The 72,089-nt window shown below is 33.3% G+C and overlaps 1 pseudogene; it reads right to left on the reverse strand.

Moving 5' to 3' along the window:
- Window positions 1–16,325: 16,325 nt before the first annotated feature.
- LOC149571465 (F-box protein GID2 pseudogene) lies at window positions 16,326–16,988 on the reverse strand (annotated as a pseudogene).
- Between the last annotated feature and the right edge of the window lie 55,101 nt (window positions 16,989–72,089).

The following is a 72,089-nucleotide window of genomic DNA, read 5'->3' on the forward strand; positions in this document are numbered from 1 at the left end:
GGCGAGGAAGAATATTACCAAGATGATTGCACAGTACAAGATTAATATAGGTGAGAAATGAAGGCACAAGGAATTTAACATTGGAGATGAAGTCGTGGACCATTTCAAGAAGGATCAATTTCTAGTATGTACATATAATAAGTTCAAAAATGAAGAAGTTTGGACTCTGTAAGATACTTAAAAAGTATGATTCAAAAAATGTCTATGAAGTAGAGTTATCCAGTGAACTAAATATTTTTCTAGTGTTAAACATTTCAAATATGACAAAGTTTCATGAAAGAAGTGTTGAAGATGAGGTAAAGAAATCACACTAGAGTAATCTAGCAAATACTTTAGGCACAAAGGAGAATAAGGATATACTGGACAATCATGTTAGCAAAAAAATAATGAATAAGACATGAATAATAAATGGTCAAATGGAAAGGATGGCGTATAGAAAATTCATTATGGCTAACAAGGGAGGAGATTTACTATCTTGGTTATCCTCTAAACATCTGAGACATGATAGGGGCACTTATTAAATTACTTTGGGCATCTGATGAAGAAGCATCTTGGGTGTAAGAGTAGTCTTGCATCAACCAAAAATATTTATGTTTTGTCTTGTCAATAAGGGTTGTTATAGCATAGAGTTACTATTTGTGGAAACTTATTATTTTTAGTAAGTGGTTCATACGAGGTCAAAATGTTCTAATTTCATAGGTGGAGGTTCATCTAAGTCATATAAGTCTTCTAGTTGAGCTTTATTTCCATACTAATTATATTGGTAACGATATTGAGGTTTTTGGGTATAAAATATTTGAGCTCAATTTTGAAGGCCTTAGAGGCTTTGCAATGAGGTTGTACCTTGGCTAACTAGATATTTTGTGAGTTAGGCATCGTAGATCAGGAGCTATCATTTTTAAAAAGTGGTTATAATAGTCAATTAGAGTTACGATTAAAAAGTAATAGCCTCTAGAAGTTGGGCTACCTAAATTTATAATTTATGATTATTTTGAGCTGCCATTAATTTAATAAATGTGAAAAAATAAAATAGTTCTAGGTTTGGACATCCTCATGGGTTAGGGCTAAAATTATAGAACCTTATCAAGTGGTAGAAAATTGCCTATATAAGGAAGGCCTGTAGTGTTGTCTAAGGTAGTTATGGATGGTTGTTTATAGCTCTATTTTGGAGAATACTGTAAGGATGGGGCCCATGTGGCTTTGTGTATTGTTTTTTTGAAATTTGTAAGTCCATACTATTGGAGATAATAAGAATCCCATTTTTTGTTCTTGCAACTTATTGTTGTGTCTCTATTTTTGATATATGTTTGTGGTATTTAAGGTGGCACTATTCATTAGCTTGACACATTTTTCTTGTGGTATTTGTCTTCATCAATCATGCTTTGTTTGAACTCATTCTTACGATTGGTAGGAATTTTTGTACATATTTTTAGCATTTTTTTCTATTCTCTTCATCATGTTTTTCTTTCATGACATTAATGGTTGTTTTGAGATCAAGTTGATTGTAATCTTCTTTTTGCCAACACATTTTTGTAGCCCTATCTTCATGAACATCTTTTCTTAGGGTTTTTACCCATAGTTATGTGAAAATTGGCTTACAAGAGCTAAGGAAGTTTTCCAAATTTAATCATAAGAAGAATTTTTTTTTTTTCTCGAGTTTAATCTTCTAGATGTAGGTACTTCCCCACTTCTAATAAGATTTTAAAACAGAGACTACAAGTCCATTTTTCCAAGAAAAAGATAAGTAATTCCCTGACTTACAATTGGGTTTCTAAAACCACATTACAAGTGTTTCTCAAGAAAAAAATGAAGGCTTTTTCCTATTCATGGTCAGGTTTTTAAAAATTGAATGCAAGAAAAATATCTTCCCTAATGCATTTGTAATCCAATTTCAAAGCTTTATTACAAGTAAAAAGAAACATTTCATTTTATGCGCGTGCATGCGCGTGTGTGTAAAGGCTTCTCATTTGATCATAAGTGCATGCATTCCAACCATTTTAAAAGTAGATTTGCTCATTTTTCTCTAGTTTCCATTGTTCAAAACCCTTTGTTCTTATTCTCAATATGCATAGCTCAAGATTTTCAAAATTTATCCTTGGAAGAAATTTCCATGGCTTATCTTGTTTTAATGTATGATCTACCCAATCAAAAAATCAATTAATTTTTGTTATTTTGCAAATAAATTACAAGGCTAAATAATTACACTAGGCAAGAATGACAACATGGTGGAACCATACAGATACAATCAATGAACATGATAATAGGGAATGATAGTTAGAGTAGGAAATTATGTTTGAATGTGAGAGTATCTAGTGAGTGTAGGAGAGATTATATTGTAGTGGAAGATAGAGATATGGAAAATTAAGATGATGATGTCGATGGTGACTTAGTGTTCTAAGGGATTTCTTGTCATGTTGCTCTTATAGCCCCTTTCTTTATCAGCCCTACTCTCTCTACAGACCTTGATTTCCTTGCCTTTAATGCTTGGATGGTGGTAGTTATTTGTGATCTTTGTCCCTAGCAGAGGGTCCTGGTTGCATCATTTGGTGTTAGAAGGATTTTATGCCCTACATTCCCTTGGCACTCATTTGGGTATGGATTATTTTTATCATTATCATCCAAATATGTTGTTGTGACCATTTTTTCTTTGTTGGCATTATAGTGCAAGTTTCTTGTTGTGTTGTCTTTTTTCTCTTTTATTGTGCAAATTGGTCATTGGTCCTGTTGTTATTGGTGAAAGGGATTTTCTTATGACCACCTCCCATGTATTTTGTGAGGTGTTTGGTTCTAGTTTCTCTTTGGGTTTGGTCTCCCTTCAAATTCCTCTGTACTTTTTTGATGGTTTTAATTATTTCATCTCTTTAATCTCAACAATGTTATTTTATCTAGAGAAGGATACTTCTTTCCTTGGTTGTGAGAGTTGTGTTTTGACATGGTTGTTTAGGGGTTTTCTTGGTTTTGATAAGTTGGGGTTTCTTTCTAAAGTGTATTTTGATGAACCTTCCCTTATCCTTTTCCTCACTATGGTCTATGTTTTGAATGCTACGAAGGTCACTTCCTTCAACTTTGTCTATATTTTTGGGTATTTGGGGTTCTTTGTCTTTTGTATGTTTGGTTTTCCTGGTTTGACAATGAATTTGATAGAGTTAGATTTTTTGAGATAAGGAGATTGGATGACTTCTACTCTATTAAGTTCTTTCCCAAAAGGTATCCTTTCAATGTGTGGTTTCCCTTTGCTATTTTTTTGGATGTTGCTAGACACTGGGGGTGTTGGGGAGTCACTTATCTTGGAAACTACAGTTGGAACAATTTTTATGTTGTCATTGATGTTATACCTAATTGGTAAGAAAATTTTCTATTTGATTTGAGTACCATATCTAGATGATTTATGCAAAGGATTTGAGAAGATAGGCATAACAATAACACCTTGAGGAAAGGTTGAGTTATGCTAGGAAACAATAATGGGCACTTGATTAGTTAGACTCTGACAAGATAAAGTGATTGTTTAATCATGCTACAAGCAAACAAGATAGTTGAACTGAAGCCTTGAAGAAGTGATCAAAGAATGATCAAATGAATAGGCTTCACTGGGCAAAAGAGAAGAAGATTAAGGAACTTGACGTATATGTTGAGTGATGCTAGTGTTAATTGAGCCACAATATATTACAAATAGAAGTAGTGTCGACCAAACCATAGTATTGACTGAGCATCAACATATTTGCTGAACATAAAGTTAGAAGCAACTGAGAAACCCAGTGATGATCAAGTGTTAGAAGACAATGTTGGATGAAGGACAACATTAAATAATTTATGAGGAATCTTGATTTCTAGCTAATGAAGTTGATTTCTTGAAATAAGTAAAGCATGCAAAATATAAGGATGGATGACCTCGAACATTAAATCAAGGGAAATAATTTTTGCATGATTCCATGAAAGGATTCAATGAGAAGTTTGACTAAGTTTCTAGAAAAGAAGAGGATGAACAAGGTGGATAGAATCATTGTATGTGTTGAATTTGATTGAAACCCAAGATCTACAGTGGTTTTTAAGAAAAAAAAGATCAAATTTACTTGTTTAAGGAGGTCCAAGGGATAACCTAGCAAGGTTTGAGTAGTAGTTGATGCTATTGATTGAAAAACTTAAGCAGGAGACTGAGAAGAGTTGTAAAGTGGTGAAGAGTGATTGCTTGAATGGCTGCCAAGGGAATTAGTGATTGAGATGGCAATGAAGGCCAGTCAGTGGATCAACATGTGATCTATATTTGTGAGATCAAAGCATGTTGTTACTTTTTAACCATTGTATTAGTGTTAAAATACTTTAATTAAGGTTGACATAATAGTCATTTATAAATCCCTTAATCAAGGTTGATGTAACAACCATATATACATCCTTTAATCAAGTTAGCATTCTAATGGAATGTTCTAAAGTCCTTTAAAAAATCCACTCCTAATAGGGTGATTAAATCCCTTAATAAGGTCACATTTAATAGTGTGTTTTGTAACCTTTAATGTGGTTGGCTCCTAACATAGCGCACTTCAAAAGAGTGAAATATTGGTGACATGTTACTGGTAGTTTTTCCTAAATTGGGTTTCCATGTTAAATCCTAGTGTCAAACTTGTGTGGATATTATTTATGATCTTTTACTATTAATATGCTACATTCTACAAGTATGTTAGTATTTAGACAATGGACTACTAGTTGATGTTATTAATAATATGCTATAGAGGCCAACCTATTGGATGGTTAGATATGAAGTAGTTGAAGTGTTTAGTTATTGAATTGGTACATCTAGACCTTGGATAAATGATTCAACCCCCTCCCCCCCCCCCTGTCTCAGTTATTCTAAAAATTATAACAATTGGTATAAGAGCTTTGGTGCTTGTAGAGACAATTTTGAAGGTACTTGAAGCTAAAGATCAAGATGTACAAAAAGGAGGTGCCAAGGTTGAACAAAGAGAACTTCCCTACATGGAAAATTTTGATGAGGTTACATCTGGTAGGAATTAAAGATGGCACAATACACTTTGTGGACAATGCATATGTGGAGATAGTTTATTTCTTCCTCTAATAGCTCATCACCTGAAAGAGAAGTGAGAATGCAACTAGGGTATGTTGGAGATTGCATCTGACCTAAGCTACACAGAGTTTGATATAGAAGACTACAAAATGCCAAGGAAATGTGGGATACATTACATACCATCTGTGGAGGAGACAAAAATATCTTGCAGGAAAAATTAAAGATCTTGAGAGGTAAGTTTGATGAAATGAGAATGATGGAAGGTGATAATATTGTCCAATATTGTGGAAGAATCAAGGACGTTGTAAATGCCATAAGAGGAGGCAATGGAAAGATTGATGACAAGACTGTGATCAGAAGGTATTGAGAACTCTACTTCCTATTTATTCTATTAGGGTTTCTGCAATACAAGAACTAAGATTTAGTCTTGATATAAACCTAACTCTAGAAGTTGTGATTAGTAGGCTTATGGCTTTTGAGATGTCAAATTTTGATAATTTCACCCATACCTTTTTTGAATCTTCTTTGAAATCATAATTAGTCCTTGGCAAGAAAAGAAGAGGAAGATGTGTGAAAACTGACAGTGATGCTAATGATGAACTTGATGATCTTGAAGCACTATGGCTCAAAGTCTTCTAAGAGGTAGAGGAAAATACTTCCTATAATATACTTTTCATCGAACAAATTTGGTCATATTGTTGCAAGATGTCCTAATAGAGAAGACAAGGATGAAAGAAGGGAAAACAAGTGCAAAGGAAAATAGATGATAGAGACAACAAGAGAAAAAAGTACTAAAAAGACAAAGGTCAGAAATTGTGTTACATTATTGAAGAAGAAATTGATAATGAATCTGAAAGTAATGATGGAGAAGTTGTCTATGTTTTTAATGAAAGAAGATTCTAATGAAGATGAGAGAATTGCATTAATCTCATTGTGAGTAAAGGTGATAAGTGGATAATTGATAGTAGTTGTTCACATCACATGACTGGTGATAAAAGTAAATTTGAAACCATGGGATCATATAAGGGTAGTTGTGTTAAGTTTGGTAATGATGCATTGTGTCTTGTGAAAGGTAAAGGATCAATACAAATGACTAATAAGATCAAGTGTGACATTGTTTATTGGGTTGAAGGACTTAACTATAACTTTTTGAGTATTTCATAGTTGAACAAATCAGGATACATGGTTGAATTCCATCACAAGAAGGCCAAGATATTTGATATTGATGGTAAAGTAATTGGAAGTGGTGATCAAATAAAAGGTAACTTGTTCTATCTAGATTTATCTAATGAGACATGTTTATTTGCACAATATGAAGATATATGGTTATGGTATAAGAGGTTATGTCATGTGAACTTTGACAATTTGGTAAGCATTAGTAAGATAGAAAGAATAAGAGGTTTTCCAAAACTAAAGAAACCTGACAATTCCATGTGTAAACAATGTTAACTAGGAAAATGATAAAGTCTACTTTCAAGATCAAGACATACTCATCTAATGATATTTTGGAATTGGTGCATACCTACCTTTGTGGACCTATTAGTGTTATACCTATTATGGAGACAAATATTTTTTTCTATTTTTTGATGACTATTCTAGGATAATGAATGTGATGTTTTTAAAGAAAAATATGATGCTTTTCAGTTGTTTAAGTGGTATTTGGCCATAGTTAAAAAGGAAAAAGGTAAGAGCCTAAAGTGCTTGAGATTTGATAGATATATTTTGCAATAATAGATGCATCAAAAGGAAGATGTCAATACTTATGACCCCTCTCCAAAATGAAACATCGAAAAGGAGAAATAGATCAATCATGGGTTGTGCTCAAACATTGATGATGGAGAAGAATGTGTCACATAAATATTGGAGAGAATCTATAAGTACAACAATTTATAGTTTGAACAGAGTGCAAGTCAAAAAAGGTACAAATGTTACACCCTTTGTATTGTGGTATGGATGTACACCTAATGTGAAGTATTTAAAAGTTTTTTGAAGCATATGCTAGATGCTAAAGGATAATAGAAATGGAAAAATTGATACTAAAAGTGATGAAGGCATATTCCTAGATTATTCCATTGAGAGAAAAGCTTACAAGTGTTTGAAAACTAACCCTAACAAAATTGTGGAAAGTGAATATGTGAAAGTTGATTAATATGCAGAAAAAAATGAATTTGAATGCAAGACATAACTTAAATATTACAACACATTCATATATGTGAATGAAGGTGCTCCCTACAACCTACTTGAGCAAGAGAACAAAGCTCCATATCAGCAACAAAATGTGAATGTTGAGCTGTAACAACAGGTTTCTAAGTAGCAAATTGTGGGTGTTGAGCAACAACAAAATGATGCCAAGGTACATGCAAAAGAAGCTGAACACCTAGAAGACAATGTTGAGCAAGTAAAACATGAACCTGAACCTGAACTAGAGAGACAAAATAAACTTGAAATCATTTTTCAAGATGAACCTATAGAAGAAGAGATAATAAAAGAATCTATACTAAAAAAGTATGTGAGAAGACACCATGCACCTGAGCAGATTATTGGAAACAAAGAATATGGAGTTATGATAAGAAAAAGACTTAGAAGTGATACATGTTTACTTAGTGAGTTTAAGCCCAAATTAGTAAAATATGCTTTGGAGAATGAGGATTAGATTCATGTAGTGAATGAGGAAATTGAGCAGATAGAGAAAAAAAAACTTGGACAGTGTTACCTACACCAAAGAAAAAAAATGCTATTGGAACCAAGTGGGTATTCAACAACAAGCTAAATGAAAAAGGTGAAGTCACAAGTAACAAGGCAACACTGGTATGAAAATGACATGTTGACAATTGGATAATAGTGATATGTAATTACTATCATTAATGGCAACACATGATATACACATTGATAAGAAACCTTAGAAATAAACATACTTAGTGTTTGGTAATCAAAAAATTGTCTAAGTATAGAATTTGGTTTACAACAGTGTATTGTTTTGTTTATAACATGTTGTAAACATCATATTATGACAATAGAATTTACATGGAGATACTATACATGTTGGTGATGATGTGTATAGTCTCAAAAGTTTTTACAAACTATACGAAACAAAGTTAGTCATGTTTTGATGAAGCAAGACAATAGAATTGAAGGAAAGAATTGTTTTGTTTACAAAATAATTACTTGTCCAATTAGGGCAGCCATCCTAGATGTTTACTCTAATTTGAAAAAGTGAATTGTGGTCTTAGCCAACCCAAAAGTATTTTTTGTAAATTCATGGTATTTGTACAAAGGACTTCTTGTGATAAGAAGTATGCTTGCAAGATTGTAAAAGAATTATGTATTGTGAATTGTGATGAGTGAACTTTTGTGAAAATGATATATGTGAAGTTTTATATGAGCTATCTAGTGATCCAAAATTGATTTGAAGATTATAGATTAGACAAGGAACACAAATAACAATAAAAAACTTTTTTGAGTAGTAAGCCCTTCTTGTAGTTGAAATTGTTACAAGCTAGAGTTGCTGTTGCACCAAAAGATCAACCTTTTAATGCCCAATACAACCACTAGACTTATAGCACATAAGAGGTGGTTAAGCCATGTCATGAATCCTAAGGGGAATGTTGGTAGTTAATCCAAAAATCTCCCCCTTAGTGTTACCCAAGGAGATTTGAACCTATGACCAAGCTCTAATACCACCTGTTACAAGCTAGAGTTGCTATTGCACCAAAATATCAACCTTTTAATGCTTGATACAACCACTAGACTTATAGAACACAGGAGGTGGTTAAGCCATGTCATGAATTCCAAAGGGAAATGTTAGTAGTTAGTCCAACAGAAATTGCATGTTTGGGCAGTGGGCTATTCTTGCATACATTATACTACAACTCCTAACAAGTTTGGAATCTCCTAACAGGGATTCAAAGTCTCCTAATAGGGACTCCTTATATCAAATTTTCTTATTGAATCCTAATAGAGTCCATCCTCTAACAAGGAACTTATATATTAGTATATTATCTTGTGGGTATCATCCCCATTGGGGTTTTCCCTTGGCTAGGGTTTCCCTAGTTAACAAAATATGGTGTTATGAGTTATCTTTGTGCATTGCTATTTTTATTGTTCAACATTATTATTGTTCAACATTACTTTATTGCTTTATTATGCATGGTTTAAAGTAAGTAATAATATCTAGTTGGTGACTAAAGTTTGTAGATTACTAATTCACCCCCCTCTCAGTAATCCTTATTTCTAACAATTGGTATTAGGTCTTAGCTACTTTGAAGAGGCTTAATAGCTTAAGTAATATCCCTATGGATATGGAACAATTGATGAAGAACCTTGAAGAAGCTCTTGAAAAAATTGATCTCCTTACTAAAGAAAGAGATAAGCTGAAGGACTTATATGAAAACTCCAAAGTATACATTGGTCAATTGAAGGAAAAGTTTGATCATCTGAAATCAAAGCCCGAATCTACTGAATTTGGAACTAGTGATGATGACTATTCAAAGTTAAAGACACAGTACAAGATCTTGAAGCATTAGTTGAAGATTACAAATCTGAAGTTGACTTTGAGAAATGATCCTAGAAAAGTTGAATCTAATTTGAAGAATAAAAATGTAGATTTAAGAGCAAGTTCGAAAAAGAAAACATCTGAGTTTGAAACATTGAAAGAAGATCATGAAGAACTCCACAAGTACAATATTATTGTGAAAGGTGAATTAACATAGTGCAAACAATAGCTTGAGAAGCTTTATTCTATCAAAGAAAAACTTGATGATTCAATGTCTATACAAAGACCTTCTTATGACAAGACTGGTCTTGGTTATCTAATTAACATGTCTGCAAAGAAGCTTGAGATTAGATTAGATTTGAAAGAAAAAGACAAATCTAATGATAAGATTGAATCCAATCAATCTTCTAAGAAACGTAAAGAAGTTGAGCAAAACAAGGAAGTTGAAATCTTGGATGAACTAAAGCAAGTGGACATCCCCAAGGAAACTAGGTATGAATTTAGAGGTAAGCTATTTTTATGTATTGAAATAGGTCATATGAAAAGAGATTGTATAAACAAGTCATTTAATCATGTTATTGACTTTTATTGTCATAATTGTCATGGTATGGGTCATAATGCAATTGATTTTAGGAAACCTAAGTATGATAATGATGGAAGGAATAGTAGAATGTCTAGATATACTAACCCTAGAGATAGAAGAAGATCTAATGAAAGGACATCGAGAGAAAGAAGATCTATGAAGACAAAAGATAGATTGTGTGTTATAAGTGTAACAACTTAGGACACATTGCTCAAAATTTTCATGAACCTAATGATAAATAAAATCTTGGAAGCAAAGCACCTGTATGGTAGTTATGCAACAACTTCAGACACACAACAAGGTACTGAAGAATGGACAAAAACTTGAGAGATAGAAGGAACAATGGAAGAAACTTCAAAAATAGAAGGAATGATAGAAGGAACCAGGAAAGGAACTCTAGACCTAGCAGATATAATGAAGAACAAAGATACATTATGAGTGAACTTCAAGAAGAACTTAATGAAGCATTCATGAAAGGAACTGACATCTCAAACAAAAAGTTAGATGATGATGAGACAAAAAGATCGAAGGTAGTTGTTGAGTTGATTCAATTAAGTTGAATTAATCTTGTTCACATCATAATAATTTGAGAATTTCATTCAAAGACCAAATTAAAAGTAGAAAAGTTGGGAAAAGGTGTATCTAGTTAATTTTATATGGTACCTAAGCTCACTTGTGATTTGGAGCTCATCTAAATAAGTTATATAAGAATTTAGAGTTACTGGTATTACAATAAGAATTGATTCTGTAACAGAAAATGAAAAGTATGTTTTTGAAGAGATTTCGTGATGCAAAGTCTTGAGGATGATTGTCATGATGGGAGGAGGATATAGTAAACCTTGGATGACATTTGAAGATTAGATAGATGAGTTTGAGTAGTTATCTAATTACAGAACGTAGTTGACAACTTTTTCATATTTGTGAAGTATGAAATTAATGCAAGTTTCAAATTGATGGATAAAGGGAGTACATAATTGATTTTACTTCATTGTGAACACATTCAAAGTGAAGAGCATTTTGAAGCAACTTCTCAAAGCCATTTCAAAATAAACCCTATTTTTGGAAATAGGTATTTTATCATTTTTCTACAAATTTGTTTGTAAAAGATATTGTTGATAAGAACTATGGATATGTTAGTGGTACATAGTGTTGAGAATGAGGATAGACCTAAGTTTAAGATAGTTTCCATAAAACCTAATGAAGGAAACCCTAACACTGTGTTGTCTATCACTCCAAACAATGCAGTTTACGTTGAAGATGTAGAAAACTATTTGAATCACAAGTTTGAGTCAATTGGTAGTGAACATATGAATAAGTATATTGAACTAGTCTTTAACCATGACACACTAATAGATTTGGCATCGATTTACGATGGCCATGTGTCGCAATTAAGACAGCAATGTGTCACAACTATGATAGACATAGATGTTGTAGTTATTTAGTCACAATTTACGACGTCTATCCCTTGCTGTCAAATTTGCGATGCCAAGCCATCGCTACATAGCTACCTTATTACCACATCAAAATCTGTGTTTTCTGTCAAAATTGCAATGGGGTTTCCGTTGCATCTACAACAACCCTGTCGAAAATGCTGGGGTTACCATCCCCAATTGCAATGGGGTTGATGTAGATGTGACGGAAACCCCATCATAATTTCTATCACAATTGCAACGGTAAAAGAAGTAAAACAAAAAAAAATATTCATGCACCATTAAGCTTCCCCAAATATGACACCATTAGAGACCTGCAAATCATTGTTCTCAATTATTATATGTCTCATATTCATTGATTTCATCACATGTTACCCAAAGCTTGAAACAGTTTCAAGCCTTTCATATGGATTCTATAAAAGCTCTTGTCCAAAAGCAGAAGAGATCATTAGAGAAGAAATGGGTAGCTTCTTGGAGGACAATATTACCTCAGTTGGAGGATTTCTTCACATTCCTTACCATGATTACTTTTTTCAGGTTAATAACAAATGGGTCGAAGCGAGAGAAAGAAAATTGGGTCTTCCATTAATTACCTTTTGAACTAAATTATCACCAATAGATCACCGTCAGGAATGATCTAAACTGATAGTTGGAATTTTGACTGCTAAGAATATTAATCTATATCTAATTAAATTTAAATAACACTCTAACTTTGTGTAACCATTTACTCAAAACTAAATCCTTGGCTGCTAATATGGCCTGTGGCAAGTGTTTCTCTCTGGGAAAAATTAAATGACCATCATAGTTCCTAGTTTGTTACATACCTTACAAACATTTCCTAGATTAAACATTTCACAGTATTCCTTTGTTTTACTCGATTTGTGAGTAGCATCAATAGTTTTACAGATACTACAAAAGCATGCCGATAAAAGATATTATTAATATATTACATGGAAGCACATACAAAGTGATAAATGATTGTTTTTCTTAGCAACAAAACATAGAACCTATTTTTGCATTCAGTCACAAAGCTATGAGCATTTGATCACGATGCTTCAAATGTAGCTGATTATGACTTGCTTCTTAATTATTTTTCTCTCTACCATCAGCTTTCACAACAAGATGTTTATATCTTGAAATTAAAAAAAACTAAAAAAAAGACTTCAACGAAGCATTTAGTCATGAAACTATGAGAATTTTCTCATGATGCTTCAAATGAAGCCCTTTATGACTTATTTCTTAATTAATTTCATCTCTATCATCAACTTTTACAAGGAGATGTATGGATCCTATATTTATAATAAAAAAATACAAACAGACACTTCAAAATGTCAAATATTATTGTATTAGTCCAAAAAAAATAAAAGATATTCTGCCACGCCTAATATCCTAAATAATCTTTTGTCATTTTCCCTGTCTCAACGGTTCCTACACAGGCAGCTTCTAGCTTCTCTGAAAATTCAAGTAGTCTTGGATTTTCATCTAGTTTTGCCCTGCCGTAAAAGCAATAAAAGAAATTAAACACAAAGAAGATACTGGAAGTGAATCTAGATCATTTTTAGGATGAATGCTTGTCAAATCTAAAAGAAGTTAGTGGATACACTATCATGTAGATGTTGGTCAAAGCCATAAAGTTATTGCCCAACCCGACCACTTTTATTGTACAGGAGTACAGTAAAACCTGTGTCAAAATGACTAGAGATTTTTATGTTAGATTGAGTTATTGGAACTAGGTACAAAAGAAAACATTTAGAAAGTCTAGGCAGTGACATATTTGGAATTCACAACATCTAATTCTTTAGTAAAAAATATATCAGTGTCATATTCTTCATACCTAGCTTCAGTAGTTGTTGCATCTTTATAAGTTTTTGTGTCTCACAATTTGTATGTGTGTAATTATATATATATCAAAGTCACTATTTATATTTGTGCACGAAACTCAACAACAACACAAATTATAAATCCTACAAAAATAAATGGTTACTCTTGCCCATTATGTGTATGTGTAGTAAAACAAAATTAATATTTGTTAAAATCTAGTTCTGGATTCAATAAAAAAAAAATTTGAACCACAATTGAATCCAAAATCAAGTTTTGAACATCTATAATGGATTGTGGAGGCTTGGTATCATTAGCTATTGATATTTGCGCACAAAATTCAATAGCAATAGCAATTGTAAACTAAATAGGTATTCTTGCATCTTGATTAGTTTTTGCATTTCACAAATATCTTGCTATGAAGTATGAGTTGGATGTACAATGATCTGCTATTAGAAAAAATATGGGAAGCTTATATTCTATATCAAGATTATATAAAAGTGTTGCCATCAAAATCTGACTAAACATGTAACTAACTTCACACCTAGGATCTTGGGAGGAGATCCATGATCTCCATAACCCAATTTGGAAGGTATCTTCAATTTGCATTTCTCTCCAACACACATTCCGAGAAGTCCTTGGTCCCAACCTCTGCCATAATATATGATGATGTAGACCATCAGGCTTCCATTAATCCCTTCTTTATACACAAAAGTTATTAACAACAACAAATTGATCAATTTCATAAATGATAAATTAAAAATCAGAAAGCTGATTTTCCTTCACAAATGTGCCTCTCACAAATACAACTTCATAACTAGATTCTAGGGACTAACCTAGACATCCACAACTTTAAGATTTGTGACAATTACTAAAAAACTTGCAATATGAAATGTGAACATCATGAAACGTCATTAGCAGGGTTGTTCATAAATTGTGTAGAAATCCAGGGCATGCATTAGATGTGATAGGAAAGGAACAACTCAAAGACTAAACATACAAAAGTCACTTAGCTATTATCAAAGACTCCATTACCAAAAATGCAAATAAGTTTGAAATTTCTTCCAAATAGCCTATCATCAAATCATTGGTCACTTTGAGGGATCATACATTTGATGATAGAGTGGCTTAAAGTAACATTATTCAAACACTAAATCTATTATAATAGTATAGATCACTATCCAAAGATCCCTGATTTTGTTTTAAAATGTTACAAAGATGAATAGTAGTGTGAATTAAGTTGCTGGTTTCATCAATAAGCCTATGCTCATACCTGTTCATGAATCAATCATTGAAAGAAGTTATTGTGTGCCTGACAGAATCAAGATAATCAACATTACAATCTTCATATTATTGTGCCAAGAAAAAAAACCAACCAGATTCCTATTGCGTCATATTTAGCTTTCCAACTGGCCTCATATACCTCCTAGAAGATATCTTTAAACCTACCAATTTAAGTCACATATAAGAAGAATCTTTGAGAATATGAGGATCCTTAAGCTAGAGAATCATAAAGAATGATAACATGGGAAGTAAGGTGTGTTAGAGAAAAAGGTAAAAATAAGATCATCAATCCTTGTATTGATTTGAAAACATACCTTCCATCATAATTTTTTAAAATTGTGTTTTTTAGTACTCAGGTAAAGTGGCCATTTCTTCTCATAAGCTATTGCCATTGATGCATTAGAAAATGCACGAATAGACTACACAATAATTAATCATAATTGAATATTTGAGATTTGCTCAATTAGAATTAGAACAGGAAATTATATTTGTCATAAAAGAGAGGACTACATACGTCATCAGTATTGTACATAGCTAATGCTATTCCTCCATCTCCTTTAAAGTCATATACCTCCAACTCTGTAGTTTCACCTCCGTTCTCTGGAACTGCATCAGTTGACAGAAATGATTGTTGCATGCTACAAAGAATACTAATGAAACAAAAAATAGATGTTTTTCGATCTCTGATAGTGAAACTACAATGATATTCACTAAGCCAAAAGACAACAAGGACGCATAGCATCTAGTTCCTGCCGATTGAGAATTTGAATGGAGAGTTGTGTACTTAAAGTTCTAGTAGCATACAGATCCAAAGTCTAGGGAACTAGCCAGAAAGTTTTACCATTTTACATTTGATGTTAGTTGAACATTACCAACAAAAAGTATAATATATACCAGTAGATCTATGGCAACCTCCCTCAGGACAAGCAAGAATGGGTTTACAAAAATAGCCATGATACTAAAGATTTATATTAATAAGGCAGGCTTTACAATATACTTCATGTTCTCAATCTGGCCTTTATTGCCTTGTTTGCTAGAGTTTGGTTGTATAGAAGAGGAATTAGGCCACAACCCTGTAGGTGCAAGAAGAAAGCCTAGTACCCAACCTGAGATGATCGCCATGAAACTTTGTAATTGACTCACAACTTTGCATCAACACAACATTAGCTATAAAGTAAATAAAATCCAGCCCAGTTACTTGATCTTTGTTTACATCTGCTGAACATATATTTAGCAATTGGGCTTGAAGTAATTATGAACCCTAAATTAAAAGAGAAATCCATGAGTAGTCCATAATGGGTAACAATCTGTTACTTCAGATGACAAGATTCATTCTTGAAACAGAGCACCATAAGCATCATACCCATGTTAAGAAGTTTATCAATAGCTATGACCAATCACAAAACACTCTAAACAAATCAAATCTAGAAATTTTACCTTCTTATCAACCACCTAGAAGGGTTTCAAGGCTGCACATGAGCACTCCTTCTGACTAGGCAGTGTAAGATGTATGGGCATCAAACTAGCTATATATTTAAATCTAACATGAAAACTATAAGGTCTGTCTGGTTCTGATGTTTACTTACAAGTCCATGATCAAATTAGGAATGAAAAGATACAAACTTTGGTCTTCACAAAAATTTAATATACACAAAACTGAAATACCAACAATATCTATTGTGGGGCTAGATGGATTTATACCTATTTGGGCCTGCTTGCATCTTCAAATATGGGATGCTTGGAAGATTGAAACTGGGCTGAGGACACATTTTGCATAGGAGGACTACTCATTTTCTCATAGCAATGGATAGAGAAAAGAGAAAGAGAAAGATGAATCTCATCCTTACCCCAAGATTGAGTCTTTGCACTGTGTTTTTTATTCAGACTAGGCTTTGATAAGAAGGGAGACAAGGCTTGAGAAGGCAATGGACATGGTGAAGAAGAAGAAGAAGAAGATGGATTAAGCATAGGCCAAAGGGAAAGAGAATATAGTTTTCAAAATCCACCAAGAGCCAAAACAACAGATCTCAGTTGATGGCTTCCACAACCAGTGTTAGCCCAATGCTTGAGACATATGTTTTCCCACAGCTTGTCATCTTGTGTAGCTTTATGCCATATCCTATTAACACATGAGGCTATTGCTAGTGTTCTTGCATCCATGTATTTCATCACTTCGGATAACAAATCCCCATCTAAAAGAAACTGCTCCATTTGATCCCTTGATAAGTTCTCACACTGATCCTGAGATTGCATCTTTTTAGATGTTTTGTGAAACAATGGTGCCTCCAAGTCTCCATTGGGCTTATAACTATGATGATGATAATTGATTTTACACTTATTGGGTCTTCTTATTACCAATCCCATTGCCCTTCCAGACAGAACAGGACAAATGAATGTGTATCTACAAATAAATAGACCTTGTACCTTAAAAAACAAGTTGGATGGTTTCATAAATAAGCATCGGACAGGGATCCAGGTCTTTCAATTTAGGCAGAAACACAGAGATAGATATGGAGACCAAAGAGCACAGCTTCAGAAAAAGGTAAAGTTATGAAATGGAGTAGAGCACTACCAGAAGGAAACTTTCTAATAAAAAAGGAGCAGACGATGAAGAAGATGGGTTCCTAATTTAAATCAGATCTTGAAAGTGATTTATAATCATTTAGAGACTTTACCTTCATAAATATAGCATTTGCCTTTGGAACATTGACAAACATGTTGCTCGCAATGTGTTGCACACCTATACCACAAACAGATCATAAACAACCAGTGAGGATTTTTTTACCCAAAATCTATGAAGAGATAGAAAATGAGTTCAAACATTGTGTTTAAAGAAAGTACCAACATAACTAGGAGCCTCCGAGATGACTTCAGGGAGATCAAAATTAAAGCATTTGATATTGGGGAAGGAGCGAGAAATAACGGATCTTGCACTTTGAGTACATTTTACATCATTTAGGGGCTTTAATAGACTATTACATCATGTAAACACTACCATCCACCCATAACTCTTCCTAGGACACCCTAGGACTTCAAATGACCCCTTACATCATATTGACTCCCTATTTGTGCCAATTTGAGCTTCACTTACACCTTATTGAGCTTCACTTTGTTTTGAGAATAGTTTAATATTCTCTACTAAACAAGGCCAACCACGTGAAGGTGGCAGCTCATTTGGCCCCACCCCCCTCCCCCTAACATCACTCTACATTCCCCGTTAACATCTAACATTCATTCATTCTTTCAACCATTAATAAAATGTAACATCCAATCAATATCACATGACAACATTCATTAACACATTAGATTCATACACATGCAACATTCATCAATATTTTGCATTAACACATAATTCATGAACATTCATTAGCACATAATTAAATTCATTAAGACATGAAATTCAGTCATTATCAATTAAGGTATGTAGATTAAAATCATTTCTTTTTTTTCTTTCTATTTCTTTTTTCTATGTAAGCTCTAAGAGGAGCATCAGTGTCATCATCAATTCCCCCCTCATCAATTCTTTTCTCTATTCTTGATGATCTCAAATTCCTATGTTGTTGCAAAGGGGGTTCCTCTACAATAAGAAATAAAAGAGTTAAATTAAAAATAATTTATTATAATTGTTACAAGTATTTAATTATTTTAAATAACATAACTATGGCGCTCTTTACTTGGTTTGACCACATCATTTTGTCTGGACTCAACGTCAACACGCTCATGAACATCGACGCCTCGATCCTCTACAACTGCTATACAAAATGTTACGTTAATCTAAACACCAATCACAATTACATATAAAAAATTTAATAGCAAATATATACCTCCACCACTGGGATGCACATCATGCAAACCTTCAGCATTCACAAATTGTGTAGAAGGATTGTCAGGCTGCATTCCAACATCCTACGCATTGTTATCATTGCTTGCTTAAAATAGATATACTCACTTTATATTGGAACTTAACATCAAATAGACTAATTGGTAAAGTATTCAATTTGAAATAAATTTCATTTAGCTTATTTACCTATGGCTCAGATGCATCATTATTAGAACCTTCCACACTGATTTCAGCTCGTAGCCATTCAACCACGGCTCTATAGCCTTGTTGGAAGCCAATTCTCTTATCCTTTTATGTGAGGCATCTCTTGAACTCTGAGCCCTGCATTTTTACGTGGTATGGTGAATTTTACTTGCATTTTTTCATCAACCAATGGAGGGTAGTTAAAATATCAAAAGGAAATACAAAAGTTGCAAAAATTTGAGGATCAAGAATACTTACAACTTGTTCTTGAAGTTTCGAAAAACCACCAGAGTCGAGCTTGTGTGTCCCGTGCTTTTCTAGTCTTGCCTTTGTTGCCTTTGATGTGTCAAACAATCTATGAAAAGTTTGAAATATGTTAGATAATATAAATATAGAGGTTAATTAGTACATAATTACATTCTCAACAGTATCACATACCTTGGCAGTGTACTTTCTATTGGTGTAATTGTATTTTCCTTGTCATCTTTATACTTTCCATCCAAAATCAGAGCCTGCCACTCAGCCTCAAGAACATAGGGCGGACGCTCGTACCTAGGGTTATCCCATAAATTTTTTCTATACTGGTCCCTAATATACTTCAAACATAAACCAGCTTTTTCAAGGAGCTTGTTTCTCTTGAATGCACGAGGTCCAAAGAGTTGGGTCATGCTCTCTATAAGATCATCCTTCAGCTTTTTGTCTTGGAGATTCCACCTTTTAAGTAAAAAAAAACATGTTAGACTCATAACTAAAGTGAAGCTACCTTTAATATAGTTCAAGAAATGGATGAAAAAGAAAACTATTCTAGCAATGATATGAAATCAAAATAGTGGTTTGGGGTTTTAGTTAGGATATGATGTTCTACTAGGTACGCACGGTGGGCTCGAATATTCACAAACACTCATCACCAAGTTTTTTCCAAAAAACATCATTCCCTACAAAATAATCATGGGATCATTAGTTGATGAAGAGTGATCAAAAACTAAATTACTAATATATCACTATAGAATATTAACTTTAAAGTACCTAGAACTTTGGCTACTTTTAATGGAATGCCTTCATTGTCGCTGACGATCAACATGACATCCTTCACTGTTCCCATGCTAGGAACATAGGAACATCTAGGGAATGATGCTGCAGCTCCTATTGCAAAAAGTTTCATAAGTTTACAAGTTTGCAAGGTTACAAGGTTACATGAATAAGTATGCAAGGTTACATCAATAATTCAAAAATGGTTGACTTTCTTTCTCACTATTTCTCAGAATGTGATATGCAAATTCTGTAGGTAATTCATATTAAGCAAGCAAGCTAGCTATTGGTGCTCAAGATCTGCCACCCCTTAACCACATAAGTATTCTATTGTTGTTCTGTCACTAGGGTAAGGAAGAGGACATCATACATTAATGAATTTGATTTAAAAAATTACACAGCTAAATCTTGATAACAATATCACAAATTGAGAATTATTGAAATAAGAGAAAGATTGAAAGAATAGATAGATGAGGTTGAGGAAGTGGTAGAGGAAGATTTGTGGGCCTGGTTTTTCACAATAGAGCATGAGTGGATGGATAAACTTGGAAGGTGTAAGACAAATGGGATAGTGAAGATGAGGAAGATGTGATTGCAGCAGTGAAATACAGAGAGCTCGTGGACGATGGAGCAACATAAGAACATGGTGCAAATTTTGATGAATTTTTTGATAAAGAATTTGGTTTACCTTTTTTGAAGGTAGGGAAAGATGTTGGCAGATTTTCTTGCGAGATTCAATTGATTACATATAGAGAAAGTTGAGAATGTTATAGGGCATCCATGGAGGTGGTCATTTTGCAGTGGATATGATTCCACAAAGAAGGGGAGGAGAGGAGAGATTATGTGGAGAAAAAGAAGAGAAAATTCTTTGGAAGAGGAGGTTGGACTATGGTGAGCACAAGTCCACAAGAGTGAAGAAAAGAAGAGAACAAACTATGTAGGTAGATGGTGAGAATCCCAGCCAAGTGCTGGAATAGGTAGAAATACCTCTATCTATGTCAATGATAGATTTTTTTGCAGGTTGACACAATCTAAAAGAGTAGTCCTACTACGTAACTCCATTTGTGAGCCATTCTCACCAATCTTTACCTAGTTGGGGAGTTTGATGTAGGAGCATCTGATGCGAATCAACAACCGACATCAAGGAAGCCGATCATCCCTTTATGTTTGAGGAACTTTTATTGCTGGGCATCTCATGTTCATTTTGTAGCTATGTTTGTTGTATGTGGACAGCATTTTGCAAGTCCAGAGGTTGTCCTCAGCACCTGATGCCTCATTTTATTAGTTTCTTTTGCTTTTCCTTAAGTTTTTTTGGAAAACTTTCATCTTCTAAAAGCATCACTGATGTCCCTATTGCTCACTTGAGGGCTCGTTCTTCAGTGTGATGAAAACATTCTAGCAATTAAGAATATGTTTTGGGACAAGGATTAGGATCATCACGTCAATATAATATTGCTAACCATACATATTTAATGAGCCTATAAGTTGATATATAATGTACTCAAAGATGAAATCGTAAACACATAACACTTAAACACATAACAAAAGAGACAAAAAGAGGGATTTGTGTACCAGTAGATGGTGCAATAGTCGATGCCTATAAGCTGCGTGTTGTCGACTCAATAGTCGGAAAGAGATTTGTGGTTGTCCTAGACGGAGGCGGCATCATCATAGGATCTGAAGCTGAAAATAAAATTGTTAGAGCATGCATAAATATAGAATGCATGCATAAATTCAGTCTTAATTGCATGTATTGTCAATGATTATGATAATTCCTATATATATTCAATGGAAAACACAAGTGGGGAATGGAACATGCAATTTACCTGAACCACCTGCAGCACCCTCATCATGGGAATGGGGCTTGAAATCACGCAAAAAACCCTGTAACAACAACACATCCATATTTTAATTAATGTCATAAAATAGCGTAACATAAAAACCATTATTGAACTCTTGTTATAATTAAAAATTTCATTAATACTTACTTCTAAGGTTTCAGAGGTGTGCAACAATTTAGATGCCCTATTTTTTATTTCCTAAGTAGTAGGCTTAATGGTTGCCAAACGTATAATTTCTCTGCCAGTTTTCTTTAGCAACTTTTTAATTGAACTGATCGGGTTATCGGTCTCTGCTAAATCAATATAAAATGGGTCCTCCTCAGGGGCAGACTGCTAAGGGAGTGCAGGTTCCTTTCCCTCCCTCCAACCACTGGCCCTTTGTGACAACAATAGTATTAGTATTATCAAAATTACTCCAAAACAATGAAGAAAACAACATTAAAAAAAAAATATTTTGCTTCTATCTAGTTTGCACAATTACAATGAGTTTTACCTACTCATGTGTAGATGAGCCGGGAACATCGCCAGCATCCCCTCCCGGCGGTTGCTCCATATTGTGCCCCTATGTCAAAGATCAAGTATAACTCATGCAATGGCCTTCTTGCTTAGCTGTAGAAGCTCTCCAGCAATCAAATCATACAAGATACAAGGCCTAACAGCAATTTCAAAACATATAAGCTACAAGTCTAGTTAAAATATACATTAGATTAAAAAATATGCAATTTTCATACCCGAGCACACGGCTATATAACTCGTGAAACAACCTTCTTGCTTAGCTGTAGAAGCTCTCCAATAATCAAATCATACAAGCTACAAGGCCTAACAACAATTTCAAAACATATAAGCTACAAGGCAAGACATATTATATGACATGGCAAAAGGAACAAAATTTACAAGTTTTAGCAAGACATATTAAATGACATCATAGTGCTAGAGAGATCACAATTATATGAGTCAAACATAGTCATGAAAAAGCACATAAATTATCTGGTTATTGATTTGTTGACATATTGTTGTTGATAATGCTTTTTTATTATCTGGTTCGGAGATTTGATATATACTCATTGTTGCTATTTAAATGCTATTGCGATCCACCCTCTTGGCATGTTGGCCAATGGAGTCATGTTATTATATTGTGTGATCATCTTGGGACCTACACTCTTGGTGAAGACCAATCAAGTCTTTTGAGTTTATATTGTTACCTTCTCTGAAAAGTTTAAGCCATGGGTGACTTCTGAAAAGTTTATATTGTTACCTTCTCTGAAAAGTTTATGTGGATTGTATAATAATTGTTTTCACAAGATTCTATAGGTGAATATAGCTTTGGTGGATAAGAAAAAAAAATTCTAAAAAAATCTTAAAAATAAAATCTATAATCTTAATGACCTGCGAGTAATTTGAAAAGCCTTGTTTTTGATTAATCTATAACTGGACATCACTTTGGTGTCTAATTTTTGATTGTAGTCTTTCAAAATTGTGTATGGACTATGGTAGTATACACATTACATAAAGACCATTGTTATGATAGATTATAACATTTTCATTTATATTTTATGCATGTGAAGAGGAGGATATTGCAAATTGGAAAAAACATTGTTGTAAAATTGAGCATTTGTAATTCTACCTAAATAGGTGGAATTGGAATATGTGTTCCTATTTCAATTTTATATTTTTTAGAAAATATAAGTTTTTGGGTCTTTGAATTCCCCATCAAATTTTGACTCAACCAAAAAAGAATAGAAATATGTATTCTTATTTTCTATTCTAGAATAATAATTCTAGAATACACATTCCTACTCCCACATTCTTTTTCCTACAGCCAAACAGATCTTAAGAGAAAATGATACACAAATTTCCCTTGGTGACCATGGAAGAAAATTTGAAGGAGCAGTGGGGGAGTGCAATCTTGGTGGCACATCTATTGTGCCAGTAGGAATAAGGTGTTTACTACCACATTCTGTCTCCATCCAACTTTGGGTATTCAGGATTGTCATCATTCACTTTTACTACTTAAGCACAAATTAGAAGTAATATGAATAGCTATTATCTACTCATCCTCTAACACCTCTATAAAGAATATGATTATGTAATGAACTTAATTTATGATACAATACCAAACAATATGTATGTATCTTCCCTTGATTATTTATTATTGTGTCTGCCATGACTTTTTGTAAAAAAAGATTGTGCAATAGCTTTGCCTCTATCTGCTCAAGTTTGCACAATCTCCCAGGGAATTCAACATCCCCTTCTCTTGAGATGTATGTGACTTAGATTTTTGTCCTCCTATGGGTTAAAGTCAACATGCATGATTTTCTAAAATCCTCTACACTACCATTTTGCAAGCTCATTGACAGGCTCTATGATAAATTTTCTTAATCATTGATAATGATTAGGTTGTCACTAAGTGTGTTGAAGAGATTGTGGTGATGTTAATGAAGGTGATGGAGAATAAAATCCTCGACTCTCCAAGTTCAAAGAGGCTAACCTCAAGCATAGGTTTTTTCTTTCTTTACATTGTAAGGCATTTAAATATATGATTTTTGGCTTGAATTTCATAACGTTTTAAAGTTTTCATTGCTTCAATTGATTTGAGATGTGTCAATGTTGAGTAAGGGTTTCAATATGTAGTTTTTCATCTCAAATCATGTGGATATTTTTTTTCTTAATTTTTTAAAGCTGATTTGAGTTTAAGGAATTCTCACCCCTAGCCATACATAAAATCCATTTTACATCCACATTGTTCTCTCAAAGTTGTTAAATCTTTAATTTTGAATTCACAACATTTAGAAATAGATTTGAGTGAAGGAGTGTTCAAATTGCTGAAATTTATGGCATGTGGGGAATGTGTGTGGATCAATAATTGTAGGAAAATATTTTTCTTTTAAATGAGGTAGTGGAAGACCAAATCTACCTTGGAGGAATAAATTCCCCCAATCATAAAGATGAAGATAGATAAAGCCCATTACAGATGGGATGATATTTGGTGTATTTGTGGAAATTAGCATTATTTCACACCAATGGGTGGAATTTTCCTTTAACTTTGGACACCACTTGAAAAAAATACATGAATCATAAGTGCTCATTTGTTTGTTGGCATAGGAATTGAAAATTAGAATAGAAAATAGGAATGGGAATGGGAATAGAAAATGGAAATTACAATCTTGTTATCCTTTGTTTGGTTGTACAAAACTAGAATTAGAATAAGGTTAAATTTATTCACAAATCAAATTCAAAATAGAAAGAAATAAAAGCACCTCTTGATTATCTCCAAGGCCCCTAAATGGTAAGTGTAACAATGCAAGAAAGAGTATTAAAAAAAAAAAAACCATGCCTCTCTCTCCAAAAGACGTGACAGTGTGATCGAGGAAATTGTTGAGCACAATGGTGCTCTGCAAAATATGCCAAACAAAAGTAGAAGACTCATAACATAAATGATTGTCTTGGGTTAGATTAATTACAATTGAATAACAAAGTGGGTACAAGAATCATATTTTTTCAAGGACAAGAGAATTTTGATAGGTTCTAGGCTAGCAATTCATGTGAAGTAGCATCATCAAGTTCTGCAAGATGCCACTCCTGACAAGCTCTCTGATCTTCTCTATTGCAATTCTTGCATAAATTTAACAAGATCCCAACACCATGAGTGGTCATGCACCAAATTTCTAACGATCATGGTCACTACCTGTGAATCCACCATTATCTTGCATCATCCTTGGAAAAATTCTTCGATCTAGCAAAGACAATGTTACCCTAGTGATGAATGACATAGACATAGAAGGTAATTAAACCCCTTCTAAACTTATTGAACCATTTCATAGCAAGGGAGGGCTCTGATGAGCTTCTTGTTATCACTCAGTCCACATTCTTAGTTCATAATTAGTCATAATTTTTTATTGAGTAAGAAAACTCAAATGAATTCATACTTAATAATGATAGCCTTAACTATTAAACAATCATTATATTTTGCTAGTGTAGAACTACATGTGAGCCCATAGCATATTTAAAGAATTATATATTTTGGAAAAATCAAATTGAGAATAGGAATGTCTCATTACAGTAAAAGATATTTTTTGGAATGACCATATGCTAATTTTAGGGGGGAAATGAGAATATGTCTTCCTATTCTCAATTTCAATTTGGCGCACCAAACAGAGATTATAAAACATCTTATAATTTTCTCTTCCTATTCCTGTTGTATTCCTGCAACCAAACAAGCCCTAATTAAATGCCACTTTTTCTTGTTGAATTCATTTTAGTGGGTACACTATCCTATATTTATTGTGTATAGTTGATTGATTAGGGCATATTTTTAGTTCCTACCATGTTATGGAAGAGAACTATTGTGAAGGGCTCTTCTTCAAACAATGATTAATCATTTTTATTACAACCAATTATGTCTTTTCATTTTTTATTTTCCAAGACTATTATTAAAATTTTACTACTAAAATTTGATCAAAGTTTAACATTTTCATGTACTATGTGTGCTTTGGTAGGTCCCTGTTGGTCATTACAGATGTATTATAGACTTTAAGTTTTCCCACCAGATCCTCTACACATTACAAGGCAAGAAAAAGTGTAGTAATAGAGGCCCAATCCTAAATTGTTAGGAAGTTGCAGAATGATGTAAAGGCATTTTAGTTTTTAATGCCAAAGAACATTGATCATGGAAGAAAAGACTAGCAAATGGAGTTATTGGGGTGTGCAACTGTAGGATTTTTTTTTTTGAATGCAAGTTAACATGTGAGACTTGTTTGTAAAATTTTCTCCATCAAAGATGGATCATACATATGGGATGGCCTCAGCTCTATTTTTAGTGTTTGGTTAAGCCTTTAGAATTTTTTAGTTTTCTAGGAACAAATCCATTTTGGAATTTATTTAAGATTTAAAAGGAAAATCTTTTCCTTGTCTACATTTGGATGACACGAAGTTGATAATATGGTTGTGCGAAATAGACAAAGTGGTGGTAATATGATTGTGATTCTACTAGTATGCTTCCATTCAACATATTTTCTTCAAGGTCAAGGTAAACTAGACTGAAAATCCTTAGAAGGGTTTTGGAGATATTGACCACAAGCCTTAACTACAAGAACTTCAATTTACTGTAGTCGCTTTATAGGAATTGCAAGTTCTCTAGAATATCCCATATCTGATTCTTTTGATTCTAATCTTCTGAGAAATGTTTCCATTGTGAAATCCTTACTCTGTAAACTATTAGGAGCTTATCTTATAGTTGCTCTAGCATCTTCACAGTGAGCAAAAATAGATCTTTCTTGGCTGATGGGGCTACTTCTGGGTGTGCAGATCCTGGTTTTTATGCTCTCGTAAAATTACTAACACACATATGGTGCTTGCAAACCCACATGAACTATATAAATGTGACTCAGTTATTTCTAAAATAGCTTGTAATGTGAATCTACAGTTGTACTTTGTTTGGCAATAGAAGCATAGTTCTTTCTGTTATTGTAAATTTGAATGTGTATTGAAATACACTGTCACAACTTGAAAGAAATTATATTTCTAACCAAAAACTAATCCTTAGCTCTAAAACATGTTTCCAATTGTAGATATGATGTTCCTCAGTCAGTGCAAATCAGTTAGTATGCTTCAAGATTTACATCTGTAAAATCCAAACTGTTGATACAAGAAAGAGCTAAAGAGTTAATTCCTGAAGCATTGTCATTCATCCTTTTGTTGTTAGACTTATACCACATTGAAAGGAAGGTTAAGTAATTTAAAATATTACAAGTTACACACATATCAATACATCTATGTAGTCATGTTGCGTACCCATGGCATGGATGATTCCTATTGATGAAGATAATCTTGGTGAAAAGTAAATAATATCACACACAACATAAATGGTTCCTCACCAAACACTCAAAAACATGGAAGTTGGTGCTTGATGCATTGATCAAATGCTTGTTATTCCTCAAAAAACTACTGCCTTGATGGGAGTTTAAAACGAGTTGTGGCTGCTTGATCTTTAGTACCCTAATCATGATGGTGTGTATTGGCCCTTTATGGCTCATATGTATATTGATGCTATGAAATTTAACCAAATCCATCTATAAAACTAGTTATGCTCTATTTCCACAAGCATATAGCTAGATAAACAAGAGAGAATGTTACGCACCCCACATCTGGTATCAAGAGCAGTTCGAACAGTACCATCTTTCATTCTTGGAATCGATTGTGGGTAGATAAGCTGTGCTTGGAGTCTAGCCCTAAGGGGTTTTTTCGCTCTAGGAGATCTAATTCATTGGGCGTGCCTAGACCTGGTCTTTCCACAATCTGCTGTGCATGAGTTCGCCCAAAATTGGTTGGCAGGGAGTGGGTTCTGCTGGCGACATCGAGAGTGTGTAGAGAGGTGGTGAATTTTATGTGGTAGGGCAAAGTTGGGGCCGGTTGGGCCTGGTTTGAGTCTGCAACATCTTCATTTAGGGGTGGGTTGTCTCTTAAACATTGTGAGCAACACAACTTTTTTTTTGTCTTATAACCCGACGACGTCGCAATTGCGACGTCGTCGGGTTATAAGACAAAAAAAGATGCCAAATACACATTGACGTCGCAAAACACTACCAAATGTATTAGTGACATGATAGTGAAACCTAAATTTGAACATATAAAGGAATTAGAATTGTTTAAGTATCATTTCCATAGTAAGTTAGATACAAATGAATGGACTCAAATTATACTGAGTAGGATACATTATGGTAAATTGTGGATGCAAGATAATGTAGTAGACATCTATGTCGAACTTATTCATGAAGTAATTGGTCTTAACAAACAAGGCAGTGTACCTATAGGAGAGAAATTGGTAAAGAAGAAAGTGGAAAGTTACACTAAGGCAATATATAATGGAAAGGCTATGGTAATCAGTTCCATCAAGAAAGATGATATGGGATTTCTTAGCAAAATTATTGCTTATTCAGTTTGTGCAAGTTCTAAGATAGATGAACTTTCAACAGGATTTATATATACAACATATAAGATATGTGTTGAGAAAGAGCAAATAAATCTAAGTGAAATATTGAGGATGCAACTCCTAGAAAACCTTGAAAAGATTAAGAGAATAAAGAATGGTGTGTTTAGATTCTACTCATTGATAAATCACATATTATTTCATGTGCTTAAGAGATTCCTTACTTATTAGTAACATATATAATGAGTAGTGACAAATGCACTATGGAGAAGATATCAGAGGTATGCAGAAGACAGCCTAAAGACAAAATATTCGATAGTGGAAACCTAATTATGAGGACTTTCTAGAATGAGATGAAGCAAAGATTTAGAATTGCTCTTGCAATTGTGGATAGATTCAAAAAGACATTTGTATTCTAGTTGATACAGATCACACTTACATTCAAACAGTGGAACCTCGGGAGACATTTCTGGATCCTTTGAGCCATGAGTTGAATGGTGATGTTGCAATTAGCTACATTGATTTTTTTTTTAAATTTAGACAAAGATAAAGTTGAGTATAGATTTGGCATGTATGATGAGATCACACAGCATGCTCATCAAGAAACATTAGAGAAGGCATCTCACAAGAAGGTTGAGTCAATCATAAAGAAGGCATTATCTGAGGTCGAAATGATAAAGAGTGAATATGAGGCCATGAGATAGACAATGAAACAAGATGTACTAAACATACAACCCTTGTCAGTATTAGTTGTTGAGATAACTTTAGGACAAAGCATTCCATATGCAGCAGTGTTCGATGTTCAACCCAGTGAACAAAAGAGAAAATAAAAAAGATTAGTTGAAGTAGTGTCTACAAAGAAAAAGAGTCTCAAATAGATGGCCACAAGACCTAGTAAGAAGTAGAAAATATTGTTGACAATTGATTCAAGTGATGAAGAAGAGGAGCAACAAGAAACCAAGCAAGAAGGAAAGGTGACTCCACTTAAGCAAGCAACAAGAAAAGCTTGGCAACCATGGAAGCCAAATATTGAGAAGATTAACACAATAATTGCTAATGAGGGAAAATTTGTTTGGATGAACAAGTTTTATGATCTATATAACAATTTTGAGAAGGATCAGATTGATATATCTACTATAAGACATATCATTACAAACGATCTAAGTATGAAGGATATCAAAAGAGTAGTGAACCAAAAAGTCTATGAGACTCATAGAGAAGAAGACTCCAACAAGAGAAGAAGACCTTAAACTTTAGAAGTCTATGCTAAGGATCATTTGCAATATTGATAATGAAAATGAAATTAAGAGATTGTTGAATAACCTTGCTCCATACTTAAGGAATAAGTTGAGGCCATTCTTATTTATGGTTGGTGAGAAGGATAAGTTGAGAAAGGAGATAGTAGCAACTATTAGTAAGATGTTTTCAAATTCACAAACAACCTCTCCTCTAGCTCCTAGAACCTTGAAAGTAGTAGTAAGTGGTGACACCATGAAGTTTGATCAAACCAATGTTACTCTTAACATTGATGATACCAATCCATTTGGTGGTTCCAAACCAAATGTACCAGATACTGAAGATATTGAGGATAAGTTTAGGAAAATAGAGGAAGAAGAGAGGAAAAGATTAGAACAGAAGAAAGAAAGAGAGGAAAGAGAAAGGAAAGAAGAGGAAGAGATGAGAACTAAAGAAGCATCAAAGAAACATATGGAGGATGAGAATAAACCATCTAGTTCATCTACTCTACTCTCTCTTGCAAGTTTGGCTACTAATGATGATGATCAAATAGATATGATCTCATCCCTGTCCAAACTCATACTAAAGAATAAAATAGCGAAAAATTTGCAGAAAGCTTTAATGCAAGTAATATGATAGATTGCACTACACATTGGTAGTTTAGTATACTGAGTCAGATCCCAAATAGAGAGCACAAGCAGTGCTAAAGTCATTCGATGAAGAATTCACAAACTTTTTGAATGTTGCAGAGGTGAAGGCTCAAATTTTCCATGATTCTAACTTGTTTAGCACCATCTACTAGAATATCAAGAATGACTTAGTTAGTCTTGATACATGCATAAAAGAACTTCAAAAATGTCAGCAAGAAGGAAAAGCTTTGTATCTTAAGTGTACCTTATCATGAAAAATGAGTAAAGATTTGGACAATTAGTTAGAGACAAAGATAAATGAGCTAGATGCTTTATCTAGCTAGATCAAACATCCATCTAGCAAAGTTAATGATTTTGAGAAGCCAGTTGCCAATGTTCACAGTGATATTAGGAAACTGGAACTTTGGAAAGAGTAGATCTTAAAGAGAACATCTGATTTTAGAGAATCCATTTCTCTAAATCTATCTATTTTTGAGAAATAGCTAGAGGAATCTGTTAAGGCCAAGGATACATATAACAAATTTTTTTATTCAGATATCAATGCAGTTGAGATTGCATCATATGCATTATGTGCAATTCTCACATTAGTTGAGTCTACCAACGACACATGAATCAAAGGTATGTAAAATTTGAAGACTATTTTTGATGATTATATGAAGATTGTTTTAACATAAAGGAAGACAATAGTTTCAATATTTTTGACAGTTTTTTGACAAAATCTTGACATTTTGACCTTTGTCATTGATGTCAAAGGGGGAGAGATTCATGTGAAAATTGTATACATGTCATTGTTGGGAAAGATACAAAGGGGATAGATACATGTGAAGATTGTGAAAGTGTAAAGTATATTGTAAGGGGGAGCATATATGTAAAGTTGAACAAGTTGTAATAGATGTAATGTTTATTTTGATAGTTAAGTTTTTGTCACTTAGCCAATTTTTCCCATTTTGTTGTCATCAATGCCAAAGGGGGAGATTGTTGAAAATTGGCTAATAGTGATATGTAATTGTTGTCATTAATAGAAACACATGATGTACATGTTGACAGAAAACCTCAGATATAAAGATACTTAGTGTTTGGTAATCAAAAAATTGTCTAAGTATAGAATTTGGTTTACAATAGTGTATTGTTTTGTTTATAACATGTTATAGAGGTCATATTATGACAAGAAAAGTTACATGGAGATAGTATACATGTTGGAAATGATGTGTATAACCTTGGAAATTGGTACCAACTGTATAGAATGGAGTTAATCATGTTTTGATGAAGTGGGACAGTAGAATTGAAGGAAAGAAATGTTTTGTTTAGAAAACAATTACTTTTCCAATTAGGGCTAACATCCTAGATGTTTAATTCAATTTGGAAAAGTGAATTGTGATCTTAGCTGACCCATTAGTATTTTATGTAAAGGCATGGTATTTGTGCAAAGGACTTCTTGCGATAAGAAGTGTGCTTGCAAGATTGTAAAAGAATTAGAATTGTGAATTGTGATGAGCAAACTTCTATAAAAGCGATATATGCTAACTTTAATATGAGCTATTTATATTACAACTCCTAATAGGGTTAGAATCTCCTAATAAGGACTCCTTATACTGAATTTTCTCATTAATTCCTAACAGGGTCCATCCTCTAACAAAGAACTTATATATCAGTATAATATCTTGTGGGTATCATCCCCATCGGGGTTTTCCCTTGGCCAAGGTTTCCCTAGTTAACAAAATATGGTGTTATGAGTTATCTTTGTGCATTTCCATTGTTACTATTCAGCATTACTTTATTGCTTTTTTATGCATGGTTTAAAGTAAGTAATAATATCCAATTGGTGATTAAAGTTTGTAGATTGCTAATTCACCCCCCCAGTAATCCCTATTTATAAAATGACATGCACAAGAAGAAGGAATTGAGTATGGGGAAACATTTGACCCAATTGCAAGATTAGGAGTTAGAACAATACTTGCATATTATGCTTATAAAGGATTTTAAGTGTAACAAATGGATGCAAAATTTGTATTTTTTAATGGAATATTGGAAGAAGAAATTTACATTGAACAAGAAAAAGGATTTTTTGACCCTAGCAAGAAGAACATGGTATGTAAGTTGCACAAGGCTCTATATGGTTTGAAACAAGCCCCTAGAGCATGGTATGAGAGAATGCATAATTACTTGGTGAAGATTGGATTTGTAAGAACTAATGATAAGAACAATCTATACTTGAAGATTCGTAGTAACAATGAGGTATTTTTATCTGAAATCTTTGTTGATGATATCATATTTGGAGGAAATGAAGCATTATGCATATCAATGGGATGAAGAAGGAATTTTAAATGTCTATGTTTGGTGAGATCAAATTCTTTGTTGGTTTACAAGTATATTAAATGAAGCAAGGTATCTTCATTACTCAATCCAAATACATCAAGGAGATACTGAAAACTTTTGGAATGGAAGATTCAAGACTAGTTAATATACCTATGGCAACATGACATAAGATATCTAATAATGATGATTCTATTGATGTGAACTAGACATTGTATTAAATCAATAAACGAAAAACTATAATATGTTGTTCACAACATACCTGATATTGCATTGGCAGTTGGGGTAGTTGTAAGATTTTATGCAAATTATACTAAGATATCTGAAAGGAACAAGAGAATATTGTCAAGAGACTAGTTTCATGAACAAGCAAGAAGTAAAACTGCATTTCTCAACCAACAACTGAAGCTAAATATGTAGCAACAATAGTAAATTGTTCAAATATCATATGGATCAAAAAATTATTGAAAGGAATGAAGGAAGAGATCAATGATCCAATTGTTATCTATTATGATAACACTAGTGCTATAAACATATCAAAGAATCCTTTGATGCATACAAAGAGTAAACATATTTCTATCAAATATCATTAGTTGAGAGAGCTAATTCAAGACAAAGAAGTGAGATTAGAATATGTAAACACTAAGGAGCAGATAGCTGATATTTTCACTAAGGCATTACCTAAGGATGCTCATGAATATCTAATTAGGGGTGATTCCCCTAGGCAAGGCTACTTAAGTTGAGATGGAGCTCTACATTAAATGTGTTGATAAGAATATCTTGCAAGTTGATGCAAGCAATCCTACTTTAGGAGTTGCCTAAAGTAGTAAAGGAAGCATCAAAGAGTAAATAAAGAAGAACATAATGCTATATCAGTCATACATAAGTGGAAAATGATGAATTCAATACTGACATTAGAATATCTACATAATCAAGATGTATGAGATAAATGAAGTGTCTTTGGCATTGTTGTTAAAGAGGGAGAGATTTAGTTACCTATGCAATAAAAAGAAAGAGGGAGAATGTATGCAAAGTGTTTCCAGCAATACAAAGGAAGCTGATTGATTTCGTGATCTGATATGATAGAGGGAGCCTATGTGTTGCATATCAAAGCTGAATGGATGAGAATTAGAATGAAACTAAAAGAAAAAGATTGTTGGACACTGATATGTGAATAAGAATGAATATGAGGATATTAATGAATTTATGTTACTAAACATAGAGGGAGTTTCTTGATGCAGTACATGTTTTGGATTGCATGGTAACTACAGGTGTTGCCATAAATGCCAAAGAGGGATATTGTTGGAAACTACAATTGGAATAATTGTTATGTTTTCATTGATGTCAAACCTAATTGATAAGAGAGTTTTCTATCTAATTTGAGTGCCACATCTAGATGATTGATGAAGATGATTTGAAATGGACATAATAATAGCACTTAGAGGAATGGTTGAGTTATGAGTGGAAAAAACAATGAGAACTTGATTAGTTAGACTTTGACAAGATACCACAATTGTTTAACAATGCTATAATTGAAGAAGATAGTTGTCATGATGCCTTGAAGAAGTGATCAAAAAATGACCAAATGCACATGCTTGACTGAACAACAAAGTAGAAGATTAAGGAACTTGAAGTATATGTCAAGTGATACTAGTGCCAAAAGAGCTAGAGTATGTGCCAAATAGAAGTAGTGTCCACTGAGAATCATTATTGATCGAGAATTAGTAAATGTGCCAAATAGAAAGTTATTGGGGACCGAGTAACCTAGTGATTAGCAAGTGTCAGAACACAATATTGGTTGAGGGACAACATTTGATAGTTTTTTAGGAAATTGTGATTTGTAGCTAACATGTAAAGTGCATGGAAGATAATGATGGATGAAATAGAATATTTAAATCAATGGAAATTGTGTTTGTGCATTTCTATGCAAGGATTCAAGGAGAATTTTGTAGAAATTTCTAGAAAAGAAGAGGATGAACAAGAAGGTGGACATATTCATTGTATGTGTTGAATGTGATTGAAACCCTAAGATCTAGAATGGTGGTTAAGTTGAAAAGATCAGAATTACCTATTTAAAGAGGTCTAAGGGATAACCTAGCAAGGTTGGAGCAGTTGTTGATGTTATTGATTGGAAAACTTAGGCAAAGGTTGAGAAGAGTTGTGAAGTGGTGAAGAGTGATTGCTTAAAGGGTTGTCAAGTGAATAAAAGGTTGAGATGACAATGAAAGCTAGTCAGTGGATTAACATGTGATCCAAACTTTGATCTATATTTGCAAAGTGAGTTGTATTTGTTAGATCAAAACCTATTGCTACTTTCTAACCATTGTATTAGTATTGAAATCCTTTAATCAAGTTTGACCAAACAATCATATATAAATCCTTTAATCAAGTTGGCATTCTCATGGAATGTTATAAAGTCCTCTAAAAAGGCCACTCCTAATGGGTGATTAAAAATCCTTTAACAAGGTCACATTTAACATTGTCTTTTGCAACCTTTAACATGGTTGGCTCCTAACAAAGCTCACTTCAAAAGAGTGAAAGATTGGTGACATATTACTGGTGGTTTTCCCCAAATTGGGTTTCCAAGTTAAATCCTAGTGTCAAACTTGTGTGGATGTTATTTTTGATGTTTTACTGGTAATTTTCTACATTCTACAAATGTGTTACTATTAGGACAATGAACTACTAGTTGATGTTATATATAATCTTCTATAAAGGTTTAGTTATTGGATTATTAGATCTGAAGTAGTTGAAGTGTTTATTTGTTGAATTGGTACATTTGGACCTTGGATAATTGATACACCCTCTTCCCCCGCTTCAATTATTCTAAAAAATTTAACAAGTCATTCTAAGCTAGATATCTTTTTGTTTGATGATGTGAAGAAGTTTGCATGACCCATCTTGTTTAGTGGAAGAGTCTTCAACATTTCTATGTCTATTGATTTTCTCCTCTTCTTTAGATTTTGTTTTCTATTATAGGAGTTTTCTTGTTGTGATAGGGATTTCTCTTTTGAAAGCTTCTCTCTTTGGAAGGTTGATTCTCCATCTAGAGTGGTTATAAAACTGATGAGTGGTGGTTTTTGTAAGGTTGGACAATTTGACAATCCCATCATCTCTTGTTTCCCTTTTCACTTGTGGTTTTCTCTTCCATTGATTATGCTTCTCCAAGGAATTAATAGTTGGTGTTGTAGTTGGGGTGGATCCCTTTTATGGTTTTAAGGGTTCTTCTATGTTTAGATAGGGGTGTCAATTGGCTTTGATATTTTTTTGGGATGTTTATATGATTTTGAGGATTATGGTCCTCTTTAACTCCATTGGGTTCTTCTCCTTTGGAATGTATTTATCTTGTTTACTCCTTCCTAGTTCATTGAAGGCTATTTGTGGAGCGAGTCAGTGGTGAGATTGATTTTTGGTTTTTTCTTTCTTAAGGGAGGGTGCTTTGATGATTCTAGTCCTTCAGTTCTTCTCTATCATTTCAAGAATTCTTCTAATCCCAATTGTCTTTCTTGATGTGTTGGTCTCTTCCCTTTAAGAGGAATCACTTTCTAGGATGTGATATCCACGTAGTTTCTAGTTGGATTACAAAACGTGAAAAAAAATTTAAGATAGGGATTTTTGATGATATGTGTCATTTTTTTATCATTCTTCTTCTCTTGGCCCTTAACTTTCTTGTGACATTTTTGTAGGGTGATGGAGCTTGTTCTTGGGATGACTTCTTTTAGGAAGTAGGTTTCCTATTAGTTGTATTGGGAAGGATTGACTGTTTTGATTTTATTAAAATGAGTGGTGTTGATGATTTTAGCCCTCTCTTTTTCCCTCTAACTTTAGGTGCCTTTTTCCTTTGGAAGTGAATCTATTGCTTCACAATTTTTTGTTGACTAATCCTATTGAGGTGAAGTTATATTTTATTGAGGTGGAGCTATATTTTAATGATGTAAAGATGAATGTTAGCGCTAACTAGAGTGAATTTTTTTTGAATGTTGATCTCAAGATTGCTTGCATCCTTCTTTCAACTTTTGGTTCTTTTGGTAGTTTCATTGAAAGTTAAAGAATGATTATGGGTTCCATGTCAAAACCTAGATATGTGATTTGGAGAGTCCTCAATTACATTTGGATCTCTTTTCTACCGAGTTTTGATTTATGATGTTAGTATTAGCCTATTGGGAAGCCATAGCTCTAGGATGGATTTGGGTTGTTGTTTTTAAAATATATTATTCTTTGTATAATTTTGACATAGTGGGGTTCCAAATCTCCCTTAAAATATGACTATTTTGGGTTTTGAGGCCCCATCAAAACCTTCTTTTTCATTAGTAAAAAATATGGTGGAACCATATAATAAGGTTGATAAGTGATGAAATGATTACAAGTATAAAATAATTTTAAGAAAAATGAACCATTAATGGCTATTATGATGCATAATAATCAAGGATATAGGTTCTTGTTCTAGTTCAAAATGCTTCCACAAAACTTGACCACACCACTCATAGAGTATCACGTATAAAAATGAAGGCAAAAATAAATAAATTATGCAAATATGTGGTCTATCTTGTAAGACAGTTAAAAACAATTTTTATTATGTATTTTTAATTACATTTTGATAGATTACACATAATGTAAAAAAATGATGTAGTAGTTGTTAGCATGAATGCTAATGATACTACATTGGGGGAGTATCTTGAGCATTGAAGAGTATTCATATGTTGCATTCACAACTATGTTTGTCATTGATGTCAACATAGCATTGTTTCTATAAAGATTGACAGTGTAGTAGATAAAGATCTTGATGGTATGGACAATGGTTTGATTGCCTAGTCATGCACAGTTATGGACATATACAACACATTGTCCTAATGATGTGGTTAAGTGAATAGAGTCTAAGTTGAAGATGTATGAAAGTTGTACTTGATTTATAGAGAGCAGTTCAGAGATAGAGTATTGGGAAAGTAGTTCCTAATGTTTGTTGGATATCTTTCATCTAAAATGAAATGAAGAGATGCGTAGTCAGGCAATAATAATGGATAGTTAGGTGATGACATCAGTAAGTGTGCAAGACTTACTATCACACGCATGGAGTTTTGTATAGACTATGAGCCAATAGTGCTATTGTAATTGTAATTAATTAATTATCTTATTTTAATTAATTGGGAAAGCCTCAAGGCCAACACAAGGAACTATTATGAAGATATGGTATAATGTAAATATGTTTTTCCTTGATTGTAATGTATGTTCAACTATTGTGATCATTGTTCAAGTGCAAATTTTGAAAAGGAGCATAGTGCTTACTAAAAATGTGTAAGCAATCCAAGGGATTATTGGATGCATAGTTTGAGATCTGGTTAAAAGATCTAAAGGAGCAGAAGTCTAGTTGATAGGATAGAGATAGAGGAATGAAGTAAAATTCAATTCTATTAATCTGCAAGGAATAATATATAGATCATTTGGACAATGGGTTCATTGGTCTTTCCCTCAAAGCTATTTGGGAAGTGGGTCCAACTATCTTCCACAACTCCTAATAGGGTTGGCAAAACTCCTAACAGGGTTGGAATCTCCTAACAGGGATTCAAAGTCTCCTAATAGGGACTCATATGTATTGAATGTTGTAACAAACTCCTAATAGGGTCTATCCTGTGAAAATGAATATTTATATTAGTACATCATCTTGTGGGTACCATCCCTCTCAGGGTTTTCCCTCTAATCAAGGGTTTCCATAGTAAACATATCTGATGCTATTATGTATGTGTATCTTGTTGTGGTTTCAATTTACATTACTTATATGGTTAAGATTGTTTAAAGTTATTATTTGTGATATTAGTTGTATGAATAATTCACCCCACCCCCTCCAATTATATCAATGGACTATATATTCTAACAATTGGTATCAGAGCTTCAAGTCCTTGAAGGAAAAGATTAATAGTTTTGGGAAATCAATGGTGAATATGTTCAAGAAGGATAGTCAAAGATTCTATGGGGCCAACTATGATAGTTGGAAGAAAAAGATGAAGAGTAATCTATCATGCATGGGTCCATGATATTGGATCTTGACAAAAGTTAGAAGATAATCATTAAAGTAGAAGATCTTGAAGGTTGCAGTCAAGAAGACAGAGATCTATTCATGTGTAACTTGAGAGCAAGAGAAGCCTTACTGAGACCACTTCTAGAGAATGAGTATAGTTAGGTAAAATCACTTATAACATCTCATGAAATTTGGAAAGTATTAGAATCTACTTTTGATGGTGATGATCATGCAAAGAGAATGAGATTATAGAATTGGATATGTGTGTTTCAAGATGCTAGAATGATGGAAGATGAATCTATAAGAAGTTATATTAGCATAATATTAGAAATGGTTGCAAGTATTTAGTCTCATGGTGGAACCAATGAATATGATGAAGTCATTTGGTAGATCTTGAAAAGTTTGACACCACCATTCAAGCCAATAGCACAAATGATTCTACTTGATGCCTTACACTAAGAAATTTACTAAGGAAACACTAACTGGAAGATTAGAATTAGTAGAAGGAGATCTAGAATAGTTTGGTGAACTTGCAAGAGTTGAAATAGTCTTTAGTGCCCTAAAAATTCAACCTAATTTGACAAGGAGTGCAAGCACCCATGGAGATTTTGTTGGCAGCAATAGAGCTGATGAAGACAAGTAGATTGAGGAAGGAATAACCCTTTTGGTAAGAAGAGGAAAATATGGTAAGAAAATCTTTAAATGTTGGACTCGAATGAATTTGGTCATTATGCATCTAAATGTCCTAAAAGAGAGAAAAAGTATAAAGGGAGATTTAACCCTAGAAGGGATAGAGATAGAAGTTGTATATATGAAAATGAAGATGAAGAATCTGATGAGAAAGGTCAAAGTGAGAGTGATGATGAATTAGGATTTGTGGCTATCAAGGAAGATGATCTTGATAGATAAATTAGAGTAGAAAGAGCCCTAGTTAACAAAGTAGAAAAGAATTATAATTGGATAATTGATAGTGGTTGTTCACATCACATGACTAGTGATATGAATAATTTTTTCAAGTTTAAGAATCATGATGGAGGTATTGTTAGAGTTGGTAACAATGCAGCCTATCATATAACTAGAATTGGATCCATTACTCTTGATGGTAAAACTAACACTGATGATGTCTATTTTTTTGATGGATTAAGCATAAATGCTTATTGAGTGTTGGATAGTTGGTGGAAAAAGGTTTTTAGTTGTAGTTTATTAAAAATACTTGCACTATCAAAGATAGAGATGGTAAGATTATTGGAGCTGGCATTAGATCCAGAGGTAATATATTTCAATTGAACCCCACTAAGATGACATGTTTGGTAGCTAAAGTGTATAACAGTTGGTTGTGGTATAGAAGATTATGTCACATAAACTTTGATAATATTGTGAATGTTAGTAGCACTTTTGTAGTTAGAGACTTGCCTAATATTGTTAAGCTTACTAATGTTGTAAGGAATGTATTTTGGCTAAGCAGAAGAAAGTATCATTCCATAGCAAGAAGTTCACTACCATAGAGAAGTTGGAGATTGTTCACACAGATCTGAGTGGTCCTTCTAGAACAAGAGGATTCTATGGCAAAAGACATTTCATGATTTTTATTGATGATTTAACTAGAATGATGTGGGTAGCATTTCTTAAAGAAAAATCTAAAGCTTTTGAGAATTTTAAGATATTTAAGAATATAGTTGGGAATAAATTTGGTGTTAAGATTAAGTGTTTGAGATTTGATAGAGGAGAATTCACATCCATAGAATTTAACATATTTTGTGAGGAAAATGGAATCAAAAGACAATTATCTACACCTAGAACACCTAAAAAAAATGGGATTGCTGAGAGAAGAAACAAGTCTTGAGTAGAGGTAGCTAGAGCGATGCTATTTGAGGTAGCTAGAGTGATGCTATTTGAGAATGATTTTTCTAAGACATTCTGTAGAGAAGAAGTGAATACAATAGTGTATACTTTGAATAGAGTACAAATCAAAAAAGATATGGACAAGACACCTTATGATCTATGGTTTGGACATTCACCATCAGTCAAATATTTTAGGATATTTGGGAGAAAATGTTATATTAAGAAAGATGATGACATTGGTAAGTTTGATCCAGGAAGCAATGAAGGCATTTTTTTTGGCTACTCCTTGAAAAGTAAGGCTTATAGATGTTTCAAATATAGAACTAAGACAATAGTTGAATTCAAAAATGTAAGGATTGATGAGAAGTTTGGAACCAAAGAAATGATGGTAGATTATAATTCAAATAAAGAAGGGGATGAGTCCATAATTATTAGATAGAATGCTAAAGTTTTGTTTAAGACTAACAATGACTTGCAAAATGATGTGCTAACTTTTGAGTATAGAGGAGAACAAAATTTTGAACCTAGAGAAGAGATAAGAGTTGAGATGTCAACTCCTACTCCTAATAGAAATCTGACAAGGAATCACCCTCCTAAGTAAATAATTAGAAGTAAAGACAAAGGTGTTATAACAAGGAATAGAGTAAATGAGGAGATATGCTTGATATCTCAAGTTGAACCCAAGTGTGCAGATGAAGATGTCAAAGATAATTATTGGATCCAAGAAATGAAGGAAGATTAGTATTAGATAATAAAGAATGATAAATGGGAGTTTGTTCCTAGACCAAAAGATAAGAATGTGATAGGAACAAAATGGGTTTTCAGGAATAAGATGAATGAACAAGGAGAAGTTGTGAGAAACAAGGCTAGACTTGTTTGTAAAGGTTATTCACAAAAAGTAGGTATTGATTATGAGGAAACATGTGCACCTGTAGCTTATGCAACAAACAAGAAATTTAAGGTTTATTAGATGGATGTTAAATCAACCTTTCTAAATGAAGAATTAGAAGAAGAGGTTTATATTGAGCAGCCTAAAGGATTTCTTTTTTCAAAAGATAAAGAAATGGTATGTAGATTAAAGAAAGCTCTTTATGGTTTGAAGCAAGCACCAAGAAATTGGTATACAAGGTTAGATGGTTAATTGGAAAGGCTTGGATTTGTTAAACGTATGATAGACAGTAACTTGTATCTAAAAGAAATTGAATATGGTTTATTGATCATTGTAATATTTGTTGATGACATCTTTTTTGGAGGCAAAGATGAAGATAATGATCAATTTGCTAAAAAATATGAAGAATGAATTTGAAATGAGAATGATAGGAGAAATGAAGTTTTTACTAGGATTGCAAATTGTGCAAAATAATGATGGTATATTCATTTCACAGACTAAGTACCTAAAAGATTTGTTGAAAAGGTTTGGTTTGAAAAGTTGCAAACTTGTTGGCACACCTATGAAACTTGGTCCCAAGTTATCCAACAAAGATGAGATACATGTAGTAGAGCAGAAGAAGTATAGATCAATGATTGGAGGTTTACAATATCTGAATCACACCAAACCAGATATGGAAAATGCAGTTGGGATTGTAGCTAGATTTCAAGTTGATCCTAAGAAATACCATTTTCAATAGTTAAGAGAATATTCAAATATCTGAAAGGGACATCTGATAATGGAATTTGGTATGATAGATCAAGTGATTTCACACTTTGTGCATATACTGATGCTAATTGGGCAGGTAGTATTGATGATAGAAAGAGCACTAGTGGTGGAGCATTCTTTGTTGGAGGAAGATTGGTTTCTTGGTTAAGCAAGAATCAAGATTGTATTTCATAGAGCACTGCTGAGGCAGAGTATGTTGCAGTAACAAACGATTGTAATTAGGTTATGTGGATGAAGAAAATGTTGAAGGATATCATTATGAGATTGAAGAACTTGTTATCATTTATTGTGATAACAAAAGTACAGTGAGCATGTCTAAGAATCTTGTATTACATTATAAGACAAAACATATATCTATTAAGTATCATGTGCTGAGAGAGAAAGCAATAGAGAATGAGATCAAATTGGAGTATGTAAGTAATAAGGATTAGATTGTAGATATCTTTATGAAGCAATTTCCTAAAGATACATTTGAGTACTTGAGAGGTATTCTTAGGGTTATTCCCTTGCCTACTTCTAAGTAGGAGACGTAGAGAGTGCATCAGTTCAGTGGTACAGAGCACTATTATTTGACTGGACTAAATGATGATGCTTCTTGTATGGGGAAGTATCTGGTATGTAATAAGTCAATGACGAATATTGGCATTTGGTATTTGGTATTTGGTATTGAACAATGTCTTTGGATACTTGAGCTAGTTGATGACTTGGAGTAGTTGATTAGCAATTGGTATGTAACAATTGGTATTGAGTTGACACCTTTGACATTGATGTCAATGGGGGAGAGACTATGCATGAAAAACATCTCCTAAGGTACGGGGGAGAGTATGTATGGAAGAAATCCTAAGAAATGGGGGAGAGATATCTCTTTAGAGAGATTTAGAAAGATTCATGAAAGAAAGTAGGAATATTTCAGACTTGATTGATGAAGAGGATTTGAGTTGATGAGGATAGCAATAGCAATAGAGTATTATTTGGTATTATTGAAACTTAGATAGTTTTTCATCTATGTTTCCATCAATGCCAAAGGGGGATATTGTTATCATGAATGTTGTGATAATACATTGGGGGAGTATCTTGAGCATTGAATAGTATTCATATGTTGCATTCATGACTATGTTTTTCATTGATGTCAACATAACATTGTTTCTATAAAGATTGGCAGAGTAGAAGATAGAGATCTTGATAGTATGGACAATGGTTTGATTGCCTAGTCATGCACAATTATGGACATGTATGATAAAATGTCTTGATGATGTGGTTAAGTGCACAAAGTCTAAATTGAAGATGTATAGAAGTTGTACCTAATTTATAGAGAGCAATTCAGAGACAAAGTATTGGGAAAGTAGTTCCTAATGTTTGTTGGATATCTTTCATCTGAGATGTAATGAAGAGATGTGTAGTCACGTAATGATAGATTATAGTTATATGATGGTGTCAATGAGTGTGCAAGCCTTAGTATTACACATGTGAAGTTTTGTATAGACTATGCATCGATAGTGCTATTGTAATTGTATTAATTAATTATCTTATTTTAATTAATTGGGAAAGCGTCAAGGCCAAATCAAGGAATTATTATGAGGATATGGTATAAAGGATTTATTTTTTCCTTGGATGTAATGTGTGTTCAATTATTGTGATTTTTGTTCAAGTGTGGATTGTGAAAAGGAGTAGAGTGCTTACTAAATGCATGTAAGCGATCTAAGGGATTGTCAGATGCAGTTTGAGATTTGGTTACAAGATCTAAAGGAGAAGAAGTTTGATTGATAGGACAAATATAGAGGAAGGAAGTAAAATTCAGTTCTATTATTCAACAAGGAATAATACAAAGATCATTTGGACACTGGGTTCATTGGTCCAATAGTCTTTGACAACTCCTAACACAGTTAGAATCTCCTAACAAGTATTCAAAGTATCCTAATGTTGTAATAGACTCCTAACAAGGTCTATCCTCTAAAAAGGAATATTTATATTAGTACATCATTGTGTGGGTAGCATCCCCACTAGGGTTTTCTCTTTATTCAAGGGTTTCCCTAGTTAACATATCTGGTGTTATTGTGTATGAGTATCTTGTTGTAGTTTCAATTTACATTAATCATATGGTTAAGATTGTTTAAAGTTATTATTTGTGATATTAGTTGTATAACTAATTCAACCCCTCCCCCCCCCCCCCCCCCCCTCTCAGCTATATTAGTGGACTATATATTCTAACAGTTGCATGTGATCGTATCAACTAAAATGTTATAATAGGTTATCATATTGTAGGACATTAGGACTTGAAATTTTGAATAGGTAAACTATAGATAGTTAGCTATTGAATAAGTAGTTAGGTTTCTCCCACTTTTTTCTCTCATCCCCTACATAAAAATAAATTAAGGAGGATTCTATTTGTAATTTACGTTTTTTTAAGACTAGAAAACTATGCCACTTCATATATGTACTCTAAGAATTTGATCTTGAATGTAGATAAAATTTCTCTAAATAAAAGAGGCAACTTGATTTCAAACTTTGTGTCGATTCAAGGTTTCATGTGACAAAATTTTTTGGATATTGATTGTAATATAATTTAAGAGGGATTTGAATACAATCTAGAGATGAATATTGCATTCAATATTATAATTTACATACAGATACGGTCTTGCATACTTTGGAATGCTTATCAAGTCTAAGATTAATATATGACCCTCAAGAAAGGGAATAACTTGTATACTTTGTGCTAATTTTTTGATTCATTTGTGCACAAGGTAAAATACATGTTGGAAAATTTAAACTCTACATTTATTTTATTCTTTTTCTCAAACTCTAAAAATGAGTCATGGAAAGACTTTGTGATTTCATGAGTTTCTTGGTTACATAAAATGTTGGTACAATGAAGATTACTCTTACTTGTAATCTTTTTTCTATTGGAATTATTTCTCCAATATATACTTTGTAAGGTAATTACACTATTTCTTATAGACTGCATTGTATCAGTAAAATCTATTATGAAATAAGAGAATATGATGAATGTCTGACCCTGATTCATCTTAGTGCAAATAGTACTTTATTTTTTATTATTAATTTCAGTAGCAATAAGAAGGGGGATCTTCCCTTAGAAGTATGAGAGCTTGTGCCTCACACAATGTGGCTACAATGATTGTTTTGAGATTGATCCTTAAAAATAGTTGGTGGAAAAATATCCACACAATAGTTTTTGGCAACTATATTGGAGACACAATACACATTGAAAAGCCTAGCTTTTATTTTAATTATACATGCATTCTATTCATTGTATTTTTACTTCTTATATGTATCAAGATTTCCCGAATGAGATGTAAATGGTTAATTCTTTTGGTTTGATGAATTTTCTTCTACCTCTAGATATTTTTCTGCATGGCCCATGAAATATTTTTTTGAAGTTCTTTGGTGATGGATAAAATCATGCTAACAAACATGTTATTGGTTTTTATATTGTGTGCAGTGTTTATAAGGTTGTTTGTCAAAACTCTGCAAGGTATGAATCCTGACTAATTTTATCATCTTCTACCTTTGACTATCACAAATAGAGCTACTCTAATAACTATGTTTGAACAAAGCTTTAAGCCTCCTAAAGATAATGATGCCATGTTAGCCTAACTCACCTAGTTGAAGAAGGAATATCACATGCCCATGCATGAATGTATTTCTCATTTCAAAAAGTTGATGCAAATAATTCTAATTATTTCTCAACCTATAGCTAAAAATTGGAAGTATTTCTTTGCCAACTCTCAAATTCCCAAAGTAGGTTTTCAATTAAGAAGAGAAACCCTAGCTACTCTTGTACACAACCACATAGCATTTGGAAATTGGAGTTAGGGATGGTCTCATTCTTGTTTGGTAGATAAGAATTGAAGAAAATGTGTTTAAATAATGATCTTTTTCTTTGGATTTATTTTCTTCCATCAAAATGACAGATCCTGCAATTTAGAGGTAAGAAAATTGGTTTTTCACCTTGAGTAAGGATGCACAAAGGAGGCCGCTCTTAATTAATTTTATGGTTTTCCTAATGAGAATCAAAATAAGTTAGCTTTATTTCTAAAGAATCTTTCTATTTAAGCATTGTCAATGGATGCAATAATGAAGGATCTTGAATCCCAAGTTAGTGGTCTTCCAAGTGAATTTTCTAAAGTCCTCCAACAAGGCCCACTTCTAACAGGGTGGTTAAATCCTCTAACAAGGTCACATTTAACAATTTGTTGTAAGCCTTTAACAAGGCAAGCCTTTCACAAGGCATTAATTCAAAAGAGTGAGAATTGAGTAGCATGTTACTGGTGGTTTTTCTCAAATTGGGTTTTCATGTAAATCACTATGTTACGTGTTGATCTTTTTATGTGTTATTCTTGCATGTTGATTTATAGTAACTTGCTGAGTAGGAATGTTAAAGCTTAAATGAATGAATGGTTGAATGGGCTCACTACAATTTATGAAAAAGTTTGAATTGGATATGTTGGACCTTGAATAATTGATTCACTCCACCCCCCTCAATTATTCTAAAACATTTCTAAAAATTGGTATCAGAGCCATTTGCTAATTTAGTTTCAAGGTACTAGAAGTAGGAAGATCAAGATGTCTAAGAGAGAAGTTTCCAAGCTCAACAAAGATAACTTCGCTGCATGACAGAGTCTGATGAAATTGCACCTTAGATCAATAGGTGACTATGCACAAACCTCAGTTGGAATAGAACATGTAAATCCAATTGGACCTCTTACTGCAAATGATTTGAGAAAAATGAAGGAGCACAATCAGGCAATGCTAGAGATTGCCTCTGCACTCAGCTATGTAGAATATGATGATATTAAAGATTGTGATACTACATTTAAGATGTTGAAATCCCTAATAGATATCTCCGGAGGGGATCAAAATGTTTAGAGAGAAAACAGAGAAAGCCTTAGAGGAAAGTTTGATGACATGAAAATGGACGAAGGAGAAAATGTTGCTCAATATACTGCTAGAATGAAAGAAGTGGTAAGAGCAATAAGAAGTCTATGTGGTCAATTGGAAGAAGAAAATTTCAACAACAAATACTTAAGAACTTTGCTCCCTATCTATGTTATTAGAGTTTTAACCATCCAAGAGCTAAGGTGTGTACAAGGAAACACACTAACCTTTGAAGGTATAGTGGGAAGACTTACTACATTTGAATTGTCCAATTTTGACAATTACAGACCTGAGAACCTTGAATCTACTTTCAAGGCCAAGATGAAAATAAAAGACACTAAGAAGGAGACATCAAGAAAGAAGAGAAGAAAAGGAAAACATGCATGTAGTGATAGCAGCATAGATGAGGAAGATGTGGAATAGTTAGAAGCAATACTGGCTAGGAGATTCCATAGAGGCAAAGGTAAATTCAAAGGTAAGCTCCCTATCATATGTTTCAATTGTAATGAAACAGGTCATATTACTGCAAGGTGTACACAGAAGAAGAACTAAAAACAAGGAAACAAGTACATGAACAAAAGAGAAGATAATAGCAAAGACGACAAGGAAAAAGGCAAAAGATGCTACATTGTTGAAGAAGATTCTGATAAGAATGATGATGAAGTATTCTATGTGGCCAAGAAGGATGAATTAGAAAAAGATAAAGATGAAGCAACAACATTGGTTACCTGTGTGAACAAGAATGACAAATGGATCATAGACAATGGATGCTCACATCACATAAGATGAAATAAAAGTAAGTTCATTACCTTTATTCAATATGATGGAAATAGTGTTAGATTTGGAAACGATGCTCCATGTCAAATCAAAGGAAAAGGCTTTATTAAACTTACGGAGAAAATTTCATGTGATAATGCATACTATATTGAAGGATTGAATTACAACTTGTTGAGTGTATCAAAGTTAGGAAATGTAGGTTGCAAAGTAGAATTTGGAAACAAATCTGCCAAGATCTATGACACTAATGGAAATCTGATAGAAAAACGTGAACAAATTAAGTGTAACTTATTTTATCTAGATATGGAAGATGCAACCTGTCTTGTTGTTAGACTTGATGATGTGTGGTTGTGGCATAAAAGGTTGTGTCATGTTAACATTGACAATCTGATTAGCATCAACAAGAAGAAGAAAGTTAGAGGTTTGCCCAAATTAAAGAAACCTGAAAACACAATGTGCAAACAATGTCAACTAGGAAAGATGAATAAGTCTAGTTTCAAGAGCAAAACATACACTTCCAAAGAAGTACTAGAGTTAGTCCATACAAACTTATGTGGTCCAATAGAAGTGCAAAGTTACCTAAGAGACAGATACATAATGCTATTTGTAGATGACTACTATGTTTCTAAAGCAAAAATCTGATGCATTTGAAATGTTTAAGTGGTATTTGGCCAGAGTTGAGAAGGAAATAGGAAAGAATCAAAAATACCTAAGGTCAGACAGAGGAGGTGAGTTTACATCAAAAGAATTTGAAATATTCTGCAATGATAAAGGTATCAAAAGGCAAACATCAACACCAAGGACTCCACCTCATAATGGAATTGCTGAAAGAAGATATAGATCACTGATAGACTATGCAAGAACCTTGATGATGGATAAAATGTTGCTCTAAAATACTAGAGAGAAGCTGTAAGCACTTCTGTTTACACCCTGAATAGAGTCCAAGTCAAGAAAGGTACAAATGCAACACCTTTTTAACTGTGGTATGGTCACTCACCTAATGTAAAACATTTCAAAGTCTTTGGTTGTAAATGTTATATTCTTAAAGATGCTATAAATGGCAAGTTTGATGCAAAGAGTGATGAAGGCATATTCCTTGGATACTCCACTAGAAGTAAGGCATATAAGTGTTTGAATACTAACACTAATAAGATTATGGAGAGTGCAAATGTAAATTTTGATGAGCATGCAGAAGTAAAAGTTGGTGAATCCAAGCAACTAGAAGATTATGGATCTTTTGTATACTTCTATGAAGGAATGACTATTGAAAACAATGATGCCAATCAAGTTGGGAATCAAAAAAAAATTTCAATATTAGCCAAGTCATAGCCAGTGAATGCTAAGCTGCATTCAAAAGGCAAGTTGTAGAATGTAGAAAATGCACATTCTAACCCTAAAATCAGTGCACATGAGAGAAATGATGAAGTAATAGATGAAAAAGAACAAAATGATTCTGAAGCTGCAGGATCAAACATGGAAAGAAGGGCAGAACCAAGGTTAGCCAAGTATGTAAAAAGACATCACCTTGTAGATCAAATCATTGGTGACATGGATGCCAGACCAATGAGAAGTAATAGACCAAGGAATGAATCATGTTTGATAAGAGAGGTTGAGCCCAAAATAGTGAAGGATGCACTACAATATGATGATTGGTATCAAGATATGAAAGAAGAGATAGACCAAATTGAGAAGAAAAAAACATGGACCTCAGTTCCTAGACCAGTTGATAAGAATGTAATTGGTACCAAATGGGTGTTTAAGAAAAAACTTTATGAGAATGGTGAGATAACAAGAAACAAAGCCAAACTAGTTTGTAAAGGCTATGCACAAGAAGGACTAGATTATGGGGAAACATTTTCCCTTCTTGCAAGAATGGAAGGAGTAAGAACACTACTTGCATATGTTGCATACAAAGGTTTCAAAGTCTATCAAATGGATGTCAAGTTTTCTTTTCTAAATGGTATACTGGAAGAGGAAGTTTAAATTGAATAACTTGAGGGATTTGTTGATGACAAGAACAAGGACATGGTATGCAAATTGCACAAAGCACTTTATGGTTTGAAGCAAACACCTAGAGCATGGTATGAGAGACTGCACAAATATCTTGTGAAGATAGGATTTGAGAGAATAGATGACAAAAACAACCTATAGATCAAGGCTGAAAAAGGTAAAGACATTTTGATATTAGAAATCTTTGTTGATGATATAATATTTGGAGGAAAAGATGTTCTATGCAAAGATTTTGCTGATCAAATGAAACATGAGTTTGAGATGTCAATGTTTGGAGAAATCAAATTCTTTATTGGTTTGCAAGTACATCAATTGAAGCATGGAATATTTGTGACCCAATCAAAATAGATCAAGGAGATCCTCAAGACATTTGGTTTAGAAGATTCAAAACTAGTCAGCACACCAATGGCAACCAGACATAAGCTATCAAAGAATGATGAGTTTGTTGAAGTGAATCAAATATTGTATAGATCAATGATTGGAAAGTTGCAATATGTTGTAAATAGTAGACAACATTGCATTAGCTATTGAAATAGTGGCAAGATTTTTTGCAAATCCAAGAGAAAATCACCTAATGGCAGTGAAGAGAATAATGAGGTATCTAAAAGGAACTGATGACTATGGTTTGTACTACAAGAGAATTAAAATGTTTGACCTAAGAGCCTACACTGATGTAGATTGGGGAGGTAACATTGATGACAAAAAAAAATACCAGTGGAGGAGCACTTTTCTTAGGGAAAAGATTGAGTACATGGACCAACAAAAAGCAAAGTTGTACCTCACAGTCCACTACAGAAGTTGAATATGTTGCGGTTACTATTGATTGCACCAATATTGTATGGATCAAACATTTGCAATAAAGTATGAAAGAAGAGGTAAATGAACCTGTGATACTTTATTGTGATAATACAAGTGCTATCAACATATCAAAGAACCTTGTAATGCATGCTAAAACCAAGCACATTGCAATTAAGTATCACTATGTAAGAGAGTTGGTGGAAGATAAGCAAGTGAAGATGGAATATGTAAGCTCAAAGGAGAAAATTGCTGACATCTTCACAAAAGCACTGCCTAAAGATGCTTTTGAGTATCTTAGAGGTAAGTTAGGGGTGATACCCATAGCCAAGGTTACTTAAGCATAAGCAAGACTACTCTGCATCAAATGAGCTGATTGTTGAAGATTTTACACATTGATGTAGAGGATGTTTACTTTAGGATTCATGTCTGAAGTAATCAAAGTGTAGAAGTTACAAATCAGTCACAATCAAGGTGATAGAGGGAGAAATTGAATGAACTTGAAAATGCTACACTTGCATGATAAGATGCTAATATGTCTTTGGGATTGTTGTCAAAGAGGGATAAATGTCAAGAAACTGATCAACAACATTTGATCAAAAGTATGAGGGAGAAATGTCAAGAAAATCTAGAAACTGATCAAATGAAGATTGAGGGAGATGATGAAGAAGTTGATCAGAATAGAGAAAGAATAGCAGAAGATAAGCAATCCATACAAAGGGAGAGAATAAAAGAAAGGATACAACAACTAAGAGGGAGAACTAGAAATAAAGCAATCAAGATAATAGATCAAAAGAGGGTAATACAATTACTTTTTGGAATTTGACTTACTATTCTAACCTAGTTTGCATTTGGTTAAATAGTTTAGTTTGATGGTTGATCAGTTTCGTTTGCCATCAATGCCAAAGAGGGAGATTGTTGGAAATCTGATTGAAAATATCATTGTGAGAAGAAGATTGAAGATCAAAGAGGGAGACTATTGTTAATAGAATGTTTTCAATCATTGTTTTGTCATTGATGTCAAACCTGTTATTTCTACAAATGACATTTTCTTATAAGATCCAAGTACTATCACTTAGTTGATTGATGAAGAGGATTTGATCAACAACATCTAACAAGAGCACTTATGGGAAAGGTTGAGTTATGATGTTGTAATGAAGTGCAAGGATCAATTAAGACAATGGTTAAATGATGTATTGATAACATGCTCAAAGATATAGAGGTTGTTCACACTTAGAAACATTGGAGGAATAAGTTTTAACAAGGTTGACTGCAAAGCTTAAACTAAGTTCATTAGTGGGTGCTGAGCAAGCTAGTTGAAGCCAAGGAAAATTTTAGTTGGAGCCAAGCAAAAGGAAAAATATATTATGTGTTGAGTGAACTTTAGGTGCTAAACATCAGTAAAAATGTAGTTGATGTTGAGTAACATAGTATGTGTCAAGCTTCAAGATTTCAATAGTGCCAATCTACTGCATTATTATAAATGACGAAGATTCATCAAATCTGAGCCAACATAGTTGTTACCTTGAATTTTGTGAACTAGTTGGAGGATAAGGATGATGATTTGGTGGCACATAATTCTATTTAAACTATTTTTAGGTAAAATCAAAAGGATTATTCAAGAAGTTTCTAGAGGAAACAAAATATGGGTTAGATAAAATGAATCCTACCTCATCCATATGAATTGAAATCAAAGGAAGGAAGAATCGAGCATGAAAGGAACTCCAAGACTTCTATTTAAGGAGTCATAGACCAAGAAGCAAGCTACTGCTATTGAAGTGCCAAATTGAGAAGTGGTTGAAAGGGTGTCAAGGTGAAGACATCTAGGAGAAGGAAGAGCACAGAAGCTCTACTTCAACAAGTGGTAAAAAAAGAGATGATTACACTAGTGCAATGAGCATGGAGACTCAAGGAGATTAAGCTTGAAAGGAGAGCAAGTTGTCAAGAGCTGTAGAGATTGAAGGCCAGGCAATGTGAAGAGTTGAAGAGTGATCTTAGATCTACAAGTTAAGTTGTATGTTGTAATTAGGTCAAAGACTTTCTAATACTCTCTAGCAATTGTATTAGATATGGAAATCCTATGGACTTAGGTTGGCCTAACAACCATTTGTAAATTCTTTAACAGGGTGGCATTCCAAGTGAAGTTTTTGAAGTCCTCTAATAAGGCCCAATTCTAATAGGGTGGTTAAATCCTCTAACAAGGTCACATTTAATAGTGTGTTGTAAGCCTTTAATAGGGCATGCCTTTCACAGGGCATCACTTTAGAAGAGTGAGAATTGAGTAGCATGTTGTTAGTGATTTTTCCTAGATTTGGTTTCCATGTAAATCACTATGTTATGTGTTGATCTTTTTATGTGTTATGCTTGTATGTTGATTTATAGTAACTTGCTAAATAGGAATGTTAAAGCTTGGATGAATGAATGGTTGAATGGGATCGCTATACTTAGTGAAAGAGTTTGAATTGGATATGTTGGACCTTGAATAACTAATTCACCTTCCCCTCTCAATTATTCTAAATCATTTCTAATAGATAATGTATACTCAAGTGTTTTTGACACTCATGTCAAAAGAGGGAGATTGTTGATCTCAGATTGGTTTTGACAAGTGAGTGTAAACACACTTAAGTTATTTACTTAGTTCATGTCGAACAAGTAACATATGTTGAGAAAACCATAGACAATGTTGAGTCATAGTGAGTGCCGAGCCACTCAAGTGTTAAGCAGACAGTTTATGTCGAGTGACACAAGAGTTGAGTAAATAGTGGATGTTGAGCAATGTAGGTGCTAAGTCATAGCAAAAAGATTAATGCATGCCGAGAATCAAATAATTTAAATGGCAAGTGACATAGTCTTGACATATTTGTTTGTAATGGCACAAACAACTATGTAAACCATTTTTGAGCTGACTTAAAATTGAATTTTGATATTTTGGAGATAAGGATGAATCTCTAGTTGGATTTCCTATGCAATTACATGTAGCCAATTAGAAAATAGGAAGGATTAAGAAACAAAATGGATGAATCTCAAGCATAGATTCATACATAACCCTAAGTCACTAAGTCTTCTTAAGGAGGATGAAACCCTAAAGTCTCTATAGTGTGTAAGGAATAGAAGGAGCTAAGAAAGAAGTTTTCATGTGAAAACAAAGCATTCATGGTGGCTTAGAAGTTATGAAGTTAGATTGAATTGCAAAATTAGTTAGAGCATAATAGAGGATAGAGAAGAGTATATAGCATAGAGATATTTGATCAAGAAGGATCAAGAAGAGAAGTATTCAGAGGTGATCTATTATCAGGAAAGAAAATGCTAAATGCAAAAAAAAAGATGAGACATTCTAATAGGTGATTTTAGTCAAAATCTCTTAACAGAGTAGTCCTAATAGGCTATATGAAATCCTTTAATAGTGTGCTTACTTAATTGTAAGATAAAGTCCTTTAACAAGGCACACTTCTAATAGGGTGTTGAAATCCTCTAACAAGGTGAGATCTAACAACCTTTGTAAGCCTTTAATAGGGTAGACCTTTAATAGGGTTACTGTAGTAGTGAAGATTTGTGGGTGTCATCACCACCCCAATTTTACCTTCTCAGTTGGAGGGTTTTTGGGTAATCATATCTAGTGTTATGTGTGTGAATGCTTCCATGTTTACATGATTTAGATGCATATGTTTTGCATGTTATTTCAATTTACTCATTGAATTGTATGAGATGGATGTGTGGTGAAAGTTTTATGGGTTCAAGGTTAAACTACTGATTCACCTCCCCCCCTCTTAGAAGTTTTCCTTTCCTATTGTAATTCCAACACTTGCAACTAAGGCTTAAAATTATGATATTGGATTTTATTCTAGCAATTAAGGCTTAAGATACTAGCAATTAAAGCTTAATGGTTATTGGTTTTTTTGTTCCAAATGTACTTGTAGTTAGGTTTTTAATTCCCAACTACAAGCTTTAATTACTTATTCAACTTTTAAAAAACATAATTTCCTTGCAATGTAAAATGAAAATCATGAATGAGACTTTTATCTACATTTCTAATGATGGAGGAAACATTTTATAGCTTTGAATCACTTGTAATTAGGCTTTTGAAACTTGATCACAAGCTTTTTGACCTTCTTGAAATTTTTTTACACTTGTAAATGCATATACAAAGCTTGGAATGCCCTAAATTTTTTTTTTTTGAATTTCTTGTTAAAATGCTCAAACTTACAACATATCGTCTATGTTGGATGTGAAGTCCAACAATTCATTTCTTCTTCCCCAACTCTTCATTTAATCTTCTCATCTTTATCTTCTCTCAAAGACTATGTATAAATATGAGGGAAGTGACCTACAAAATTAAGCTACAAGTTGCAATGTCTCAATAAAAGATAGGCTCTACTCTTTAGTGTGGATGTAGATACATTTGTGGTTAACCACGATAAGTCTTGTGTCTTTTTTCTATTTTCTATTTTGATTTTGTCTTTTAATTTTAAAAATTAGTACCAGAGTGTGTAAGATCCTAAAGAACAAAGTATACAATAAGTTGAGCTCCAAGAAAAGAAGAAGCCTTCTCAAAAGATGACTATAAACAAGATAAAAATAGTAGGGCAATGTTCTGTAGAAGATGACCCTTCTATCAAAAATTTGATTACCATCTCAACCCAGAAATTGATACCTACTATTAAATCTTTTAAAGGAGTTGGGCTCTATTCTAAAGTTTCATCCCTGTAGAAAATTTACATGACTTGACTTCCCCTATGATCAAGGTAGAGTTAGCATTGTTAGTGTTGGAATTCTATTGGGAAAGTAAGATACTGAGAGGCAAGCAGACAGGGGGAGGGGGGAGGTGAAATAGGATCTACAAAAACTTTTAACTTCTCAAAAGAAATATCAAATCAAATGTATTCACCTTTTAACCCATCTCATATCTAGATCATAAACCATATAGCTATAAATTGTAATGCTAAAATAGATATAAGTGTACATCTTATCCATAAACATTTATGTAAATTTAAACACATAACACACAAGATTTGGTTACCCAAAAACCCTCCAAGCTGAAGGTAAAACTAGGGTGGGGATGACATCCACATATCTTCACTACTATAATAATAAAGGGTGCATGTTAAGGCTACAATGTTTGATCACTTCTGGTGATTTACCCTATGCGGGGTCTACCCTACTAAGAGCTTAAACAATTTTTTTAGTCTACCTTGATTAAAGGATTTTAAACTTAAAACTATGTAAGCACTCTATTAGGAGATTTATATAGGCTTGTTAGGACCACTCTATTAAGATTACCATGATTTACTTGCTAGAATGTATCAATACCTAATCCTTAGATTAGCACTTTGATGCTAGATTACAGATCTCCTCTTTTCAATTATGTTTGATATCCTTATCTAATATAAATTTGTCTTTCCTTCACTACTCTACTCATCTTCTCTATCTAGTCTCTTTGCTTCTAATATCCAAAGATAGCTTTCTTCACTATCTCTTCATCTCTCTTCACATCTCCTTGTCTTGTACATCATTTAGGGTTTGGAATTTCCTTAAATTACTCCTTGATCATCTAAACAAGTGTAGAAGTCAGCCAAAATAGTTTACCTCATTATTTGAGTCATTCAAAACTAGTTTTCTTGACACTGTCATACCTTGATGCTTGGTCATGACTATGACTCATGTTGTCTTCTAGCTTCTAAATTCTTGACACCTACTATGTAACTCAACATGAACTATCTTACTTTAGCTCAGCACCTACTAACTTCTAATTTACTCGACATATGCTATCACTTGGTTCAAACTAGAGTACTCGGCAACCAAAGATCTACTTGACTTAAACTAAAATGTGAACAAGTCTGATATACATCACTCAACCTACATTGTATGGCTCTATCGTTGTAATGACCAGCCATCTCTGCCTAGGAAATGACTAAATGGTTGATACTAATAGGAAACACGGCTTAGAGATCAACAATCTCCCCCTTTGACATTAGTCGAAAAAACACTTTGTCATGACTTACCATTACATTCAAAATTACAAACTAGTACTCCCCCTTTGACTATGACTTGGTTTGTAAAAAGACTTAACTATATACAACATATGTACATGAAAACATATAAATAGCATTCTGTCAAAATTTTGATTTCATACCTTGTTTTTTGTATTGTCTGTCTGAGTTCATCTGGTCTAACTTCAATCTATTTCCCCCTTGGTTTTGTCACTTACGACTATTGGGGATACATTGTTGATTAACTTTTGTAAAGAATTATACATCACATAACTTCTTATATAGGGAATAAAAGTTCTGTAAAACTGCCTCTAAATTATTTACTAGAGTAGAAATTTTAACCTATTTTATTACAATCTCTATTGAAACTTTCTCAAAAAAAAATCTTTTAGATTTCTTTTCAGACTATTTCATCAATTTTTCATTGGCCTCTATATCTTCACTATTGACTTTTAAAAAAATGTGAATTAACTGATTGATTATTGGTGCATCCTCATGAATATCAAAGGAATCAACAAAAATATTTTTGATATTATGCAATACTTTCTTTTGTTGATTTTCCCTTCTCATTTCTTCTTGCTTTGATTTCCTCTTCAATAGCTCTAGCAAGATTTTCATTTGTTCAAAAGTAATGTTTTCAAGATCATATTTGGTAAGCACTATTATCTCATCTAATGTAACAAGATTACTAGGTGAATTTTCCTTCTTCTTTAATGATTTCTACTTAGGAGTGTTACAACTCAACAATGCTAGTTACGATGTTGAGACATCAGTGCTCAATCTCTATTTTCCTGCCATGTGGCTACTATCAATATTCACTGAAACTATCTCAGATTGAGTAACAATCACCTGTTGTCTAGGTGTAACATCCTTTTTATCTCCAACTTGTGTAGGTTGATCTACACTTAGAAATTGCACTAATGCTTGAATGGGCTCTTGTTCTTTAGGCTCATTTGTCTCCTTAGTCCTAATTGGAACAACCTCCTTTTTTTCCTCATGAGGTCTTGAGGTAGTCACAACAGACTGATCTACTTGTACTTGTATATTTATTTCTTCTTTCTCTTCATCAATAATGTTTGTGGATTTAGTAGGGGGATTCCTAAATAGTAATTAGTGGAGTGCCTTCCTTTGACTTCATTTCAACTGTATAAGTAAGAATTGTGGAGTTGTCTAATATTGTACTCATAGTTGACACTCTCTCTCTCGTTCTATAATCTTTAATTTTAATGAAAACATGATTAGTGTATGGGAGAGGTGATTCAAAATTTACCTTTTTAAGTGCTTCACTTTTAAGCTCTTCTTATTTAAAAATGTTGACATTCAATTGTGTATTTTTTGGCATGTCCTCAATAGTAATAACATCTTTTTGTTCACTCTCCTCAACTTCATTCCTTATTTCCTCTTCCAAGCTTTTAGGATCATCAAAATCTTCTTTGTTATCAAGATCAATTTGGCATGATGTCCCTTCATCCTTATTTGTGTCTTTGTCTAGCAATAATCCAAAAATCACTTTCCAAATTAGAGTGTTATGTTGAATAACTTCTTAAATTTTATTTTTCAATATAGAAAATGCTCTATATTTGGGAACAAATCTATTCTTGTATTATTTTTTGAAGTTTACTCTCTACTTGGGTGTCAAATCAAGCATCACTTGGGCTAGAATTCCTTCTCTTATTTGTCTTTTTGTAGTTATTGTAAATTTCCAATATTCATTGATTTTATTGTAAAGTTCCTCAAGTACGAGATTTCTAATTTCTATTGGGGTCATCTTGAAAGTTCACATCATTTCTAATATAGTTTATGTTGGCCAAATTTGCCTCCCTGTCAAAATTGCCATATTTGAATTCAAATGTTAAACGGTCATGTTCCACCTATAATATTAAACAATGCAATGGAAATATGAAATAAATCAAATAAAAACCTTATAATATTTTTGTATTTTCCTAAGTTTATTTCCCTAGCCTTGTAACTTTCTATATCATCAGATCTTGCATAGATTTTCCTATGTCACTTTCCCACATTTTAGAATTGCTTAGTGTTTAATGAATGTAGGGAAGCAACCTTCTTTCATGCGTCCTAGGTGGGGCCTTACTTCTTGTTTGTGGGTCATCTTTTTGACCAGCTAACATGTCAAGTTGATTGTTTATATGGGTGGATTTTCATTGGCCGATGCTTTCCCACATTTTGTATTTTGTCAGAGTTCCTGACAATGTAGGGAAGTGACATCGTGTCATGTGGGTTAGTGGGGTTAGGTTTTATTGTGTGGGTTGCAGTGTGATTGTGTTGACATGTTTGGCGAGCTAGCATATAGGGGGTTCCTAGTTGGTTGCAAGTGGTAATAGGGACAACATGTTTTCAATTCTATCTATGTTGTCATATCTTCCCAGATCACGACCATCACATCCCTGCTTTATGAAGATGCAAGGATGTTAAATAATGCAAGGAAGCAGATGGTTGACGTGTGTCTTTGTGGGTCCATTCTTCCATGTGGGTTGCCAGAGTTGAAAAGGAAATGCCACACAGTTGCCAGATAAGTGTTGGGGTGGAATTTAGTTCCAATTACTTCATTTTGATTTGCTGAGGGCTGATGTGTTGGTGAATTGGATGTTGGGTGTCTAGTGGACCCAAAATTTTTAAAAGAAAAAATCATGATAATTGGGATCTTCCATGATCATTGATCTTGTGGAGATCAATGATCAGTGCTTTCCTACATTTTGAAGCTATGAGGATTTCAGACAATGAAGGAATGCACCCAATCACCAATGTCCTCATGGATGTAGTTTGAAAGAAAGGAAGTCATAGTTAAAGCTGATAGTTATGTGACATCGCAATTAAGTTGAAAAGGTAGCGTAGTTATGATAGATAAGGCAATCAAAATTATGAAGACCTTGCGAGGTGCAAAAAAGGAATATAACTATTGGCCCACATGGCTCATCTTGTTTGCAAGGTTTTATTTGACCTATTGACCTTGCTAATTTGTAAAGCCAAAAAAAGAAAGATAGGGTTTCTTGCATGATCTGATCTTCATGATTGATTCCAACCACTCTCTAATGAATGCTATGCTTGGTAAATGAAGGAAATACTCCACTAGCTCTAGTTTTATCCATCTACTTGGTCAAAATGATTAAATGGCACCATTTTTGTCTTCTTAGGGCTCTATTTTTGGCAAAATAGTGGATTTATTTGCATCTAAATTGCCAAGATAAGATTTTCTCCAGATTTGTATAATTGTTCTCTACAATCTTAAACGGTAGTGGTTGAGTTTGGTTTAAGAAAAAAATATCTGAGTTATGCCTGAGCTATAAAGGCATATTTTGTAATCTTTGTAAGGGTTGAATCTTCTCTATTTTCTTTGATATTACTCTAAAAATTCACTATAAATTCCCTTTGCCTCTAAATCTATATGACATTCTACCTTATCTCCTCCAGCCATTGGTGTATTCTGCAAGACCTATTTGCCTCTCATTAGTGTATTATGGATATCTATAGTCTTGCATGACTGTATCTCTTTTTGGCCTATGAATGATATATAAGTGAATTCTCTTCTTCCTTGTGTCATTTATTTGGGTTTTCTGATCTACATGTGATTGTTAGATTTTAAAAAGTCTGGATGTGTATATATTTTGCTATCATGATGGCTCAAGTGTGAATTTATGGGTAGAGATTGGTTTGAACACTCTATTTTGGTTCATCACCCCTTAGGTTAGAATAGGTAGATTTGCTTTCTATGCATTTTTCTCCCATTTCTTCTCAAAGAGTAGTTAGGTGCATCCTGATAGCAAAGAAAGTTGGCCTTCTTAGGAGATCCAACCTCATAGTTCAAGTCCCATAGCTTGGAGGTTGTTTCCATGTTTCACAAGGTTGTCCTTAGGTAAAAAATTTGGACAAGGGTGAAAACTTTTTTGATAACAACTTCTTCTATCTTTACTTTATAATTATTAGTCAATTTCTCATACTTAATGAATTTGAACCCTGGCAATCCTACGCTACTTTTGATATTCTAAAAAATATCATCCACATTAGTTGGATGTTTATGCACAACCACCTTGAATTGAATGACATCATTAGAATCCATCTTTTTTTCATCTTCTTCATCTTTCTGCAAGACTAGCTTCCTCCTTGACTTCTTACTGGGTTGACTTAGCTCAGTCTTTTCTTGAGTTTTCTATCTCTTATCTGATCTTGACCCTTTTGCTTGTTCATTCTTCTTTGGTGGCTCAGCCAAAGTTGTAGTTGTAGTAGCCCTTGTCCTCAATCTAGTGCTACGAAGTGTAGGCTTCTTCAAGTTCTCCTTTACAATGGGCTCCACAATAGTATTATGTTTTTATTTCTTCACCTTTTTCCTAACCACTACAATCTTCTTACCCTTCTTTTCTACAACTTCTTCTTCATCCTCACTTTCTTTTTCATCATCAATTGGTCCTCACCTTGTCCTTGTGTTATCTGTAATGACACATTTTTCTCTTCACCTTGACCTAAAGTCTTTTCAAGATTCTTCATCATTTTCTTCTTTTTCCTTTCCAAGGTAGCAGTCTTCAAACCAATAGTAATCTTTGTCTTGGCTTCTTCATAGTTAACAAATGTTTTGGATTTCTCATCTACTTCTTCTGCAAATAATGTTGTTATGGTTTCATATGTTTCATCAATGTTTACCTCATAGGGAAATGGCCTTAACCATTCTACCCTACGTATTACAACTTGTACATAGGTATAATCAATATCAACAAGAAAAAAAACATCATCATAGTATTTATCAACTAGAGATACACACATTTTTCTTCTCTTCCTCATCTTTTGTTTGAATTCATCAAAATAATTTCTCATTACATTGTAAAAATTTTCTCCTAGTTGATGAAAATAATCACTTATTTGTTGTGTCACAGGTCAGTCTTGACTCTAGATAACATCTCCAAAAGTAGAAAAAGTGTTTTACATAGAAGAATATGCACATTAGGAGTGATCCAAACTTACTTGGGTTTTTTAGGGCTTTCCTAATTTCTCCCAAATTCTCTACTAACTTGATCAATTGTAACTTAGCTAGGTCATAGTTGTGGTCTTTATTTTCAATCTTATATCCTAAGTCCTCTACTATGCATGACACACTATTTAGTTAACTTGATTGATAAAATTTGTGTGCAATTACACGAACTACAAATTCAATATCAAGATTGGTGATGCCATCTATATACATTCCTTGGTCATTTCACTTGGGCTTTTTCTATTCTTTAACAAGGTTCTTAGCTTGGCATCGCATGGTTTTCACTCGATCTAGGGTAGTATACCCTATGACTCTATGGATGATCTCCTTGGTCATATTTATTGGTCTATCCTACACCATAATTGCATGTGATGTTTCCATTTGGAATCATGGGGAAAATCTAGGGCATGAACTAACCCTTTGTTAGCGACAATTTTGTGATTCGCCTTCAATACTTCATTTTTACACAACTTGTTATAAGCCTCCCTCAATTCATATTCTCCAATTTCATTGATTTTGCATGTAAAGCATGATGTTACATCATGAATCATAAGTACCTTTGGTGGAATTTATGACATAGCTCTTGAGGGATCTCCCTTTAACACAATCTCTGATATAGCTTGGAATTTTTGAGGTGGACAAGTTTCATTACTCACCAATTGGTAATTCTTTATCTCCTTGCCTTCCTTCTTCATCTCAATAGATGTGCTTGTAACCATGTCTTCATGTTAGGGTTTGAAAAATGAATTTTGAGTGTCTCAGCAATAACAATACCTTTAGCACTTCACTAAACTAGTCAACGACACACTGGTAGATCTTCATGATTCTTCACACAAATTTCTCTTATTAATCACCTTGAGTCACTTTTTAAGTTCTCTAATCACTGGGTAAGTAAAATGAACTATAAAATTAGCTATATACCTTCAAATGGTTGGTAAATACTTTATACATGGGTAGGTTAATTGCAACTAGCTTGGTCATTGTATAAGATCTCAATTAAAACTATAACTCGGTCAACACATTTTCTCGATCTATATTGAAATACTTAGTCACTATAGACATAAATATTGATGCTCCTCATCAACAATACAAATGAATTGTTTTGGTTACATCCTTAATATTGTCCTAGTGTATCTTATCTTATGCAAATATGGACTTTAGCACATCTTATGTTAGGATTTGGTGTATGATATGGCATTCAAATATATATTCCTTACATACATTCTTAACTTAGTTTGAGATAGTGTGATCATCTAATCCATTGGATCAGGAAACCTCAACTTTGGTTGTTCTAGTACTTCCATCTTCTACCTTCTATCTGTGGGATTGATTCATCTCATTCCTTTTTTTCCCTACATCAAATTTTATTTTTCCTTTTTTGTGTTCATTGCTTGGTGTTGGTACTTTGGTCTTGTAGTTCTTGCTTACATGTCCAATCTTGTGACAACTAAAACAAACCAAACTTCCATTAAACCAACTCTTGTATTTTCTTTTGAAGTGTGTCCTAGTGCATTTTTTTGCAATATGACCATATTCACCACAATGATAAAAACTATACCATGTGTTATAATCCCAATTATAGGAGTTACCTTTTTTGGACACATTTATTTCCCTTTTGGTTCTCCAACTGGATTTTTCCTTAGATCTGCATTCTTGATAGATATGTCCATACTTTTGATAGTTGTAGCAATGACCTTCAAATTTTGGTGCAATTGGTGTATTTCTAGCCTTTCACCTACATTCATGTGCATGGGTCCTTGTTTCTTGCAATCAAAAAAATGTCTATTGAATTTTGGTTTAGGATTTTGCTAACCATTCTTGCTTCTACAAATATTTGTTGTCTATCCAGGTTTCTTGTAGTGATGACATGTAGGTTTGTTGTGTTTTGTCTTTGCATTCTTCTTTTCTCCACTCTTTGATGATTCTCATTCTTTGGTGGATGATAGATGCTTGGTATATCCTAGTCCATAGGTGTTACTAGGCCCCAACTTCCTTTTTCTGTACAATCACTTCTCATAGTCTTATTGATTGGATTTCGTGTTCTCTTTTTAGTCCTCTTACTTCTTCATTCAAAATGATGTTCTTCTCCAATACATATTCTATAGCTGCATAACTTTCACTTGTATTACCATTTTCAAGTAGTTGTTCAGTGTCTTCTTCTTGATACAAAGTATCATTTTGTTAAATAACCAATTCTTTTCTTCTCTTCAAGCATTTCTTCAACTCCTCTCTCGTTGCTTCAATCTATTGTAGTATGATATGTATGTCAAGCTTCTAGCTCTCAATGATTTTTCCTAATTTATAAGCCTCCATCTCTAAAATCTCAACTCTCAAGTTGTTTTACTTCTTCTAAGAGAACAAAGCTCTAATAGTACTTGTTGGAATTCTATTAGGAATGTAATATACTAAGAGGGGGGGGGGGGGGGGGGGGGTGGGGGGGTGTTGATTAGGATCTATAAAAACTTTTAACTTCTTGAAACAAATATCAAATCAAATATATTCACCTTTTAACCCATCTCATATCTAGATCATGAACCCCATAAACATAAGCTTTAATGTTGAAACATATCTAAGTGTGCATCACATTCATAAACATGTAAGTATATGTAAACACATAACATACAAGATTTGGTTACCCAAAAACCCTCCAAGGTGAAGGTAAAATTTGGGTAGGGATGACACCCATAAATCTTCACTACTACAACAATAAAGTGTTCCTATTAAGGTTACAATGTTTGATCACTTCTGGTGATCTACCCTATGAGGGGATTTCCCTACTAAGAGCTTACAAGACTTATTAGTCTACCTTGATTAAAGGATTTTAAATTTACAACTAAGTAAGAAATTTGTTATGAGATTTATATAGGCTTGTTAGGACCACTATGTTAAGAGATTTACCTTGATTCACTTGCTAGAATGTATCAGTACCCAATCCTTCAATTAGCACTCTAATGCTAGATTACATATCTCTTCTTTTTAATTCTAGTTTGATCTCCTTATCTAATATAATTTTTTTTCCTTCACTGCTCTATTCAGCTTCTCTGTCTACTCTCTTTGCTCCTAACATCCAAACATACCTTCATTTTCTATCTCCTTGTCTCTCTTCACATCTCCTTTCCTTATTCATGATTTAAGGTTTGGAATCTCCTTGAATAACCAATTGACGAACCTTCTAGATCAACATCAGCAATCTAGATTCATCTCTTTTACCATTTACCTATTCTTCTCTTATTGGATATATTATCTTTGTAGGGATCAATGATCCTAAAAAAAAACACATAATTAACTCCTTAAATTACTCCTTGATCATCTAAACAAGTTTAGAAGTTGGCCAAAATAGTTTACCTCATTGTTTGTGCCATTCCAAACATATATAATAATTGGTTTTCTCAACACTTGTATACCTTGATGCTTAGTCATGACTAAAACTCATGCTCCCACTCATATTCTGAATGCTTGGCACATACTATGTAACTCAACATGAACTATCTTTCTTTGGCTTGGCATCCACTAACTTCTAAATTACTCGGCATATGTTGTCACTCGGTTCATACTAGAGTACTCAACAACCAAAGACCCACTCGACTCCAACTAAAATATGAACAAGTGTAATATTCATCACTTGACCTACATTGTATGGCTCAGCCACAGTGATGACCGACCATTTATACCTAGTAAATGACTAAGTGGTTGACACTAATAGGCAATGTGGCTTAGAGTTCAATAGTTAGTATGATGGTTTTTCCCAAATGACATTGCTGATGTGTAATAGCTATACATAAAGCCATCATGGTGTGGATAGGTGTCCAAGATTTTGGGGCTTCCATATGAAACAAAGAGTATAATATCTTCAATCTTTTGTGTGAAATTTGAAGAAAATTGAAATAGATGTTGCATGGAAAATAATGGAGTAGTAAAGAGCTGAATTTTTTTTATCACTAGTAAGAAATGTTACAATCATTGCACTATATCTAGAGGAGACAATGAACGGTAGTAACCAATACACATCATCATGAGTATTCAATATCAACATGCATGGAGATTTCACCACACCCTTGCTCTTGGAGTTGGTGTTCCTATGCAAGAATATTAAGAATCTTTGAGGTGGGTAGTCATCCATTGGACTGACAAACTTATATAATAATGGAGGGTTAAGATTATGCCTCTGAATGCTAGATCACTTGAAGCACATGCATTTCTATAACTATTATGGGATTATTCATGAGTTAAGACAAAACAACCTATGAATGAAGGATTCACAAATGATATGCTAGTAATGATAAGAAGACAAAGGGTCAAACAATTGAAAAATAACAAAATATGTGTGGACAGATAGCAAAGTTTTTGGAGTATGATGAGGGATAAGAAGAAAATACTAGAACAGGGGAAGAAATCACCAAGGATGGGAATGAAGTAGAGTAGGAAAAAGAAAAAGAAAAGGAAAATGAGTTCTATACAAGGTTGAGGTTGAAGGAATATGACTTCTAAAAATGTAGGAATTTTGCAATAAAATCATTTTAAATTTTTATATGTAGACCATGAAGATGGAGTTGCATAGTGGAGTTCACAACATATTTAGCTGGGATTTTTCTTATCATCCAAACAAGAAAAAGATGGGTATAGAAAAAGGTTGTCACTTAGATTGCATCCTTGTGCTGAAATGAACTTTCAAAAATCTAATGAAACATGGGATGATCCTTGGCCTATGGGTATGCAATGTTAAGGATCAACCTTAAATATAAAGGGTTGGCTTCCCTTGAATCACCTATTAAAATTGGACTTAAACTTTGTAGGAAAAGGGGAAGAGAAGAAACAAATAACATAAACTCAACTTGAAACAAAGGTGATTCACCAATATTAGGAAAGGTAATGCGGTTTCAAAGGGAAACTCACAATTGAAATAACTATATAATATCCTTTCATAGATTGACCTTACTAACTTTTGATGTATGCAATGTAAAAAGGTGTAGATATTCAAAAGACGGAAATTAGATTCATAGCTTTTAAATTTGGTTGCACACAAGTTACAATACTTAACATAAAAAATTCACTCTTCACATGCCTCTTAACCATTAAACTTTAAGCCAAGGACTAGAGATCACAATGAATTAGAAGATGAAACACTTAAAAGACAAGGACAAGGTTAATAGAACCAAAGAGGATCACTGCTATATAATATTTAGAAAGAGAAAATGCTCAAAATTACATCATACAATAGGACATGAGCTACAAGACAATACTATCTTTGCAAGGAGAGAGAAGAACACCTCAAAATCTAGAATCACATTTGCCACCACCAACTTTGGGAATAAAAAGGGAAACTAGCACCCACTGATATCTAGAAATCTGCATAGGAGGTCTCAACACATGAATCATGCTAAAACAAATATGAGTGAAGGGTAGCCCCACATAATCAACTGATATATATCTTCCACAATCCGCCAACCCCTTCTAGAAACTTGCATAATTTATCTTGACAAATCCTCCAAATTTTTCCATTAAAATAACATTTAAATAAAATGATTTATAAAATATTATTTTATTAAATATTTTACACTAATAGGGAATGAAAAAATCAAAAAATCCCCTTAAGGCCTAGGCACATACATTTTTATTTACATTACCCTTATAACTCCATGTGAAAATAAAACTCCCTCCTTAAAAATATCTTCAACATTATAATATATTCCCACCTAGCCCATTAATACATTCCCCCAATATTAAAATGCCATCACTTTATATTTAAACATAATCAGTATATTTTTTCCCCTAAATATCAAATAATAATAATCATGAATATTGATCATATTAATATATTTAGGAAAAATATATATTCTAAAGCCCAAGAAACTCAAACTTGGCATTTCTTTGGAAACTTGCTACTTTGGAAGAGCTTGAATAGGCTTTTTGGAATTTGAAAGTGGAAACAACAAAATGGAATGTATAAGGTAGGATTTTGATTTTGATTTCTCCATTTTCTCATTCCATTTGTTGTGAAAATGAATGGCCTTGAGGCGGCATTTTTTATTCTAATTTCTTCATGCATATGTATCTCAATTTTATTTAATTTTTGCTAGAAAAAAGCCATGATTTCTGTTGCACTTTTATTACTCGATTACATGCTCTCTCTATATAATCCCATATATGTTTCTAGCTTATGATGTAGTTCCCATCACCATGAATGCTTTGCATGTTTTCATCTTCTTTTTAATCCACTTAACATGTTGTGCTTGCACATAGAACAAACAATTTAGATAAAGCATGGGCCTCACTCCTTTTGTATCATCTTTTTGGGCCTCTTGTGCATACCTTGAGAATAGCAATCGAAGTGTTTCCTCGATTATATGTATGCATGATATTTACAAGATATAAAGAATTTCATAGATCTCTCTGGATATAACCCCCTCCTTCTCTTATTCTAACCCTTGCAAGTTTTGAGATAACTTAAGTGTTGGATGAAAGTTGAGATAAAAGTTATTAACCATCTTCATATTCAACTCATGAAATGTATGATATCTTGTAACTTTTATTTCATTATTTAGGTATACATGCATTCATTTTTCAACATGCTCTATGTGTTGGCTATGCTCATGACTTGTGTGAGCCCATGCATTTTATTTGATCATCATCACTTGCACTTTTTCTTTTATCTACTTGATATTCTTCTAAATGTTTTTCAAAGCTACACATATGATGTTGCACTTTACTTTTCAACTTGTTCTATTATTTTATCTCCTTTATGCATATATATATACTTCATTTTTTCCCTCTTATGCAAATGAGCACAAATATAATCAAGATCACATAATAATGACAAACCAGGGTATTGTATTGGAAAATTCACCTAGTAATTAGGCTATTAAATGTCACCAATTTGAATGATATAAAGAAGTATAACAACAAAGACAACTACTCCATTGATAGAGCAGTTATATTTTAGAAGTATCAAAACCACTCTATCTAGTGGTTGTTATTAAGACTAGCCAAAAAAATTATTGATACATTAGTCTTGTATGATTGTTGCGGTGATCATTTTATGCCAAGAGGTTTTTATAGTCAAGTACAAAGGCTTTAAAATTTTCACTCATGGAGACAATACTAACATAATCTCTCTATATAAGTCCACTTGGGATCACTGAGACCAATGTGGGCAACATTGTTGTGTTTTTGAATTTATTATTTTTAATTCAAAGGATGATGTACATGCAATGATGCTAAAATTTTTTATTTAAAATTGACAAAGTGTTTGTAGCTTAAGGCATAATTCTTCAATGTGATGTTGGTAATCATTTTCTAACTTCATTTTTTGTTACCATGAAAAGTTTGGTGTCATGCTACAATGGGAGTTTTTAGCAAGAATTTATGCTATCATGATATGTTTCCCTCTATGTGATTGGAGATGTTTCTTATTGTGCCATAGTGAGCCCTTGATTCTAAATTAGAGATTGGCATGATATAGGTTCTCTTGATAGGTTTATGCTCTTTTGGAGCATGAGGTTTTCATACGTAGAGATCAAGATGTCATTATATGTTCCTAAGTTATGCAGATGTACAGTGGGAGTTTTGACAATTAATTTGTGTTAGTGCTCTTGGTATCCAGTACATTTACGGATTGTCCATGAAGGTGCTCTTGAAAACAAAGAAGATTTGGTGAGGCTATAGTTCTCTTGGTTTAGATCACATTTATTGAAATAGTTTCTCTTTAGAGGTTTCTGCATGAAGTCTGAGGAGCCTACACCCATGGATGGATGTTAGTTCATTAAGGACCTAGTCAATATTGTTCTTTGAGTAGAGTCATTGTGACTTTTTGTATCCTAGATGAGCATTCTCATTCCTGGCTCTTGGTCTACTCATCATATTTATCTCCTTATGTATTGAATTTGGGAGATGGTTTAAGATGGTTTGTAGTTTTGGAATGTTTGAAGTTTTATCTTTTTATTTATAAGGGCTTTAATCCACCATGTTTGGGTGTTGTAAATTCACCCATGAGGAGGTAAAGGAGATCATAAGCAACATAGTTGGGCTCTTGTTGATGTTGGTAGAAGGATAAGTTATGGGTTTCATGGGTGTTCCTTCCAAGAGTTTTTTGAGGTCAAGTATTATTGTTGTACTTCATTGTTTTTTAATAATAATGTGTGGTCTTTTCATGAGAACTAGGAAGATGCCAGTTTGGAACAGGTTGGTAGTGCTTTGTAGATCATTTTAAGTTAATGTTGTGCCTTCTATGTGTTGATTGGTAGATTAAATCAACTTTTTTTTGAGACTTCAAATGCAATTTGTATTTCTCTACAATGAAATTCTAGATTTTTGAATACCTATGGGTTTTTGGTGTGTTTTGTTGGAAGATGGTATATTTGGTGAGTTATTGTATGGGTTGGTTATATGGTTATAAATCTACTGATGTTTTATTATTAGTTGGATATGACTAGTTGTGACTTCTATTCCAAGTATGAAGATTATCTTTTGGCAATTTATTATCATGGGATCATTAAGGGAAAGAAGAGTTTAAATGGGAGGTTATCTAGATTTTAAGTTGCAGCATGAGTTGAACTTCAAGTGGAATATTATTGGATGTGATGTTCAACTATTCATTTCTTCTTTCCCAACTCTTGATTTCATCTTCTCATCTTTGACTCTTTGTCTTCTATAGAAGATTATGTATAAATATGACTAGAGAAAAGCCCTATGTAATTAAAGTGCAAGTTGTAATGAATCAATAAAAGATAGTCTCCACTCTTTAGTGTGGATGTAGCCAAATTTGTGGTGAATCACAATAAATCATGTGTCTTTTTTCTATTTTCTATTGCAGAGGTTTGAATCAGTCTTTTGCTACAAAATAATCTTGAATCTTGCCTTCAAAATCTTTCTTCTATCAATAAATGCTTCCAGTGTTGCAAAACATATTAAATGTGGAAGAGTTTTAAGTTTTTTTTGGCTTCTGATACCCTAAAGACTTATATAGACTCATTTTTGGGGATTTACTTCCAAGATTGTTAAGCATTTTTACTGGACACATTTTTCATTTGGCATTCTCTTCATAATCATTCTTTTCTCAAATTTATTATTTTATTATTGGTGGGAATTTTGTACAAATTTTCAGCATTTGGCTTACATTTTCATCATTATATTTTTCTTTCATAATGTTTATACACATTTTTAGTTCAAGTTGATTGTAATTTGCCTTTTCACAAGGCATTTTTGCAACCCGGTCTTCATCAATGTCTATGCTTAGGGTCTTTTCCCATATCCTTGTGAAAAATGGCTTATAAGAGCCAAAGAATCTTTCCAAATTTGGTCATCACAAGAAAGAATTATTTTTTATCAAGTTTGACCTTCCAAATGTAAGTTATTTCCCACTTGTAATGAGATTTCAACACCTTGATTACAAGTCCATTTTTCCAAGAAAAAAAAATGGTATTCTATTTGTAATTGGGTTTCTAAAACCCAACTGCAAGGGTTTCTCAAACAAAAAATCAAGGCCTTTCCCTATACATAGTCAAGTTTTTAAAACCCGAACAAAAGAAAAATATCTTCCCAAATACACTTGTAATCAGATTTCAAAACCTTTAATATATGTGTGTGTATACATATACACACACACACACACACACACACACACACACACACACACACACACACACACACACACACACATATGCATGTGTGTACACACACATACACACATATATGTTGTACAAGGCTATTAAATCCTCAACAAAGATGACCGAACCCATAGCAAAGAGTCATGCAATGAAAAAATAACAAGATACAACTTAAAATAACCTCTTTATTAACAAAAATTCCAATTTACATCAAAATAACATCAAACATGTTGGGTTATAAGACCTTTTTGGTTACAACTAGAACCAAGAATCCAATTTATAGACCAATTATCTTTCACCCTCTTTCTAACCTCTTGATTATTAACTTCCTTCCAAGATACATCTTACATTACACAAATAGCTATTGAGACATAAAGGTCAACTTTAAGATCAAAATTTCCTAAAACGTGAAACTTGTTACACAATATAGCACTAACTCTTAAATATTAAATGACTAAATACATAATTAATCATAAAATAACATGAAACCTTAGACATAGGTGCTCACTAATACAAGACTCCACATGTATAGCCAGAAAACATAAGCAAGCAACAATGCATCACCTAATGAGCCAATGAAGAACACACCACCTAAGAATAATGAAGCAAATCTCCATACATATGGAACATAAAGACATACATCATTAGGAAAATGGTCCATCATAGCTCCTCGTTAAGAAAGAAAGTGTGCATAAGCTAGAAAATGTGATCCAATGATCACCACCTCAAACACTCAGACTAGAAACTAGAAAACAAAAAATAAAGAAATTATTTTTAGATGATGGAAGATTGCCATCCCAAGGTGACAAGAAGATGTTCCATAAGGATTTATGAATATATAATAGAATCTAAAAAATAAATCCCATGCACACTCTTAACTCATAAATCTTCAA

The sequence above is a fragment of the Cupressus sempervirens genome, chromosome 2 (genome assembly GCF_028749045.1).
Source record: "Cupressus sempervirens isolate cs-2001-9-10 chromosome 2, ASM2874904v1, whole genome shotgun sequence".
NCBI lineage: Eukaryota > Viridiplantae > Streptophyta > Pinopsida > Cupressales > Cupressaceae > Cupressus > Cupressus sempervirens.